The sequence below is a fragment of the Eleutherodactylus coqui genome, chromosome 5, assembly GCF_035609145.1.
Source record: "Eleutherodactylus coqui strain aEleCoq1 chromosome 5, aEleCoq1.hap1, whole genome shotgun sequence".
Taxonomy (NCBI): Eukaryota; Metazoa; Chordata; class Amphibia; order Anura; family Eleutherodactylidae; genus Eleutherodactylus; species Eleutherodactylus coqui.
Genome location: NC_089841.1, coordinates 179,243,702 through 179,315,790, shown reverse-complemented (window position 1 = coordinate 179,315,790; position 72,089 = coordinate 179,243,702). Strand labels below are relative to the sequence as shown.

At 44.7% G+C, this 72,089-nt stretch overlaps 1 protein-coding gene across 2 annotated transcripts; it reads left to right on the top strand.

Moving 5' to 3' along the window:
- The first annotated feature begins 23,938 nt into the window (after positions 1-23,938).
- SSH1 (slingshot protein phosphatase 1) lies at positions 23,939-71,554 on the top strand. 2 transcript variants are annotated; one of them, XM_066603845.1, is made up of 15 exons: positions 23,939-24,197; positions 30,338-30,375; positions 43,786-43,889; positions 44,613-44,677; positions 45,488-45,609; positions 47,528-47,596; positions 48,832-48,897; positions 50,663-50,857; positions 51,057-51,150; positions 51,260-51,388; positions 52,485-52,531; positions 55,244-55,390; positions 57,165-57,365; positions 67,866-68,376; positions 69,839-71,554. In XM_066603845.1, exons 1-15 carry the CDS (start codon positions 24,129-24,131, stop codon positions 70,946-70,948), a joined length of 2,967 nt encoding a protein of 988 aa, XP_066459942.1. In that variant the 5' UTR covers positions 23,939-24,128; the 3' UTR covers positions 70,949-71,554. The 2 variants fall into 2 exon arrangements, with proteins under 2 accessions (XP_066459942.1, XP_066459943.1); XM_066603846.1 differs by lacking the exons at positions 23,939-24,197; positions 30,338-30,375 and having other exon boundaries at positions 43,797-43,907.
- The last annotated feature ends 535 nt before the right edge of the window (positions 71,555-72,089 follow it).

Below are 72,089 nucleotides of genomic sequence, written 5' to 3'. Positions count from 1 at the left end.
TGTAGCTGGCAAATCCAGTTCGTAGGCGAGAGGGGGCACCACACGTGTGATGACAAAGGGACCCACGTAACGCGGCGCCAGCTTCACAGATGGGACCCTTGATTTGAGATTTTTAGAGGACAGGTATACCTTCTGTCCCACCCTGTAAGGTTCAGATACAGACAGACTCTTCCCACTACGCAACTGCATACGAGCCCCCGTTGCTTCCAAGTTTTTCTGTACCTCTTTCCATACTCCCTGCAGCGTATCTGTGGCGACATCAGCTGCAGGACAGACAGATGGAGTAGGGATCGCTGTAAGGAAGCGAGGATGCTGACCGTATACACAAAAGAATGGAGATACCCTAGTGATAGAACAAGTGTGGTTGTTTAGTGCAAACTCTGTCAACGGCAGGAACTCTGCCCACTGATGAGCCTTTTCGCCAGCAAACAACCATAAATATTGCACTATATCTTGGTTCTTCCGCTCAATCTGACCATTAGTTTGCGGGTGGAATGCTGAGGAGAAGGAAAGCGACGTTCCCAGGTTTCTGCAGAAGGCACGCCAAACCTGCGACACAAACTGAACCCTGCGATCAGATGCAATGTTTTGGGGAACCCCATGTAGGCAAATTATTTCTTTTACAAAAATCTTGGCAAACTCTTTTGCCGAAGGTAGCTTCTTTAACGCCACAAAATGTGCCATCTTTGAGAACCGGTCGACCACCACTAAGATAGTGGTGCACTTCTGGGATTCTGGTAGATCAGTGATAAAATCTACCGATAACTGCAACCACGGACTAGAAGGTACCGGTAACGGTCTCAGAGGACCCTCGGGAGGACGTCGCAGATAGAGCATCCCTTAACAAAGTTGCGGATCTCCTGAGACATGCCTGGCCACCAGAAGTGTCTAGAACAGAGATCCAGGGTTCCCTGAAACCCTGGATGACCCGCGAAAACCGACGAGTGAGATTCATCCATGACTCTAAGACGTAAGGTCTCTGGCACAAACCATTTGCCCTCCGGCACCCCCGAAGGAGCGTCCTGCTGAGCATTCTGTAGTTGAGGGACGAAGTTAGATTCTACAGCTGCCACCACCACGCCAGGTGCCAAGATATTCTCGGGGGTCATAGTCTCACTTTCCGGCACCGCGAAACTCCGTGACAGGGCGTCCGCTTTCACGTTCTTCTCTCCTGGGATATATGTCACGACGAAATTAAACCTGGCGAAGAACAACACCCACCTGGCTTGACGAGCTGTGAGTCTTTTAGCATTGGCGAGATATACCAAATTCTTGTGATCAGTATACACTGTAATAGGGTGTCTAGCACCCTCAAGATGGTGTCACCACTCTTCTAAAGCCCATTTGATCGCCAGTAACTCACAGTTACCCACGTCGTAGTTGCGTTCTGCCGAACTAAACTTCCGCAAAAAGAATGCACATGGGCTATACCCAGATCTCCCACTGACTTCCTGCGACAATACTGCTCCTGTCCCCACCCCAGACGCATCTACCTCAATGAAAAAGGGTAGTCGCGTGTCCAGCTGTATTAACACCGGGGCAGTCGTAAATGCCCTTTTTAGATGACTAAAGGCCTCTAGGGCTGCAGGCGACCATTTTACTAAGTCGGCCCCCTTCTTAGTCAGATCGATCAAGGGTTGAGCAATAACCGAATAATTCCTAATGAATTTGCGGTAAAAATTTGCAAAACCCAAGAACCGCTGGAGAGCCTTAAGGTTGTCTGGTCTGACCCATTGGGAGATTGCTGCTACTTTGTGAGACTCCATCTTAATCTCCGTGGGTGAAATCACATAACCAAGGAAAGACACTTGTTTAGAACCAAATGTACATTTCTCCAACTTGACAAAAAGTTGATACTCGCGCAAACGGGTCAGAACCAACCTCAGGTGCTGCACATGTGAATCCCAGTCTGGCGAGTACACCAGAATGTCATCAAGATAGATGACCAGAAATACCCCCAGGAAGTCGTGAAAAACCGCGCTCAAAAAACCCTAAAACACAGCGGGGGCGTTACAGAGTCCGAAGGGCATGACCAGACATTCAAAATGTCCTAACAGGGTGTTGAACGCCGTCTTCCATTCATCTCCCTCTCGAATGCGAATTAAGTTGTAAGCCCCCCTTAAGTCCAGTTTGGAGAACCAGTGAGCTCCTACCACCTGATTCAACAAGTCAAGAACTAGGGGCAAGGAGCACTGGTTCTTCACTGTGATTTTATTCAAGGCCCGATAATCCACACAAGGCTTCAATGTCCCATCCTTCTTCTCAACAAAGAAGAGACCTGCCCCGGCAGGGGACCTGGACGGCCGGATATGTTGTTTGACCAGAGACTCCGAGATATAGGACTTAAGGGCTTCGTGCTCACGCCCTGACAAATTGAAAATGGCTCCCTTAGGGATGGGACTGTCGGGAATCAGATCAATACCACAGTCCCACTCCCTATGGGGAGGCAAAGCCTGAGACAGTTTTTTGGAGAATACTTCCTGAAAATCCGACAAATATTCCGGAATAAGCACAGTATCTGCGGAGCACATGGCTATAGTAGTTAGGTGATTATGACAGGATGACCCCCAATGAGTCAATTCCCGGTTGGACCAATCAAATTGGGGATTGTGCAGTGCCAACCAGGGCATACCAAGCACCACATCAACAGACATCTTTTCCATAACAAGGAAAGACAGATTCTCAGAATGGAGAACACTCACAGTGAACTGCAGAATGGGAGTCCTCCATTTAACAACACCTGCGGGATAGAGGGGTCGAATCAATACCAAAATTTAAATTAATCAGATTGACTGCAGCACCCGAATCAATATAGGCTTGACCGGAACGAATAAAATTCCAGAAGCCAATCTGACAAGGCACCAACAACCTAGGGAGTACCTGTGATCCTAGGCAACCCTTCAGAGAATCGCCTAGGATCGGTAGTTCTTCCGCCACTTCAGACTAATGTTGCCATTGCTTCTGTGGACAGGTTGCTACTCGATGTCCGTCTTCCCCACAGTAGAGGCAAAGATGGTGAGTCATCTGGAACCGTTGCCGTTCCCCGGGACTTAGCTGGTCCACTTCCATAGGCTCGGCCCCTGGAGCTGGCATGGGGGAAATGGGAACGGATCTACAGGACTCCCTAGTTTTACAGGCCGGATGTTCCTTTTCTCTAGATCTCAGTCTCCTGTCAGCCTTTACTGCCAATACCATCGCCTCATTAAGTGTTATGGGAGCGGGATGGGAAATAATTAGATCCTTGACAGCATCAGAAAGGCCCAACAAAAACACATCTTTAAGGGCGCCATCATTCCAGGAGGTTTCACGGGCATACTGTCTAAACCTAGAGCAATAATCTTCAGCACACTGCTGCCCCTGACGCAAAGCCATGAGGTGAGATACAGCTAACCCCGCCCTGTCCGGCTCGTCAAAAATACCTCCTAGTTCCTGAAAAAATGAATCAACAGACTGCAGGCAAGCAGAACTCTCAGGTAAGGAGTAGGCCCATGTCTGGGGGGGACCCCGCAGCAAGGACAGAATCAATCCCACCTTCTGGGACTCAGAGCAGGAGGATCCGGGCCGCATCCGGAAGTATAGTCTACATGCCTGCTGAAAAACAAAAAGTTGCTTCTCTCCCCAGAAAACACCTCAGGGAGAGGACACTTGGGCTCAGGAATAGATGGGGCGGCAGGAACCTGCGCCAACATCCGCTGCTCGTGGGCCACCATACGACCGGACAGGTCCTGGATCACGCCCACTAGCTCCTGCAACTGATTAGCAAGGACGCTCATAGTCTCCATTGGAGACCAAACCAAACCTGTAGGGTAATTTTAAGGGCCAGTTATTATGTTATGGTATCCTACTCGATGATACGCCAGCCCGGGTTGCCCTAGAACTTACCTGCAACCCCTGTCCCTGCCTACTAGCCTTTACTCCTGGCTAACCCCAGGCGGGCAATTGGGCGGCGGTCCCTAGTCTCACTAGGGACCGAGGAGAGACGCTGGTGTACCAAGATGGAACTGGATAGGATACCGACAGGAAGGGCAGATGAAGAAAACCAACAGGAAATAGCAGCAGACCGAGGCAGATGGATAACCTGGCAGAAATAGCAGAAGCTGAAAACAGGAGACTGACAGAGACAGGAAGCTAGCACACTGAAACAGAAACCAATAACTGGCAGTGAATGGACCTCACTGCCAGCCTTATAAACAGAAGCCTCCGCCCAGGGGCGGAGAGGGGGAGGCGACACCTCCTAGCAGAATCTCATGACAGGGACTCGTGCATAGAGCTCCACTCACAGACGCCAGCACACGCCGCCGCCGCCCGGACCCACGAGCGCGCACACCGCGCCGACCAACCACCCGCAGCCCCGGCAGCCGCCGCATAGTAACAAGCCTGCTGGGAGATGACCCTGCTGCACAACAACAACAGGAAAAAAGGTAAGTATAAGGTTTTTATGCTTTAGCATGCCATTAATCATGGGTTCCCTGTGTCCATTAGGCAGACCAGGGAACAATGGCTGTTAAAGCATAAAAATCTTAATCGTGTCAAAACCCCTTTAATGCTGGGATACATAGGGGTCGGAGCGATTGCCGTTGCTTTGACTCCTGTGGAGTGGCCAGTGCTTGTAATTGCAGTTGCAGTTCACATTGATTTTAATAGGAGCTGTGCCTGATGTTACAAGCACTGACCCCTATACAGGGGTCGGAGCAGGGGCTTATACTTTAACCCCTGTGTATCCAGGTGCTGACATTGGTTGCCCGATCAACTAATGGTCCGGGGTCCTGAGTGGCATACCCCAACCAATCAGCTATTGATAACCTCTTTGAGGATAGGTCATTAATAGTATTTTGCATGGAAACCCCTTTAAAGAGGACCCATCATTTCTGCTGACACGTCTGTGTTAACTAATATTTGAATTCTTCATAAAATAACAATTCTTGAGCTTCCCTTAGAACTCTGTGCTGTTCTTCAGTTATTCCTCCTGGAATTGTAAGAATGAATGGATACTCGGGTGTTACTAATTGGAAGGGGGGGGGGGGGTGATCCTACACAGTCCGACATTGCCCAATCAGTGGTAATAGTGTCAAACTATTGTGACAAGTAGGGGTTCACTTGCCTCTGAATCGCCGTCCACACGGTTAGAAATTGGTGCACCTCACACGAAAACAGGCTTCGGCAGTCAGAAGTTTCTTTAAATCTGGCTCCTGCCAACATTTATTCACAGTACATCAAACATCATACACAGTCCATATCCTTTTAGGTTTCCCAACCCACAGGGTCCTGTCACTAACTCCTCCTAGGGCATCTTCCTCTGTCAGACAGGGTGACAGACCCAACAGGTCCAATGCGAAGTCCATAAACACCCCACCTGGGTGTGAGGTTAGGGCTGTCATCCCTGTCAACCTCAGGGACTTTGCTGGTCCTCACTGGACCCCAGCTTGCAGCCTGTCCTGCACTGCCAAGCTGTAACTTCCCCTTTGCTTCTGGCAGGAACTGCCTATTTAGCACCACTATAGGCCATTCTCATACTGCACCATTACACTATGTAGGGACACATCTCTTTGACAAGGTAAATGGTACCACCCAATTGCCAATTCTTTCCATAATATTCAGGGCAATAACAGGGAAATGGTATTATACAGAGTTAGGGTGCGTTCAGATGAGCGTGTTTTGGTGCGTACTTAGGTGCGTACATACATCCGCACCTAGGTACGAGCAAAAGCACGCGTGAACACAGCTGCGTGCTTGTTGTCAATTGAGCCGCGGCTGCTGCTGGCGGCTCCATTGAAAACAATGCTCTGCCGGTCCCTGCATTCTTTTCCAGGGAAGGGCTTTACATATAAGCCCTTCCCTGAAAAAGAAACATTTTAGTGCAAAACAAAAAAAGAATTAAAAAAAACTTACCTCTCCACCGCTGCTGTGACCCCCGTGGACATGAAGAACACATCTGCCGCATGCGGCAGATGTATCCTTCACCCCCGCTAGTTAAAAGAATTCCCTGCTGCTACATCTGCCACATCTGTGGCAGATGCAGCAAAAGGAATTCATCAATTCTCAACCGCAGCTGTCACACATGACAGCTGCGGTAGAGAATCCTGCTGCCGGCATCCTGTCAATGGCTTTTCAGGGAAGGGCTTCATAAGCCCTTCCCTGAAAAGCTATTTAACATAGTGCAAAGAATTAAAAAAAAACAATTCTCACCTCCCTTCAGCTGCCGGGGCTCAGCCGCGACTTCTAGCACTGTCTCAGGCTCTGGAGTTCTGAGCTATCAGCAGCCGGGGATTTAAAATTCCCACCTGCTGGTAGCTCTGATTGTGGTTGGCTGAATTGCTTTAGCCAATCACAATCAGAGCTACCAGCAGGAGGGAACTTTAAATCCCCAGCTGCTGATAGCTCAGCAGCGCTACAGAGCCGGGGACAGCGGCAGAAGTCCCTGCTGAGCCCCGGCAGCTGTTGGTGGCTTTGCAGGGAAGGGCTTCATAAGCCCTTCCCTGAAAAGCCTTTTAAAATAGTAAAAAATTAAAAAAAAAAAATAGGTACTCACCTCCCTTCAGCTGCCGGGGCACAGCCGCCTCTTCTCCTGCTGTCCCCTGCACTGTGTTGCTGAACTGCTGTTCTATCAGCAGCCGGGGATTTAAAATCCCCGCCTGCTGAAAGAGCTGAATATAATTGGCTGAGGTGCTCAGCCAATCACAGGCAGCTCTCACCTGTCATTCATTCATTGGGGGAGAGCTGCCTGTGATTGGCTGAGCAACTCAGCCAATCACATTCAGCTCTTTCAGCAGGCGGGGATTTTAAATCCCCGGCTGGTGATAGATCAGCAGTTCAGCACCACAGTGTAGGGGACAGCAGGAGAAGACGAGGCTGCCCCGGCAGCTGAAGGGAGGTGAGTATCTATTTTTTTTGTTTTTTAAATCACTTTTAATTGATTTCCAGGGAAGGGCTTATATGTAAAGCCCTTCCCTGAAAAACAATTCAGGTGTGCCACAGACCATTGTCTTCAATGGAGCCGCCGCCAGCAGCAGCGGCTCCATTGAAGTGAATGGCTGCTTTTTTTTTTCTTTCACCAAAATTTTTCCTTTTCAGTTAGGAGCCTATATGTTAAGCTCTTCCCTGAAAAAGAATTCAGGTGTGCCAGCAGACCATTGTCTTCAATGGAGCCGCCGCCAGCAGCAGCGGCTCCATTGCAGTGAATGGCTGCTTTTTTTTTTTTCTTTCACCAAAATTTTTCCTTTTCAGTTAAAAGCCTATATGTAAAGCTTTTCCCTGAAAAACAATTTGGTGGTGCCAGCAGACTGTTGTCTTCAATGGAGCCGCCGGCAGCAGAAGCGGCTCCATTGAAGAGAATGCCTGCATTTTTATTTTTTTTTACACTAAAATCTTTCTTTTTCAGGGAAGGGCTTATATGTAAAGTCCTTCCCTGAAAAGGAATGCAGGGAGCCAGCAGGTCATTGTTTTCAATGGAGCCACCGGCGGCAGCCGCGGCTTCATTGAAAACAATGCGTGCATTCCCTGTGGTGCACGCATGTCCTATCTTTGCAGGCACACACCTGCAAAGTACAGACATGTGCACACACCATAGGGAATGCAGTGTTGTAAATACAAGCGTGTTTTTGTGCGTGCATATGCATGCACCAAAACACGCTCGTCTGAACGCACCCTTAGGAGAAAAAAATGCTGCAGACTTATTTCAGGAGTGTAAAAATTTGCTAAGGCTGAGTGCAGACGGGCGGGTCGGATTGATTTCAATGGGAAAAATTGCATGTCATGAGATGTACCTGCGAACCATTGCATGTACATCACATGGCATGCAAGTGCCTTGCAAGTGCCATGCAATGTCTTTTAAGGTCCCATTGAAAACAATGGGTGAGGCGTCCCATGGGAACCCCCAAAGATAGAACATGCTGCGACTTTTATCCTCGCAGCATTGCCACAAGGAAAAAAAAGCAACAAAAACACTCACATTAATAAGCCCATGCAAAAGAATGGAGTTCAGATTTGTGTGTGTTCTGCGTCTCGCAACACACAACACTTGTGTGAGAGTCTCACCTGTGTGAATAAACCCTAAAGGTCATGTTTTATTGTTATTTCTGCACTAGCTGATGACAGGGGGTCCCAAAGTCATTTGGTTGTCCAAAAGTCTCCAATACTAACCCAAGTGATTTACCCACCAGAAGCTACTACTTATAGTTTCAAAACTTTAGTCACAGACAAAATATCTTGATAAGTTATTAGACATATATAATATGGACAGCACTTGTGATACTGAGCCCATCATTGTCCAAAATGTTTGGCGGACTCAAATACAACCACAGTCTCTGCCCTACACTAATTCCTTTGTCTCACACATTGGCGGTTAGATGTTAAAGGCCTACACTGTATAAACATCACTCCTACTGGTCCGCGGCATCACTGAGCTCTTTATGGGCTTCATATAAACAATGCATTCTCCTTGTTCCCTGAAGAAATTTAGCGCACAATGTAAGTTTACGTACCAGAGATGTCGTGCTTTATGAATATTACTAGATATACAGTAGACAATTGCAAATGCATCATCAAGGAAGACAAAGCTATATATATATATATATATATATATATATATATATATATATATATATATATAGTGAGGAGATCAACTTGGAATCGCCTATGCTGAGGCTAAAGGTCACAAGTCCGCAGCCAAGCATAAGTTTAAAAGTTGAGACTCGATCAGCTTTATTATATCAAAAAAGATAAAGTCCCAAGAGAGGTGAATTTTTTTTTTTTTTGACAGTAGTTTTTATTGAAGGTTTTCAGATATGTAAAAGGACATAGCAATAGACAAGTTTTTACAGGTATTATAAAATGACATGGCTACAAAGCCTTGTATTTACTGGTTACAGTATGTATATTAAAGTTGTAGCAATCTTAAGTTGTCGTTGTCATGTTTTCTCGCCTTACATTGCTATTTTATTGTAGGAGCATTTTGCATAAAGAAAATCTAAGGCCTGGCCAGGGCCAATTCACAGGTCAAGAAGGGAGACGGTGGAAGCGGGAATGTTCTAGGGGAGCGGTAGGGATGGGGTTCTACTCTCCTGTGCTGAGTTTTGCTTGAGTAGGACATATGGTTTCGATTAATATTTACTAGAACAATTAGGTAGGAAAGTTGGGGCAGGAGTAGGGATCTCCCCAGATTGATGTCCTCTTCTAGGCACCTAGCGCAGGTTTGGCTACATTGGGGCCATGCGGTTACCCAAGTGGCCTATTATCGTCTGCTGCTTTTCTGTTGAGAGCAGGACTTAGATCACCTGGTTACGCAGTAAATTGCAGCTGTTAATAGTATTTTGTAAAAAATCTGTTACTCAAAGGTCAAAGGGTATATTATAGGCTTTGTCACTATATGCCATTGGTTAATATGCTTCGCCTTTTTTTTGTAAGTTGTTAGTATATCACAGCAGGACAAAAGGAGGTAGTGGTCAGATATATGGTAGAATTGCTACTATTGGCAGCGTTTCAGAGTTGTTAAGTGAATGAAGAGACCGGGGAAGTCCTTAATTGACATATAGACTGTAGTATAGATTTAACCACTAGGTGGCAGCAGAGTCCTCTACGGTCAGTGTAAGGTTAAACTACAAATTCAGGGGGGCTGTAGAAAGTCCTATTCTTCTGCCTTTTTTCAAGTTGTTAATAAATCACAGCAAAATAGATGGAGGCTAGTGTTGTATGCCCAGATAGGTAATGTTATAGGGTTGTTCAGACTTTTTTATTTTTCATTTATTCTATAACTGCAAATGAAAAATGGTGTTGGATAGTCAGCCTTCCTTTATAGCTCACAAAATGACGGTTTAGGGCTTAATGACCCTCCTGGGGTTTACTGGATCTGCCTACTTTTATAGTGATGAGTATGCGCTGGTTGTCAGGCTTAAGTGTGTTTTTAATAATTGCCTTAGGGGTCAGGCGACCTTTGAGAAGTGGCTATCAATGGCCATGTGGTAAGCCCCGCTGTCCCTGTCCTAAAGCACAGTGTTGCAGGGTATTGGTGTAAATGGCGGCACTTCACCGGCTGCAGGATGTGCAGGGCAGGCTAGATTCCTCTGTGGATCCTCCGCTCTGTAGATGACCTGCGGAGGTGGATCAAGGACCTGCGCAATGCTGGCGAAATGAGCCTCTCTCCGTCGTGGGAAGATGGCAACAGGATGGCGGTCGCTACAGCTTCGGGTCTCCCCCCTTGTATCTCTGCTCCGATCCTGCCTTCTGTATGACTCTTTATCTGGTGGGCAGAGGAGTCCGTGGGAATTCACTTTTCTCCTCTCAGGTCGGTAATAGGGGGTTAATTGGTATTATTCCTCAGGAGCTGAGCTTTCATGCGTGTATTCCTCTCTGCTGCCTGGCCACGCCCAGAAAGGCGCATTCTTAAAGGTAGGTACCCATCTTTCCCAGGTTAAGATTAAACCACCTGGTATTAGCGTTAGGACCCATCTGAAAGCTTGGTCTCCTAGACGTTGGAAAATGGGCCAATATGATTTGATCAAATTATATACCAAGAACCTTGCATTATTGAATGTGGTTAGAGTATTGATTATAGGTATGTATACTTCTGATAGTACATTTAGTTTTAGTGTAGCCACTTTTTGGTTCCAGCTTTATCGTATGGGGTTGCAATTCACAGAGAAAATGCAGAAATATATGTACATATTTAGATCCTAGCTTCTCCGGCACTAACTATTCAAAAATATCCTTCTGTATCTGCTGGAGAACTTTTCCCTTCCAGCTTACATAAACCAAGGCTTCTTGCAACCTTTCTCAGACAGAAAGCTCCCAAAGACAAACTTTCTGTGTTCCCCGGGTGAAGACACTCCCTATTCCATGAGCTGCTCTTAAATATCCACCCACCCGATTAATTACCCCACAGACGGACTCTCCCTATTACTTCTCTGGTTTTAACACTTACATATATACATATATATAGACACACACACACACATTATATACATACATGCACACTATTTTTAAAGAATTCTATGTTTTCACTCGATATGGTCTTTAATGTAAGTAATGCTAGCCACAAACTGCCCTAAGATATGGGGTTTAAACATATGGTTGGCTTTCACTAGAGAATCTTCCATATGGGAAATGGACTTGACTGCATGCCACCCAGGACAGAGTTCAGATGCCTGGGGCAACTGCTGCAGACAAAGCCCAGTAGTGCGCTTATACACCATCTGTCATGAAACGCTATTTGTGCATATTTTACTGTAAATCATTATAAAGCGATGTAATAAACATATTTTGCATAAGGAGATTTGGTTTTACAGCTCAGTCACTGTATAATGCAAATGAGATCTTACAATGGATCCAGCCAAGGCAATAAAATCAGAAGGCTCATTAACATTGATTATATATATTGTCACAGCACTAGGGGTGTCAGTTTTATGATTATTCATAATGACTAGAGATGATCGAGCACCCAAATGCTCGGGTCCGCGTTATTCGAGTTGAGCTTTTCGTAAAATTCGAGAGCTCTACTCGAGTAACAAACCCCATTGACTACAATGGGAGACTCGAGCATTTTTGTATGTGGGACGCCGGGTGCCGAGCTTTTTATTTGGGGGGGGGGGGGGGGTCTCTCAGTCTCTCTCTCTCTCTCTCTCTCTCTCTCTCCCTCCCTGCCTGCCCAAAAATTTGCCATTGGCGTGCATGCTGCGTCGTGGCGGGGCCAAAACAGGCACCACGGGGAGGAGCCAAAAACTGGGGCAGGTCGAACACGGCGTGATGCTCGTTCGAGTAACGAGCACCATCGAGTACGCTAATACTCGAACGAGCATCAAGCTCGGCAGAGTATGTTCGCTCAACTCTAATAATGCCGACACATGTATATCAAACTTTAAGCTAAAAACAATCCTTTTTTGCGTGATTTCCATAGTTTGCTAATTCCTTTTCAAAAATTGTCATTTTTCCAAAATGTTTATTTAAATTTTTTATAATTTAACACTTGAAGAGGTTGTCCAATCTCAGTGTTTCCTTGACTGAGATCAGAAACTTGCAGAAGGTTTTCTGACCACCTAGCCAGGTATTACTGAGACAGCCAAGGTGGCAGCACTATGCTGTTTCCGTAAGTCTGTCTGGAGTGAATAGGAATTACACAAACAGCATAGAACACAGTTTCCGTAACTCTAATTGAATTCAATGGAAGTTATGAAAATAGCGTAAGAATCCCGCCTCTGCTGTTTCCGTAACACCTGATGAGGTGGTTGAGAAACCAGCCTCGGGTTTTTCATCTCAGCCAGGAAACACTGAGTTGGGACAACCCCTTTGAGAGAAGGAGAACTGGCATAGGGATGAGAAATCAATCCAGAACACTTTCTTCAGGATCCCAAATGTACTACTTCTATGTTTTCAGTACTTATGGAGGGATCTAATCCTTATTTACAGAATAACCATTTTGTTTGGGGTATTGGGGAAAATGTAAAGGGTTTTTCAGGATTTGAAACATGGCTGCTTTCATCTAGATACAGCACCATACCTGTCCACAGGTTGTGTGTGGTATTGCAACTCTGGCCCATTTATTTCAATGGAGCCGAGCAGCAATACCAGACACAACTCATGGACAGGTATGGTGCTTTGTCTGAAAGAAAGGAGCCATTTTAATAATGCTAAACAACCCCTTTAAGATTTTAGTTTAACCCCTTAACCCCCCAGGACATAAACGTATGTCTTGGCAGGGAAGCTTCCCTCTCTAGGAAATAAGCTTACATCCTATGGTTAGCACAATCTCAGAAGCTAAGCCCATGCCGTCTACAGCAGAAGCTGGCTGTGACTGACAGCCGGTCTCCCACTGCAACAGCAGGGATCAGTAGAAACACTGATCTCCACTGTTAACCGCTTACATGCTGCAATCAATTTTTCTCTGTGTTGTCACTCTGTGACGTCATTGGCCCTCTGCTATGTATTCGCAGGGCTGATGGGTTGCCATAGTACCCAGACGCCATACAACGGCCATGGCCTATGATCTCTATTACTAGTGATAATACACTGCAGCACAGAAGTACTGCAGTGTATTATCATAGCGATCACAGATTCAAATTCCCTACAGGTACATTAAAAAAATGTAAAAACAAAAAATAGCTAAACAAAAAAACTAATGAAAAAAAACAAACTTGCTCTTGCCCTTTTGTTTCTTTAAAAAAAAAGACAAACATTTTTCAATGTCGCATCAGTAACAACCTTTACAATAAATTGGACAAACCTTTTTTATGCATGGCAAAAGCTAAAAAAAAGTATCCAACGTGCCTTTTTTATTCATTCGCCTTCCAAAAAAGGCAATAAAAGTGATAAAAAAGCCATATGTACCCCAAAATGGTAAAGCTAAAAATCACAGCTCACCACACAAGAAGCAAGCCCTCTTATATCCCATGTTGATGGAAAAATTTAAAAATTAGGGCTTTTGAAAAGTGGAGATGAAAATCCTCCAAAATTCACTCATTCTTAGGGCTTATTCCCACGAGTGTATATCGGTCAACGTATTCACGGACGATATACGCTTCCCTCCCGCTTACTGTCTCTCTCCTCCTCTCCCAGTGGTTTGCAATGGTAGTGGGCGGGATGGAGGTGGAGCTAAGCTCCTGCCCCTTGTCCATAGCCAGCAATCAGAGTGGGCAGGATAAAGCGGAGATTAGCTCCACCCTCATCCTGCCCCCTCCCATTGCAAACACAGGAGTGGAGGAGAGAGGCAGAGAGCCGGTGAGGGGGAGGTAAGGGGGGCAATGCTCAGATGGAAGCATATATCGGCCGGCCATGAAAACAAAGTTTGTATTATAAAAGTTTTTTTAAAGCATAAGTTTTATCCATACAAAAAAAGTACATTCCGACTTTCACACTGGCCACTAGAGCAGTCACAAGAGGCTGACAGCTATTGTTATCTGTTACTTGTCAGCTATACTTATAAATTGGACATAATCAGCAGAGTCATTTCGGTTCATGACAGCTATATTATACTCCCAGATAAGGGAGGATAGCAACAGCCGACACAAATAAGGCTTTGTAAATGATTATGTTTATTTATATTGTGCCAACATATTCCGCAGCTCTTTACACATAGGAGAGAAACCCGTAAAATAGCAAACACATTAACAAATGAGAAGTCCATGGCCATTCTGTATGCATCTTCACTGTCACACCTAATCTAATTGAAGGGGCTGTACTGCATCACATCCTGAAGACTATCATGATCTATTACATTTGTTTGCCAATGAACTCCTACTCATTTCATCTCCCATAAAGCACACACACCATGCTGTACTGCCTATAGAGGAACGAGGGGATTATCTCCAATATGGCCCCCCTATAAAAGTAAAAAAAAAAATTAAGAAAACAACAAACTAAAGAGCTTCGACCCATCAAAATGATGTCATACTGTCATTATAGAGGTGTGAATGTGGCAGTGCAGCTATTAGTGTGGTACCTTTGTGAGAGTAACATATCACATGCAAGGTAACGAGGTGTGTCTAGCAGGGAAAGAGGCAGTTCTCTGAGAATTGGGTTGAGTCTTAAAGCCAGAATTGGACCTAGTTCTGGACTATTGGAGTAACTATCATGGCTCCTTCACAATGGCGATCGTGATAACGCCGTGAGGAAATTGGGGTAAAATCACAACTTTTTTCCCCAAGAATTTTGAGCAGCAGTGCTGCTTTTTCTTGCAAAAACACTGCTGCTACCCTGTTTCTCTGAAAATAAGACATACCCTGAAAATAAGACATAGTATGATTTTCCAGAATTTTTGAGGATGCAAAATGATTTTCAGGCTTTTTGAGGATGCTTGAAATATAAGCCCTACTCCAAAATTAAGCCCTGCTAACAGTTAATTAAAAAAGCCAATTTAAATAGTGTCCAAGCAGCTATACATGTAAAAAAGTTAAACCTTTTTGAACAAAAATTAATATAAGACACTGTCTTATTTTCAGGGATACAGGAAACACGGTATTTGCGATTTTTTTTTACACAATTTTTCAGGACTTTCTAATGTTAAAGACGCATTGCAGGAAAATCGCAAGTTCGTTCTTTGCATTGCTATAAAAAGAAGGCTCCATAGGGAAACATGGGAGATAAAAAACGTAGAAAGATAGGATATGCTGCAATTTTTTTTTTTCACGCCACATCGCACAAGTGAAAACATCGCAAATGTGAAGGAAACCATTGAAAATCATTGGTTGATTAATTCTGCGTTTTCACTCACTCTCGCATCGCTCAAATAACGTGCGATTTTCTGGCAAATGTGAAAGCACCCACAGAATGACAGTATAAACACTTTCATCTGTCACTTGAATCGATTAGTCCAAATTAATCGTATCATAAAATGTAGGACAGATACTCCAATCCAGAAATATCTTATTTTCTACTCTTCCCAAGTGGTCTGCGAATTTATCCCCTGAACTCACCACAGCTCTCTCCCCGGCTTTGTTCAAACACATCTATCTATCTATCTCATATCTATCTATCTATCTAATAACTAATCTATCTATCTATCTATCTATCTATCTATCTATCTATCTATCTATCTATCTCATATCTATCTATCTATCTATCTATCTCATATCTATCTAACCATCTATCTCTCTCATATCTATCTATCTATCTATCTCATATCTATCTAACCATCTATCTCTCTCATATCTATCTATCTATCTATCTATCTATCTATCTATCTATCTATCTATCTATCTGTCTGTTTGTCTGTCTGTCTGTCTATCATAGACTTGATGGATGTCTCCAGCTCAATGCTGAAGATGCCATGTGCTCCAGATAGACCGCTCCTTGATTCATCACTGAATAGCACACTGTGCCATTCGTCATGCCAGGTAGCTTTGGAACAACACCACCACAAGTGTTCAAGACGATGGTGCGATGTGGGGGGAGTCTTTGCTATTGACAGCTTGGCCGCAAACCTGTCTTAGTCAATCTTTTAGAAGCTGTCATCATCAATATTTCAGCATCTAAATCTATATGTACACGGCCTACAATGTCGAGGGGTTACTGCATAGCGCCAGATGTGCTGATCTGTACGTTGTGACGTTTGTCTCCACTCCAACTAAAACAATTCACATTTTGATCTGCTGACCAAATTTGACCCAGGGTTGTGGCATCCCATTGAGTTTCTGCCATATTAAGGCACTAAGACCAACTGGCTGTATGTAGCCATGTGATGAAACCCTTAGTAAGCTTGCCCGTTTGATGAGATGGCTCTTGATGGTATCTTAGAGGCATATGCACTTCTTAAGCTTTAACCCTACACAAAAAGCAACAACTCAAAGCAGTTTCCGTGGGCAACTGGTTCAGAATGGTTTTCCCCTTTTATCACACTTCCAGATCACGTGATTGGCCCAAATCGGCATCGATATACATAACTTGCTGGCATGAACACATCTTGAAAATTGCATAATATTACGACAAAATCTTTTATGCTGTTGCATTTTCTCTGTGAGGCAGTATAAGTCAAGAAATGTCTAAGGGCTGTGTTACATGAAACAATTATCAAGTTCCGATTCAGTGTAGATGCTGCCAGCAACTGACCGATGAACGCTAATTTGTTCGCTTGTCGTTCATCATTCATTTTCAGCAGGCATAAAAATCAAATGACCATCAGCCTATGTAAACAGGCAGTCATTCATTTATGAATGACTGCCTGTTTACTGTGACTGGAGACGGACGGCTGGAGCGATCTCCGGCTAGCTCCACCGCCATTCACTGATTGATCATTACCCCTGTGTGAAAGCTCCCTTGTGACAGGACCCTACCGTGACTTGCATAGAAGAAGTAAACAAGGGCTATGGCACGCTAGGCCGGAGGAATCTGGCAGGAGGAAAACTTGCGGGCAACGTGTTTCAGCACTGAACAGCTGCTTTCATCTGGCCTTAAAGGTGCCAGTTTGGTGCTGAAACACATTGCCCGCAAGGTCTCCTCCTCCCTGATTCCTTTGTCCTTACACTTCATTGCCCTCGTTTCCTTCTTCTATGCATTGATACGAATGTTTTGTCTATCTGGATTGGGAAGGCTGCTGCTACCAGGATGCACCCCATTGCTTACCCTTTTCGGCACTTAGGTACCATTCCTTTTCTCTCCTGTTTAGCACCAGAGATCTGCACTGTGGAGCGCTGTTTGTTTTTTCTCTAGCCCTGACTTGTGTGATTTGTACACACAGCTTTTCTATCGCTCACACTAGGTTTAATATTAAATCCCAAGGAATAAAATTTAGCAAAGATTTTTACAAGGTAATGATTATACGGTGGGTCCAGAAAGTCTTTAGACCCTTTCTCTCTTTTTTACTTTTCTTTATATTGTGACCTTGTCCAAATTACAAAAATTTGCACTCAATATTCCACAATGACAAAATGAAAACAGAATGTTAGAAGTCTGTAATTTAAAAAAAAAAAAAACATTTTGCACTGACATAAGTATTCACACCCTACACTCGGTACTTAGTTGAAGCACCTTCGGCAGCGATTACAGCCTCCAGTCTTCTTGGGTTTGCACACTGATTTGGGGATTTTCTGTCAAGGATTTCGAACATTCTGTTTTCTCTTTGTCATTATGGGGTACTGAGTGTAGAATGATGGGGAAAAACATAATTATTTTAATTTGCAAAAAGCCACAGCTTAACAGAATGTAAGAAGAAGCAAAGAGGTCTGCATTAGAGATGAGCGAGTATACTCGGTAAGGCACATTACTCAAGCGAGTAGTGCTTTAGCCGAGTATCTCCCCGCTCGTCTCTAAAGATTCGGGGGCCGGCGCGGGTGACAGGTGAGTTGCGGTGGGGAGCGGGGGGGAGAGAGGGAAAGAGAGAGATCTCCCCTCCGTTCCTCCCCACTCTCCCCCGCCGGCCCCCGAATCTTTAGAGACGAGCGGGGAGATACTCGGCTAAGGCACTACTCGCTCGAGTAATGTGCCTTAGCGAGTATACTCGCTCATCTCTAGTCTGCATATCATCTAAAATAGCAAATTGTAGAGTTTCCATTAATTATTATAAGGGTGGTTTCACACAGGCAAGAAAATCGGACTGCGATAGTCAGTAACAAAGCAGAATATGAATCCAATGATTTACAATGTTTTCATTCCCATATGTGATGTTTTCACTGATGCTATGTTGAGAGGATAAAAAATCGTGGCATGCTCTATCTTTTATCTCCCACGTATTCCTATGGAAGATTCTTTTTATCGCATCAAAATGCTACAACCTCGCATTGCGATTTTAACATTACAAAGTCCCATTGACTTTTGCGATAAAAAATGGTGTGATTTTATTGCGGATGGCAGCAATGTGATGCAAGATTATTCTAAAAAAAAGCATCGCTGACGCTCACAAGTCGCAGTGAATAAAAATACGATTTTGTTGTAATTTTCTCACAGTAAAATCGCGATTGCCTGTGCGGAATTTGCCTAAATGACATGTAGAAGGATGACTATCACCGCATCACTTCTAGATGGAATAGCAAGAAGTCCAAAATATAAACTATAGCTTGTTTATCAGCAGCCAGATTGTGACCTGCTTCTGTCTGCCATTGTAATGAATCACTACGGGCCCTTTTACACGAAACGCTTCATCCCCCGACAGTCGTCTCATCAATAATCGCTCCTGTGTTACCACAAAGGACCGAGGATCACTTAGTAACTGGAAGTGGCATGGGCCAGAACAATCCCGGGCCCGCAGACCGCTATTCACAGTAAACCATCCGTCCTTCCTAGATGAACAACTGCTGGTTACGCTGGCCGATAAATGCTTGATTTATATGCCTGCAGAAATTGAACGATGAACTAATTATTATTAGTCGTTCATTTACTGCGGGCATTTACACTGAACGCAATCCATCAAGAATCTAAATGATGATCAGGCTGTGTAAAAGTACCCTAAGTGACCATAGCAGCCAATCACTGGCATATATCTGTCTTTGCAAGTCCGGAGCTGCCTGGAAATCTGAAATACACTTTCTGTTGTTTGCAGGAGACAATGAGGCAAACAAAGTATCAGCATTGGTTTTCTCATGGTCTCCAGAGGTTGTAAGTATACTTCGGATTTCCAGGTAGCTCCAGACTTGCAAAAACAAACAAATGCATGTGGTGTGCACAATGACACATTTGTTTACAATTTGCCACAATTAGGTGAGATGTGTGTAGGATATAAGGCCAGCGAAAATGCCAGCTCAGTTACCAGCTCAGTAAGCAAAGTTATGACTCAATGAAAGCACATTACCAGTTACATGTGACCTAGGTAATACAAAAATAACGGAATTTTAAAAAATATATGTTTTTGTTACGTAGTGCTATGTTAATGTTACTTGATTAGAATTAGGTTTACTGATTGTATGCAAACAAAAGTAAGCAAAAATCACAGGCTTTATTTGAGTATAGGTAGTAAAGGAAAGATCGGAGTCAAGTATGACCCCAAGACAGAAGGCTTGCTGCTTGACAGTTATGGCAGTACCACTCACCGAAATGGAAAAATCAGGTTTAGGTCAGTTAGTAGATGTAAAACACAAGAAGTTCAGTTTTTGAAAGTTTTTTTAATTTCAGGTACATGGCCATGATGTTAGCTCCCATTCACATATGGGCTGGTACTTCATGTGATTTTCTTGTCCAGCTTTGTCCTCGGAGCCGAACAATAAAACTACCGGAACAACCAAATCCAGTATATAGTGGAGACAAATTTACCCCACTGGCTATAATGATGTACATCCAGATTCCGGTCAGCATTTCACCAGACAAAATACAGATACATGCTTTGTCCGGAATCCGGATCTTATAGACTGCGGATAAACAATCACAGGTGTTTTGTAGTAGTGAGGTGTGATGGAAGACATACATAATGAGTGTCATCAGCGTACAGATGGTACTGAACACAGGTTCATATTCTTATAAAGGTAGATAAATAAGAAATCTATGGGCATCTAATGGGAATTGCAAAGCAATTTTTATATTGTGTCCTGCTACAATTATTATTCGGCCTCTAAATACAATGTAACTTGCAATGTTAGAAACACAAGAGAAAACGGTTAGATGTAGACCCCATATTAAAATATGACCATGCTACTGTAGACAGTCTCTAGATTGCTCAGATATTGCTGACACACTTGCCATTTCAAGAAATCAGAAGGGATCTTATTTGTGTACAATTGCAGATGAGCAGATACTTACCAACATATGACACATGGGATGTTTTCTAGTCTCACATTGGCTTATACAGTATAACACATATCAGATAATACGTGGAAAATCTCACCTGTAAGCTGCACAGCAAAGCAGGAGCAGGTAGTCTGGACATGCCAGACACGGTCGTCAGTATATAAACCGATTACAACTACCAAAGGTCAAGTTATAAAAACGGGTAAAGGTTGTTCTGGTCACGTTGCAGTTTAATATTTATACAATGTGGCAAACAGAGGACAGATTTACACATGTATTATTACCCTTGGTGAACTGCCAAGAATTAAAGGACGTCTGTCAGCATACAGTACTTTTGCCATATCAATGCAATATACTGTGACATGTGCAACTTAAAGGGTTTGTCCCGCGCCGAAACGGGTTTTTTTTTTTTTTAACCCCCCCCCCTGTTCGGCGCGAGACAACCCCGATGCAGGGGTTAAAAAAACAACCCGCACAGCGCTTACCTGAATCCCGGCGGTCCGGCGTCTTCATACTTACCTGCTGAAGATGGCCGCCGGGATCCTCTGTCTCCGTGGACCGCAGGGCTTCTGTGCGGTCCATTGCCGATTCCAGCCTCCTGATTGGCTGGAATCGGCACGTGACGGGGCGGAGCTACACGGAGCCGGCATTCTGCACGAGCGGCCCCATAGAAGACTGCAGAAGACCCGGACTGCGCAAGCGCGGCTAATTTGGCCATCGGAGGGCGAAAATTAGTCGGCTCCATGGGAACGAGGACGCTAGCAACGGAGCAGGTAAGTATAAAACTTTTTATAACTTCTGTATGGCTCATAATTAATGCACAATGTACATTACAAAGTGCATTATTATGGCCATACAGAAGTGTATAGACCCACTTGCTGCCGCGGGACAACCCCTTTAATGGGAAATCAAGGAGTACCGCTATTTTTTCCAACTCATGTTCCCATCCTGAGATTTTGCCCCAGTGGGGCTTCTCGTGCCATATGCTAATTAGCTGTGGACCCTCCGATGGGCGGTTCACCTCTGCAAGTGGTCCGAGCTCTCCCTTCCCTCTTTCACTCTTTAAGGCCAAATGCACATGGCCAGGTCGGATTCTGCGTGCGGGATCCCGCAGTGGAGTCCAACCTTGTGCCCGGCCGCTGCCCCCTACATACTTGTCCAGATTCTTCAATCTGTACTACGGATATGCTGGCCCATCCGCAGTGTTAGCTGTGGACAGGCCACGGATCAGACAGCTTCCATTGATGTCAATGGATGCTGTCCGCGCAGAATCCACGCTGAAATAGAACATGCTGCAATTTTCCCTACACGCGCGGAAAATTGCAATTGATTTCCGCTTGAGGACATGGAAAAACGATTTTCAATAGCATATTTATAGGCAGTATTTGCTGTGAAAACCGGAGGCGGACAACCACGCCGGATTCCGCAATGCAAATACGCCCGTGTGCATTGGGCTGTAGGGTGCCTTCACACTGGCGATAAAATTGCGAGATTCTTTTCAAAGGTTTTCGTCACATTTGTGATGTTTTCACTCATGCGGTGCTGCAAGAAAAAAAGTTGCAGTATGCCCTATCATTCTGCGTTTTTGTTATTTCCCATGTTTACCTATGGAGCCTCATTTCTATCGAGTCGTAAAGCACAAACTTGCGATTTTTGTGCGATGCATGTTTAACATTAGAAAGTCCTATTGATTCTCGCAATTAAAATCGTGGCAAAATTGCGCAATAAAATGTGCGAGAAAATCTCGGGGGAAAGGATTCCCCTTTCCTGCTCCCTGCACTGAGCTAGAAAACGGATTCCCCGACACAGATAAGAAAGCACCCTTACATTAGCTCCATGTTAGGTCCGCAAAACACCCACCAAACACAAAGCTAAAATACGCTCATCCGAAAGCGGCCTAAGGGCGCCTACCCACTTGCGATTTTTTTTCCTGTGATGTTTTGCGTTTTTTCTCAAGAGCAATTAGTATAGAATGTGTTCTTGTCCATCTGGGGTTTTTTTTCCGTTTCGTGGGGTTTTTTCACATAGGAACTGTCAGTTGCATATGTCTCCTTATTTTTCTCTTAATGCACCCATGATTGTCAATGGAGGGCGCAAAAAACGCCGCGTTTTTCACGCGCAAAAATTGGCAACGCAAGTGGGTAGGCGCCCTAAAGCTGTTGGCCTCAGTAATATCACTCAGCCTCCTCCATAGGTATACACACGCACTCCTCGCTCCCCTATGCATGCAGCACCAAGACAGGGACCGGCTCACCCCACGATTCACAGGTAGCATACACTACTTTATAGCCTCAATGTTCGTGGTCAATGACTGAGGTCCAACACTAGACTGGGGATGCCAACTAACCGGACCCCATAGAGCTACCATCACAGCTACACTGTAAAGCAGCGTCTCCTACATCTATGACAAGTCTACGGTCATGAGCAGAACCACCGTCCGGTCCCGGCATACCGGATACTGCTCACCCCTGGAAGCGAGGAGAACCTGCCAGTGAAAAGCAGATATTTTTCTTTTCTTTGTCTGGTCTGGGGTCTGATTTTAATAACTGGTTTGAGGTGTGATTAATGGGGTTGTGCCAACATGTGGGTCCTGGGGCGAACAGCTGACCCAGGGGTATCCTGAGTAGGGGAGCCCACTCTTAATAGGGCATATGAAGAGGGATTGCCTTCTTGGCACAACCCCTTCTATTTTAGTGCCTGGGGTCTGAACATATTCATGGGTCTGGCAAGTAATTAATTTTAGGGGTATGGTCTAGTAGCTGAATTAATTTTAAGGATTTGGGGGTCTGAATGAGTTGAGGGATTTGATCAGATTTAAATAGGTTTAAATGTCCTCTGTGAGGAAAACCCATTTAGGGCCTCATATCCATGGGCGGACCGGATTCCACATGTGATTCCACAGCGGAATCTGACCCTGCCCGCGGCCGAGGACACTGCGGGTCTCTGCTTACCCATCGGGGTCTTCTACTTTCTTCACTGCAGATGCGTGTGGAAGCGCCGACTGGCCACCGAACACGTGCAGTGTTTTTTTTGTTTTTTTTTTTAAACTCCTGCTTTCCCGCAGAATTTGCAATTCAATTGCGGACGAGCCGCGGATCAGACGGCTTCCATTGACTTTACTGGAAGCCGTCCGTGTGGGATCCGCACTGAAATGGAGCATGCTGTGTTTTGTTTTCTGCACCAAAAGCACCTATGGGTGGCTTGATTGCGGATCTTCTGCACGAGTGACCGGAGCAGATTCCGCAAGTCAAATCCGACCGTAGATATTGGGCCTAAAGGGTTGTTCACCACTAAACTATTGATGGCCTGTCCCTGTGTTACCTGACAGCTATCGCTTCCAGCTCCGTAGAACCTGCCAGCGGCCTGGAGAATAGCAGACCGGCGAGGGTCCCAGGCAGCAAACCCCCTGCACATAGGATAGACTATTATCGTTTCGTGTAAAGGCCCATTTACACGCAACGACTGCACTCAAATAAAAGTGCACGATAATCGTTACGTCTAAACGCGAGCTATCGTGCACTTTTCGTTCGCAACGATGACCTGCTTGTCTTAAAATTCTGCACGTGCGCAAACAACTGCAAACGAATTAGTGGGGACGTCACTCGCTAAAAGGGGCATCAGACATCCCCTTTAAGGCTGCTCTGATTTTCCTGCTAACAAAAGTTTCTGTAAATAGTTGTAAAACTGTTCCTTGTAATAATGCTATAATCTACAGATGAGCTCATCCCCTCCAGGACTACGTCCACTGGGCTCTCCGGCCAGCCCTGACCTCACTGCCCGCTCTCACCTCCCGGTAGGAGGAGTTTGGGATCCCGGCAGGGTCAGCACCGAGCACAGCACCGGCTGCCTGCCTGGGCGGGAGGTGCTGAGCTGCTCCTGTAGGCGCCGCCGCAATCACTGATCTGCAATGGCTGCAGCAGCCGGCCGGTGAAGCCGCCCGACCCCCGGGATATGCTCGGCCTGTCTCCGGCTCCCGGCATCGCGGGCCCCTAACCATGGCCTTAGTGACTTTCCAGCGCTCCCCGACGCCCAGCGCCGCCTCCTCCTCCGCCAGCACCAGCGAGGTGAGAGCTTAGGAAAGAGTGCAGAGGCTGCAGGCTGCACAGGCCCGGACCTCCCCGTGCCAGCCTGCCAGCCTTGTCACACCTGGCAGAGGTGCCAACGTTACTAATGTGAAGTCATCCTATGTGGAGTCCTTCCAAAGACTTGTCATTGGCACTTCACCCCAAGGGGGTACAGCCTGTAAAGGGGTGCCTGCGCTGCCCCTGTGCCCATGCATGCCACCCTCCAGGCAGTTGGGGTATGACTATAGAAGAAGTGCAGCCGCTAAGGCCCAATGCACACAGGCGGATTTGCATTGTAGAATCTGAAGCGGGCGTCTGCCTCCGGATTCCGCAGCAAATACCGCCCATAGCATGCTATGGAAAAGTCAATGGAAGCCATCCGAGCCGCGGCCCTTCTGCTTTCATCACTGCGGAATGGCCTCGAGATCTGCGTCATCGCATAGCGGCGAAGTGGCATAATCTGTACTGCGCATGTACGCCAGTGCGATGGCCGGCACATCCGCAGCACAGACAGAATAGAATCCGGACAGGTACGCAGGGGCCACAGGCCGGGCACAGGGTCGGATTCCGCTGCGGGATCTAACTCGGTGGTGTGCAGGCGGCATAAGGGTACGTTTAGCGGTCACTCATTTACTGCAGATTTCGGTGCAGATATGCAGCATATTTCACCCCTTCTATTTGAAAGTGTTAAATCTGCACCCAAATCTACTACAAAACCCGCAGCAAATCGGCGACAAATGAACGCACCCTTAAAATCCTGTCCGCATCCGTAAATTTTAACGTTTGTAATGCATTTATCTTTTATGCCATCGGGCAAGAAGAGCACGCCAGGAGCGTTGGGGCTCGGATGCGTAAATTGGTGCCGCTCTCCCCACAGCGTTGTACACAGTCGGCAGCCGTACGCTCTGCAGGCAGAGACAGCGTGTGGCACTGCACATGCCCACGAATCACAGGGACACGCGCAGTGTTATTATATAGCGGGGATGCATATGGAAACGCTGCCCATATGCAATGTATCACGTATAGACAGCGTATCATACGACGCCCATACAAGTGCATACGGCTCACATTGCGTACGAATGCGGCGAAACAGAGCATGCTGCGATTAGTGTCTCTTAGTTATGTATCGATACGCAGTGTCCCCATGCCGGTGTGTATGGATCAGTGAAAGTGGGGATCCCCTCCCAGAATCCACAAAGCTCAGCAGGAAGAGGGGTGGCGGAGCCCTTTGTGTTAACGGTTAGATGCACAGTCCTTATCTTTTCACATTCCTCGGAACGCATCGCCTATTGACAATGGGACAGTACAACACATCACGTGGCGGGATGGGAAACACTTGCCGATCTTCTAACGTGCCTGAAAGCCGCGCGGAGGATCGCTACTTCACAGAAGTGATGGGAGGCGGTTTTGCCAGAAAAAACGCCTGACCTCAGTATGAAGGCACATGTTGGCAAGCGCCATAACGCGGCCCGATATCGCGGTCGTCCGTGTGTAGGTAGCCTAATGTTATGTTCACACAGTGGGATTGGCCCCAGGGTTTTCAGCATGCTGTCTGCCTCACGCATCGTGGCTTCAGATTACCGTGGATCCGCACTCGGATGTAACCCTTTTCAGCAGGTACATCTGCCTGCGGGTTTGCCAGCGTGGATATGGCAATTCTTTTTTTATCTGTACGTGGATTTCGACTATCCACAGTCTATATGGTGCGGATTCGCCTTCTAATGAATGGGGCACTTAGGGGTCCTGCACACTGGCCAGAGCGATATTGGGCTGTGATTCACGGACTGATATTGCACTTGCAAGCCTTCTGAACCCCCCCCCCCCCCCCGATGCAAGGCGTGTTCATGTGAAAACAGTCTCGCATCAATGTGGGGAATCCCTTCATCTCATCGCTTTCAATGGGGCGGCAGCAGTGCCAGCCCCATTGAAAACATAGTGAGAACATCGTGATCTCCTGCCGCTGCTCTCACAGTGTTCAGTGATGAGGGGACTCCCCGTGGGGATGAAGGAATCCCCTGCCACTGCTGCAGGATATCGCAATGTTCTCCCATTGCTTTCAATGGGGCCGGCACTGCTGGATGAAGGAATCCTCTGCCGCAGCTGTGACAGCTGCAGCAGGGGAGCGCGATCTTCTCCCACCGGCCCCATTGAAAACAGTGGGCAATATCGCAGAAAGATAGGACATGCTGCAAATCCAGACATCGCCCCCATATGGCTGCTACTGTCAATGCTGCTGAATTTGTGCTGCAATTCTGGCTAGTTTCCACGATTTTTGAGCGTCAGTTTTTTTTATTTATTTTTTTGAGAATATCGCATCGCTGCCGCCCACAATAAAATCGTGCAAGTCAATAGGGCTTTCTAATGTTAAAATCGCGTTTGTTGCGATGTGATAAAAAGAAGCTCCATAGGGAAACATGAGAGATAAAAAATCGCACATCGCAGAAAGATAGAGCATGCCGCAATTTTTTGTTCTCTCAACATGGCATCAGTGAAAACATCGCAGCTGGGAAGGAAACCGTTGTAAATCATTGGTTTACTGATCTGCTTTTTTTGCTGACTATCGCATCAGGCGAAAATCGCATGATTTTCCCGTCCGTGTGAAACCACCGTAAAGCCGGCTTCATACGAGCGTATGCATTTTTGCGCATGCCTGGGCAATGTGTATTTGCAGTTTGAATGATGCCGATGCGCTCGCATTTTGCTGTACTTTTTGCGGCCTCAAGGCATGTTCATTTGCACGTGGCAAACAGATGCTAATTAGTTGTCATTTTTAGAATTACGCAGGTTTCACGCATCTCCTTGCATATTGCATGCACATTTGTGCACCCCCATTGACTTCTATGGGGACCTTTGTTGCGCAAACGCACACAAGAATAGAGCGTGTATTACTTTTTTTTGCACGACTGAAATAAGAAAATGTGGATGAATCCATTGAAATTAATGTATCGCACGTGCAAGTCTGCGCTCAAATACCCTTTTGTGAAGCCGTTCTAATAGGGATGTATGTGCCGGCCTGACTGCTTGTCACCTGACCTCAGGAGTATCAGATATTCCTCTGATGCTCTGGGTTCGGTCAGGAGACCCGCGGTCAGGCCGGACCCCTCTTCCATATTGAGGACATATAATGCGCTTGTGTGAATCCGGCCAAAAGCAGAAAACCTGGGTCCAGTTTCTGTTTATATCCAGCAACGCATCCGAGTGCTTAATGAAGTGTTTGAGGTCTGTTGTACTACCGCACTTTTCAGGTGCCCATACACATTAGAGAAAGCTCATCCCAACCCACCAGCTTCCACCTGACTCTCCCCAATGACCAGTATTGGTTGAAGGAAGGATCCGGCAGTCCCAGAAGAAAGGTCTTGTAGCGGCTCTTCCTCATTGACATAAACATGGCTCAGCGAGAATCATGGGAGTCTAAACAGGCGGCACACGCGCGGACGAGCTGGTGATGACGTCACTTGCTCGAGCAAACGAGAATTGTGAGATGCTAGCTCTGTCTAAGAGGGCCATCGGGCTGTACCCATACACATTGCTATGTTAGCTGACAGTGTGCGGTGTATGGCCAACTTTAGGTAAGTTTGCATTCAGGTCAAAGTGCAAGTGGGACTCAAACAAAAACTGTCTTTGTTGCCCATAGTGACCAATCACAGAGCAGCTTTGATTTTTCAGCAGCACCACGACAAATAAAAGCTGAGCTGTGATTGGCTGCTGTGGGCAACAAAGACACTTTTTTTGTTATAGACCGTTTTGTCATTTCTATTTCCATCAGACGTGCTATGTGACTGTCTTTTATATTTCCCCTTTACATGTGACTGGCTATATGTATGGGGGGGGGGGGTTTCTGCACTTATCATATATCATAATACTATAATTTCCCTGGATTAGCACGTTTACTATATTTTATACAAACAGCTTGGCATTGGCCCGAGGGATATACCGTATTCATGGTCAGCCACTAAGAGGGTGGATTTACAGTGCAAAATATCCAGATGGCAAGAAGCTTAGATCAGGAGTAAATGTGGGCTGAGGTTAAACATGAGCTTATGTCACGTCTCGGAGATTGTCTTGTGACGACATGGCCTGCGTCTAGGTGATTTCTACCCTTGGCAGACTGCACACAGCCAGTGATTTGGGTTACTGGAGCTCTAATGGGTCTTATTCCAGTCCATTGATGTCTTTGGCTCCTTAGAGGAAAAACTAGTGTTAGACTTCCTTCAGATATGGTGTTTTGTTCTGGCTTTTTGGGGGGGTGACAAAATGTCAGAGAACCTGCAAACTTTTTTTTTTTTTTTTTGAATGATGCCTGTGTTTTTTTTTTTTTTTTATAGCCTATGGAAAAATGCCAGAAAAAAAGGCAAAAAACACTATGGAGCCAAAAAAGGCAGAAAAAGTACCCCACTACAAAAAACCCCTGCAAGGCTTGTAACGTGTTTCATATTTTACTATTCTGAGTCGAGAGGGGTATCATCACTCCTTAAGGAGAGCACCTAAAAGGTGAATGAGGAGACTTACAAGGCCATACAAGCTCCTCTGGGAAATATATGCAAATAAGGAAGATGGAAGAATACCTCTGCAGTGCCACCTATTGGATGGCAGGATTCCTGCAAATTAATGTCCGTCCCTTTATACAGGTCTTAACAATGATTGGGAATTAAAAACCAAGCCAGAATCCATACACAGACAGCTGTTTCAGGGTGTTTGCCCCTCATCAGAGTGCAGTAGGATTCTGACTTGGCTGGTGAGAGGCCTATGATGTGGGTCAAGAGGGGTATCATCACTCCTTAAGGAGAGCACCAAGAAAAGGCGAGTGAGGAGACTAATAAGGTTTTGAATTCCTAGCCATTGTTGCATAGACCTGTATAAAGGGTCGGACATTGATTTGCAGGAATGCTGTCTTCCAATAGGTGGCGCTGCAGAAGTATTGTTCCATCTTCCTTATTTGCATATATTTCCCAGAGGAGCATGCGTGGTCCGTTTTGTTGGACTCTAGTTGTATTGCGTATAAGTGGCTACCATGCAGTACTACATTTCCCCTGCGGCCTCTGTTTGCCAGTCGTCAGGTCCTGACCGCTGCTGTGATCACATCCTGAAAGGGACTATCACTGATAAGACAACCGTTTTAAAGGGGATGTCCCGTAGCATGCAAAATAAGTATCTGATCGGTGGGGGTCCGATCATGAGAACAGCGGTCCTCAGTATTCACAAGTGAATAGGCACTAAGCAGGGGGTTGGACCTGATGACCTTGGAGGTCCCTTCCAACTCTACCATTGTAGGATTCTATGAATGGAGTAGTGGCCATGCATATGCATTACTGCTCCATTTGATTCACCGGAACTACAGTGAAAATAAGGCACTGTCTTATATGACTTTTTGCCTCAAAAGAGGCACAGTGTCTTACTTTTGGGGGGAGTTTATTGAGTGGCTGTGATTGGTTAATCGAGCGCCACATCAGCCAAAGAAAGCTGGCGCTCGATTAACCAATCAGAGCATTAGCTTGCTGGAAGCGGGGTATTCAAGCCCCGCTTCTAGGAAGAACTGCTCTGTCAGTGTGCTGGAGGACACGGAAGCCTGCAGCAGCACCGCAGCCCAGCGCGAGGGACCCGAACGCCGGCTGCTACGTGAGTAGTTTTTTGTTTTTCTTTTTGTAGCTAGGGCTTATATTTCAAGGGGAAACACTGTAGTAAAGATAGCCAAGTACAAGTGCTCAGTTATCTCCGATGTTCCCAATGAAATGAATGGAGCTCTAGTCCACAGGCATGGCAACCTCTCCATTCGTTTGGGAACACTTGAGACCCCCATTCTTGTAATCGGTAGGTGATCCAGTAGTCAGACCGTAACTGATCAGATACGTATCTTGTGTGACGACCCCTTTAAAGTGGATAGAGGATATGTTATTTTTGTGCACAGCCCCTTTAACAGTTATTCATGCATTTATCACTTTCTCAGATATTTCTGCAGCTGTCCCATACATCTGAATGGGGTTATTTCTGCATTGTGTGCTTGGATTCTGTACAACACAATAGTTTCTTCTAGAACATAAAGCATAAAAACCTAAAAAGGCATAAAGGAAACCTAATAAAATGAAGCCTTGTGACTACACAATAAAGACTGCATTAATTGACGTGTTAATTTTTTCCCACAGGAGTTTGGCAATGATGAAGAGCGCAAATCAAACCTAAGGTGAGTGATACTTGGGTGGTCCTGTAGACTATTAGCAGGCAAATCAATGATGCAAAATGTTTACATTATTTCATGTAACTCAGATATGAAATAAATATTATAGAGCCGTCTTCACCACCCCAGAAACCATTTGACCTTTTTGTGATGACCAGGCAAGAATAGTGGGCAAAGGCATCAGTAGAAAAACCAAGCTAGGTGCCCGTTGGCTTATTGGTTACTTTGTCCTACAGAAGGCATACTGGGATACTCATTAGAGAGTTCAGATGGCTGTTGGATTGCAGTTTCTGCTGTTCCCACTAGGTGGGGACTGTAAGTCACAAGCCTAATCAAGTACTTGTATTGTGGATGTCATCAATAAAAAGGGTGTTGAAATGAATATGAACACAATTAGGCTTTGTGTTTTTATCTTATGTTTGGAAGAAGAACACTTGTGCTGGGGTATACTATGGAGCAGGCTCGACGTCGGACTAGTTGGCTGGAGGACCAGGGACTCCTCCAGTGGGTTCTGGGCAGTGGTGTGATCACTGGGGCAGCAGACCGCGCATCTGCTGTGGCCCTCACCTTTTCTCAGGTTATGTCTTAAGCAGCATAGATACAGTTCGATATATCCAATACTTTTCCCCCCTTCCCCCTCCCTATCACACTGTTTATTGTAAAGTTGTGCAGAACCACAAAGGTCTTTATTTTATTTTACTCTTCGACCTCAATGTTACCCATGTAATTGTATCACACAATGTCTATATTACGGTAATAAAAATCCATTGAGGAAGTACTAAGCTGCGCAGGAGAAGTGACAACATGTAGTGCAGCGTGAGTGACACCGTTTGTAGCCAGAGTTTAGAATGAGAGGACATGATTACCAAGAGCGGCCACAGAAGGGGACCTGATTACCAAAATGGGGCTGCAGAAGGGGACCCAATTACTAAGAGGGGCTGCGAAAGGGAACCCGATTGTTACCAAGAGAGGCCGCAAAAGAAGACCTCGATTGTTACCAAGAGAGGCCGCAAAAGAGGACCCCAGATTGTTACCAAGAGAGGCCGCAAAAGAGGACCCCAGATTGTTACCAAGAGAGGCCGCAAAAGAGGACCCCAGATTGTTACCAAGAGAGGCCGCAAAAGAGGACCCCAGATTGTTACCAAGAGAGGCCGCAAAAGAGGACCCCCGATTGTTACCAAGAGAGGCCGCAAAAGAGGACCCCAGATTGTTACCAAGAGAGGCCGCAAAAGAGGACCCCAGATTGTTACCAAGAGAGGCCGCAAAAGAGGACCCCCGATTGTTACCAAGAGAGGCCGCAAAAGAGGACCCCCGATTGTTACCAAGAGAGGCCGCAAAAGAGGACCCCCGATTGTTACCAAGAGAGGCCGCAAAAGAGGACCCCCGATTGTTACCAAGAGAGGCCGCAAAAGAGGACCCCCGATTGTTACCAAGAGAGGCCGCAAAAGAGGACCCCCGATTGTTACCAAGAGAGGCCGCAAAAGAGGACCCCCGATTGTTACCAAGAGGGGCCGCAAAAGAGGACCCCCGATTGTTACCAAGAGGGGCCGCAAAAGAGGACCCCCGATTGTTACCAAGAGGGGCCGCAAAAGAGGACCCCCGATTGTTACCAAGAGGGGCCGCAAAAGAGGACCCCCGATTGTTACCAAGAGGGGCCGCAAAAGAGGACCCCCGATTGTTACCAAGAGGGGCCGCAAAAGGAGGCATTAGTACTTAGTGGGGCAAAATCATCCCTTAAAGTGACATTGCAGTTAGAAATGTATTACCTAGTGCTAAATGTTAGATCAGTGGGTTGCTGACCACTAGGTAACCTTTGCTTGCTAGAGTGAGGAACCCTGGAGCCTAGCCCTCAGCATGACAACAGTAAGGAGTCATTGAGCCGTGATCAGACATTTGTGCTAGTGTGCTATACGTCTTTGTGGGGGTTTTGAAATAACCAAGCATTCTCTCTCGGCTGTTTTCCTAACCATGGTATGGTTGTACAGAGCCGCAGCACATAAACTCCCCTGACTTGGGTCCCATTGTTCTAGCAATCGGTAGAGGTTTCAGTGGACAGGTGATAAATCTTTCACTTTAGATTATCCCTTGAACAATTTTTTTCAAAACCTTCAAAGAAAAGATCTTTTAGGTAGTATTGGATAAAAAATAGTGTATAAAATAACTTACAAGTGTATGTTTGTACTAATGTTATTACGTTCCCTGCACTGAATGGTTAATATGCTGCTAGTAATGTAAATGCAGCAAAACTGTGAATCATATCCTGGTCATGAGGAGTAGGCGTTCATCCTGTTAAACTTGGCCAGTACATTAGTAGATGACACTAACACTCTGTTCATCCTGCACCAAATGATGGCCTTCAGCTACATATACCAATTAAGACACTCATTTACTGTATGAACTGCTTTCTTGGGGAACTTAGAGCAAATGTGGCCTTGCTGTAAAAAGTTGTAAAGTCACCTTAATGTTTTATAGGCTCTATTGTCATTCCATTCGAAAGAAAAGAAGCCTGTTCACAATTAGGTTTGTGCAGAAATTTCTGCTATGGGATTATCGGCTGTTAGGCCAGTGACACACAGCCGTATTCTGTCCCCAAGTTTGCCTCCATAATATGGATGTGCGTCCCGGCCTGACCGCTGGTCTTCTGACCAGAGTTCTGAGCACCATATGTTCTTATGATGCTCAACATTCGGGTCAGGCGACCCACGGTCAAGTCGGGACGCACTTTCCTATTACAGATACAAAACGGGGCCAAAATATGGCAGTGTGTCACCAGTCTTAGGATGAAATATCAATGTGGAAGGTATAAGTGCAACGATCAGCTTTACTTGTCTCTGAAATCTCATGTTCTTCCGGGTTTATCAAGTTCTGATGCCAAAGAAAAAAACTTGATTGGCAGCACCTCTTTCCAATAATCACCATTGTGCCAAATGTCTGCCCTGTTACTTACTTTATGTCCATAGAGAGCATGATAATTCCCATAGACATAGAGTAGGTCGTTGGCAATCAAGAAGCCGTTCTGTAGGTCTGCCATGTTTTTTCTTGAATGATTACTAGATTGACCCGATGTTCGCTACGCGAACATAAAATGATAGGAAGAATACTTGTAAATGTTCTAAGAACTGTTTATTTTAATTGGCAAGGACTTCAGGATAAACTACATTGCCAGTGTACCAAATTCCATCTGAGGGTACCCCTTGAATTGAATCGGGGTATATTTTGACTTGTAAGGTCTGTTTCTTGGAGACTCTCGAAAATGTTACATACAACATTCCATGAATGAACGCAGGGCGCTGAAGGTAAATTCCCACATTGTTGAAAGTCTTTTCCTGAGATTTGTTGATAGTAATCGCAAGGGCCAGTCGAAGTGGGCTGGTTACGATTGGTCCATCCAGCGCTGCTGGGATTGGCTGAGCAGTGCTGGATGAACCAATCACAGCCGTCCTGGAGGTGGAATTTTTGAATTGGATGAGCCAGTGCAGCCTGGCGATGAGCTGCGGCTCAGCTAATTCATAAATGCCGCCGGCATGACACGCTGGTTACGATTGGTCCATCAAGCGCTGCTGGGATTGGCTGAGCAGTGCTGGATGAACCAATCACAGCCGTCCTGGAGGTGGAATTTTTGAATTGGATGAGCCAGTGCAGCCTGGCGATGAGCTGCGGCTCAGCTAATTCATAAATGCCGCCGGCATGACATGCTGGTTACGATTGGTCCATCAAGCGCTGCTGTGATTGGCTGAGCAGTGCTGGATGAACCAATCACAGCCGTTGTGGAGGCGGGATTTTTGAATTGAATTTACCTTCAGCATCGCCCTGCTGTTCCTTCAGCACCGCTCGCTCCAGTGTAGCACTGCCTGCTCTCCTTCAGCGCTGCCTGCTGTTGCTTTTGCGCCACTCGCTCTCCTTTGGCACTAACTCGCTGTCGCTTTTGTGTCACCCCGCTGCCCTTAAGTATTGGCTGCTGTCCATCATCACCGGCCGCTGTTATTCAGTATTGGACGGTCTGCTTCAGTACTGCTCGCTTAGCAATGGTTGCTGTCCCCAGGCATGCACCTATAGACTTAACATAGGAAGTTTGGGCTGCCCTCACAGGTCACTCGCTGTACCAATCTCCAATTTTAGGATTTTATGGTGCCTGTGAGGATGTCGCTAAACTAATGAAATCAAAATTGTCCACCAAAGGTCATACAAAGGGGTCAAAGTGTGGTGCAGGAAAAAGCCTATAGGCTTATTTATGGTAGATGTAGATTTTGGGTAACAGTGGCACTTTTCACCAGATTAGACGCCTTTTAATTGTGGTATTTTTCATATGCTCTAATAACATTAAAGGTCTACTCCGGGCCCTTCATTATGTAACTAGTCCCTTAGTGTATATATAAGTCAGCTAGTATTACCTTGGTTAGTTAGTCTTTCTCCTCAAGTGGTCATGTGATCTCATTGTGACCAGCTCAGATTTACTTGGGTTTATGTTGTTCCCAAATTAGTCAGTTTTTCAGTGAGTGCTGTGTGGTGGACCCTAGCACACAAGCACTTTAAAGGAGAACACAAAATTCATATCGTAGTTACTGCTGACATTTAAAGGCTTCTGTCACACAGTTATAATAAAATGATAATTCTCTATATTGTATACTTATGGTTTGTAGCTTATTTAGGTGAATATACAGAGTAGTGATAATCTCAGTATTCTCCCAGCAGGCAAAGATGGTACTGACTCTTGCTGTGCATATGATCATGGGATTTATGCCACAGAATAACGTAAGATTAAGCAGAGACAAATCTCACCATTGATATGGTGCCTGATAAGTATGAGACAGGAGGCTGCAGTACATCAAAGGGACTGCAATACATATAGGAGATGTCCCCAGTGTAGCACACGATATCCCCACAGATGTAAGGTGTTTTTGTGTCACACTGTGTGGGGAAAAAATTGCTCATGCATATAACTGCATTTAAAAGAAATGGGTTCATATTTGTGTGTGTCGCAACTCACAAATCTCTCGCTATTCACTCGGCCGTGTGAAAGGGGCCTAAGGCTGGTGATATTTATAATGCTCAAGAGTTTGGGTCAGGAGACCCGCATTCACACCGGGATGTACGTCCATATTGCGCAAACCAAAACATGGGTGACATACACTAATGTGTCTCTAGCCTCATAAAAGAAGGTCATTGGCTGTCAACCTCTGTCTGTGCCATCCAAACATCATCATAAGATATACGGACAGCGAATGTTATCCTAAGACACAAACTCCTCTGGTATGAAGTAGATTAAAGAATTTATCACATTTTAAGACCCAAAATATTGAGAAATGTATATTATACCTACTAAACCATGGTTTCCTTACACCTATGACCCGCACCTCAATACTACTCTATGTTGTTTGCTGTTGTAAGTAGTCGACAAATGCAGAGTAGATGGGAGAAATAAGATATCCATAAATCTAATTGGCTAAGGCCGGTTTCACATCTGTGCAGAACCTCAGGCCGGCATACAGCGACTGTTTTGGTTGGCGTCTGCAGTCGGTAATTTTTCTTTTTTATGTGTATATATATATATATATTTTTTTTTTTTACTTATTTTTGTAACTTTTTTTTTTTTTAACCATCTATGTCCCCCATAACGTCATATAAGACCTCCAAGGGCACATTCACAAAGTATTTTTTATTTTATACTTTTCCACTGTAGCTGGGGCATTCATAGGAGCCCCAGTTACAGGGGAAAAACCTCCCATGTAGTGACATCAGCTGATCCCGGTCTGCTAGGATCCTGTAGCTCTGCTGTAACAGGGAAACCGAAATACATCCACTTTCACTCTTTAGCACATAGAACTCATTGAGCGCTATGTAGCTTAGAAAAGAGAAGGCAGAAGCAGTTAAAAACCGCTTCTCCCTTCTCTGGGTCTTCGGCTGTGTCTGACAGCTGAGGGCCCGACCTGTTCTTGCTTGATTGCAGGAGCAGAGACTCTAATCTCAGACCATTCTTATGGTATCGTCCGGGGTTAAAGCCCAGGACCAAGTGCCGTATATTTCCTGTGCTTAGGCCATAAATGGTTAATGAGCCTTTCTGCAAAACTGGTTTGTGAATTTCATAGTTTTTTTTTCTTTTTGCCTAAAATTGGTCATATTAATGAACAACTACAGCAAATGACGGCAGATATACAGCTCAGCATAATGGACCCATATTTTACAATGACAATTAGGTGTGAGGCAGGCTTTACGATGAATGTGGTTAATGCTGCTAGTAATTTTGTGCTGCTTTTAGGCACACAGCGGGGTCTTTTTTTTTTTTTTTTCTGCTGCCGGCCCCTTCTTTATATTTCTTCCTCAAAAGGTCACTTGCTGAGTCTGAGTCAGAGCCGGGCGGACAATGAACCGCATTTCTTCTTACTAGAAGAGAAGGCTCTGTGATCTGCTGACTCATACCATCAAATGTGACACACTGGGGACGTCATCTCACAGCCGGCTGAATAGGAGAGTCATTATTTAATTCTTACAGCTTTTCTTTATTCTGTATCTGCATTTGGGTTTGTAATTTTTAGAAAAAGAATCTGTCATTGCCGCCTGCATCCATATGGGTACATGGCATCCGAAACATCAGGAGTTCTAACCTTGGGATCGCTACAAAGTAGCGAACTCTTCCATCATTAGCAGATAGCTATTTGCCCTCTTGTTTCATAATATCCGGCAGCATTGCAGTTAGTGGCAGGACAATACACGCAGATCATCCGTGTGGAGTGATATAGCTCTTTGTATAATTCTGCATTGCAATATGCATTTACCTATGTAAACCGAATCCTCCGTATCAGATTGACCTGAAGTGACTACTCGGATACTGATTGAGCAGGCTGTTGGGGTCAAGTGGTGGAATAAATCCAAAAACCTTTGGTTGGGACCACAGTGTCGCTCCCTGGTCGGTATCTTATGTGTTTGCTTTTACTAAAGCCAGGCGCGCACAACCGTATGCATAAAACGCTGCGTGAGTCACGCAAAGTCTTAGTGCTGTGGAGCCGGCCTGGTATGGCAGCAATATTGTACTGCGTATGACAGAATGTCTTGTGCAGTATTTTCTGCGCTTGGCAAGGCCATTGCATATGGGCGGCGTGTGTAATATGCGGCAAAATAGAACATGCTGCGTTCTTTTTTGCGCTCTCGCGTTACACAATGCCTACACGCAAATGTGAGCAAAACTGCATAAGGCAATGTATTGGCCTGTGAATTACCATGTATCACACGCGTGATACGCAGTAAACTTGCCCTCGTGTGAGTCTGGCCTAAGGATTTCCTAATGGATGCTCTTATTTGGCTTCATTTTTTATGTAGAATTTATCTTAATTTTCATTTTTATACGCTTAAAGGGGTTGTCCCGCGGCAGCAAGTGGGTCTATACACTTCTGTATGGCCATATTAATGCACTTTGTAATGTACATTGTGCATTAATTATGAGCCATACAGAAGTTATAAGAAGTTTTTCACTTACCTGTTCCGTTGCTAGCGTCCTCGTTTCCATGGAGCCCGCCTAATTTTCGGCGTCTAATGGCCAAATTAGACGCGCTTGCGCAGTCCGGGTCTTCTTCTTTTCTCAATGGGGCCGCTCGTGCAGGATGCCGGCTCCGTGTAGCTCCGCCCCGTCACGTGCCGATTCCAGCCAATCAGGAGGCTGGAATCGGCAATGGACCGCACAGAAGCCCTGCGGTCCACCGAGGGAGAAGATCCCGGCGGCCATCTTCAGCAGGTAAGTAAGAAGTCACCAGAGCGCGGGGATTCAGGTAAGCGCTGTGCGGTGTTCTTTTTTTAACCCCTGCATCGGGGTTGTCTCGCGCCGAACGGGGGGGGGGGTTGAAAAAAAAAAAAAAACGTTTTGGCGCAGGACAACCCCTTTAACTCTTGGGTGTTTCCTTTTGAATTCAGACTCGCCTTGTAAAATCGTTCGATTTGGACAGTAACGTGAGTTGACATTTCGCAGGTTCGATATATTTTTATAATGTCCTGAACCCTGACAACTACCATTGAAAAAAACAACAATTGGACAATGATTAGATTGTAATTTTTCATTGTTTCTTCAGAAAGGATAGATACTTTATTGTACCGGTTGTGAGGGATTAGCGTTTAGGATCGGTAGCAACTTGCGGTAAAGTCTTTAGTCCAGGCGTTGCCTGGGTTTATTTCCAAGCAAACAAAGCAAAATACAGTCCTTAACGTCAGGCAAACATAAAGTAAATCCTGCTCGTCCGAGCACTTACTAAACATGTAGCGTCCCTGTCTACACACTGGTAACACAAATGGCTCCTGCACACAGCCAGCCAGGACTCTTAGACCTGCAGAGGTCTCAGCTCTCTTCCTGGACCTGTAGGCCCAGGCTTTATAAGGCCTGGTACCAGCCCCACCTGGTACGTGGGAGTGACCATCCCACCCTTCACTTTGGTCACTCCAGAAAAAGCCGGCCCAGATTATGCGGCTTGGAGCCACCTACTTGCTACAACGTGTCAGTAACTTAATGTTACTGACACCATACTGCCGGCTTCCTCCACCGAGCCCAGGCTGCTCGGTGGCACGTATCTGGCCAAGTGCTCTCCAAAGCCTCATAGGAGAGCATCCTAGGCGAAATATATATGCCCTCCAGCACTTTGCCGGTCACCTTCTCACACGGTACATATGTGTTCAGTGGAATAGCTTCCCAAAGACTGAACCAACAACAAAAGGGAACATACCCTCTCATACAATCCACGCAAAAACATTTTGCTTCTTTTGAATGGGGTCATACACATAGGACAGGATTAAAAAAAAACAAACCTATCTTTGGGGATGCGCTCGCATCGCCGTTTGTCTTGAATGGGGCTGGCGACAGCATCGCATGACGTGCTAGGCACACATAAGTGGAATGCAAGGTTTCCCATTGAAAACAACCGCTACTCCCCCAAAGCGATGCAAGGTGATTTTGATGCAAAAATGCCTTTCATCTGCGATGAAATTGCATGTTGGTGAGTGCGATATTGGGCCGAGTTTTACGGCCCGATATTGCACTTGTCTGTGTGAAATTAGCCTTATGGGTTGTATTACACAGGTGCAGTAACTCTTTAATCTCACAATCTTATTGCCTCGCCCTAAAATAGGCATACTTCTGCCCTCCTTTTTACAACACCCACCATTAACACTTTCCAAATCCCAGCTACCACAGTGGTATTTTGTAAAGATTGTGATACACAACAATCATGCGGTTAAAATTTAACTTTTGTAGGTAATTGAGAATATTAAAAAGTACAGAAAAGGAGTGATTTCTATTGTATATTTGATATGTTCTGTATTTACGCCATTCTCCATTTCTGCAGTAAACTGTGTGCTTTGAAGATGCATCCAGTACTTGTATGCAGCGTCTAGAACATAGGTGCATAGGCGCTATCAATCAGAAGACAGTTTCTGATCCATGCTCTGTTTTTCCACATTTACAAGCATAAATGTTAACACCGTCCTAAAATACAGCTTTTTGACACCTCCCGCACATTGACAATAACTTCTAGAACTAAATATAGCTGCCTTGTGCATTACTGCACTCACACATTAAATGAGCAAGAGACGTTTGTTAAAGGGAACCTGCTTACTTTATAAATGGGCTGATGGTCTTGCAGCTGGATGTAATTAGTCTGAATTAAAGCACACAGCATTGGCTATGAGGCCAAACTGAAGATTGGAGGGCCACAAGCTGCAGAGTAACCAAATCTGCAGAGCCTAGTGGAGAAGGAGCCCTGATGACTTGCTTACACATCACTGACTATACAGGTTCTTTCACTGGGCTGTCTTAAGGCAGTAAAGCCTCCCGGATTTATAGTCACATTAGATCTCATCTGACATGTCCTGCTTTAGTAAATACTTGTGTTCGCCATGAAACAGCAATTCTGGAGAATCTATTCTCCTAAGGCCGGGCTTACACGAACGTATTTGAAAGATGTATTATGTGCGCTCCTACTGGCTTGTGCCATTCCTCTGTGGTTCCTCCTAGAAATGTAAAATATATTGACAACTGGGTGTTACGATTCCCTTATCAAAAGTGAGTGTCCTTACAGAGTCGGTACAATATTGGTCTTGTTAAGGACATCCCAACTGGTAACGCCCAGCGGTCAGTTTATGAATAGGTATAATAGAGGAGCGGTAAGAAGCGATGTTCCAGCATTGTGATACCATGAAGAATGCTGGTATTTGCAGACACATTTGGAGAGCTGGCAGGTCCTGTTAAACAGCATTTTGAATAACGTCTGCAGTTTAGTAGCCGCCTCGGTGATTTATGTTGGAATATCCAGTAACCACCAACACCGTGCATCTTCCCTGCTGGAAATAGCAACAAGTAGTTATGCCGGGATGGTATCTGTGTGCAGGAGGCTTGTAACACTTGTTTGAACTCTCCTAACGTTTAACATTGTGCCAAAACCATGGGCTGTTGTTGGGTAATTCCATAGTTACTAACACAACAAGCAGTGCGTCTGCTCAGATATTGCAGAAATAGGAAAAGTGGTTGAAAAGTGACTGTATGTTAAAATAAGCTGCAAGTGGTGTTCTTTTCGGTTGTAGTTTTAAGCCAAAAAAATATGGTAACTAACGCAACAGTTTTGCAACCACATGGAATTACTCTGCTGGCCGCGACAAGCCATGATGGGAATGCTTAGCTTGCCTAAAGGAAGGCTGGGAGATTTAATAGCGGTCTACAAATATCTAGAAGCAGTGGTATGAAACTGATAGGGAGGAGACACAGGTTAGATATTAGACAGTGAGAGGGATCAATGAGTGGAACAGGCTGCCACGGGAGGTGGTGAGTTCTCATTCAGTGTTCAAACAAAGGCTGGACAAATATCTGGGATGATTTAGTGTATCCTGCGTTGAGCAGGGGGTTGGATCCGATGACCCTGGAGGTCCCTTCCAACTCTACCATTTTAGGGTTCTATATTGTACAGTAATGAGGTCAGGAACAGCCATAGTGGAAAATGCAGGGCACACACAATGACAATTGACAACTTTCAAATGCATTGACAGGGCTCAGTGAAGCCAGAATACTTGAGCTTCACCTCATGGTACAACACAGGAGGCCAGTGATGTGAACAGTAAAGTTGGGGACTCTGATGGCAGGGCATTAAGAGCTGTTAGTTTGTAGCCTAGTGATTTTTATCATGCCTCTAATCAGATCTCTAGACCTTTATTCTGCCTAAGGCCACCTGCAGACGGCCGGGTCGGATCCCGCTGCGAGAATTCTCGCAGCGGGACCTGACCCAAGTGCCTGCAGAGAGCAGCGCAGAACTCACCCGCTCCCGTCGCTTCAGCTCTTTCATGTGCCGGCAGCCGGCGCATGCGCAGACCGGAGCCGGCGGCTGTGGAGTGACGTTTCCCTGCAGAATTTCTGCCCGTACACGACTGCATAGGATTGCATTACAATACGCAATCCTATGCAGACGGCTGCGGTTTGTCTGCGCGAAATCCTGCGCAGAAAACAAACCGTGGCATGCTCTATTTCTGTGCGGGGCTCGCAGAGCCCCACACAGACGCGTCACTGCCCGGCAGCCGGCACATGAAAGAGCCGGAGCTGCGAGAGCGTGTGAGTTCTGCGCTGCTGTCTGCAGGCGCTCGGGTCGAGTCCTGCTGCAAGAATTCTCGCAGCCGGATCCGACCCAGCCGTCTGCAGGTGGCCTAAGGCTGGCAGCACACGGCAGGGCCGGGTTCCACATGTGGAATCCTGCAGCGGAATCCGGACCTGGGAGCAGCGGCGCCCGCTCGTATCTTCTGATTTCATCTGTTCTGTGGATGGTCCGCACAGCTAGCCGTCGGACATGCGCAGTACAGAATTATTTATTTTTTTCAAACTCCTGCTTTCCCGCTTAATCCGAGACCATTCCGCAACGTGATTGTGGAAAGGCCGCGGATCAGACAGCTTCCATTTACTTCAATGGAAGCCCTCTGCGCGGAATCCGCGGAAAAATGGAGCATGCTGCCATTTTTCCTCCACTTGCGGAAACCGCATTTTTTCCCCGCAAGCGTGGAGGAAGAATCAATTTCCCATAGCATGCTATTTGCTGTGGATCGCTGTGCCGATGCCCCCTGCGAATTCTGCAGCAAATATCCGTCCGTGGGCAGGAGCCCTTAGCCTAAATTCACACTGGTTAGCACAATATCAGGCCATGAAACTCTCCCCGATATCACGCTCATGAATGTTTGATTTCACAGCGATGCGAGGCTGCTCTCGGACAAAAAAACGCTTTCTATCACTTCTGTAAAGTTGCGATCCTCTTGCACGGCTTTTAGTCGCATTGGAGAATTGACAAGTGTTTCCCTTTGTATTCAACGGGAGACATTCATTGCATGCGCATTGCATGGCGTGCGATATGTTTATGATCCATTCAAAAGAGAGGGGTTCATATTCGTGCGACATTTGTGTGCCTCGCATTGCACAAATCTCGCACGATTTTCTTGGCTGAAAGCGGCCTAAAAATAATTACGAGGATTATTGGTTCTGAAAAGCACTAGTAGAAACTACATGTCGTCTTCCATCTGATCTAATTTTCATAGAAATATCCAATAAAAATATGAATGATGGGCACCATATTCTGCTATTCGGATGGTTCATAAGTCACTGATGTATATTACCGGCCCACAAGTGACCTAATAACACTGCATTTGAATGAGTGATAGAAATGTGAAGTCATCCTCCCCGTGTAAAGCTTTATGTACATCCAAGAAGAAGAGACGAGGAAATGAATTCTCCTTAGAAGACTGTAATAGAATAGATGTTGCTGGCAATGATGCAGAGTCTTTACCGGGCCGCAAGAGATTTGCAGACAATGTCTGTCTTTCATCGCACTTGGACAGAGTCTACGAAGGACCTCGCCTTGGGTGCTGCGGTGATGCATGTGTCTGCGCCTCGCTTACATGCCTTACACTTCAAAATGCGTGATGCTCAATTAACAGAACCCAAGTTGGATCCAGTGTAGGTGGTGAAGGGCATAGGGTCATGTTATTGAAAACTTTGGAAGTAGTGGAGTTTTTTTTATTTTAGCTTGTACCCAATTTTTAAATTGTCTGTCTGATTTGATACTTGTCCGTGGGATATTGCTGAATGTTTGGTTACTGGGATTTACTGTACATGTAATGTCTCTCATCTTGGCATTATATATGCTAGAGCATGAAAATAAGTGACCATATGTGACATATTCCATTTTTTTTCCCCCCTCCTTCAAGCCATATAGGATAATTACTTGATTCTTTACATTAATTCTGCTAAAAACATAAAAGTAATGCCATAAATGTAAACCTATATGAAATCTAAAATGTTCTCTTGTGAGTTTCATGCCAAAGATTTGTAATGAAGCTCAGAAGATATCTTGAGGTCTAAGTGAAATCTAGATACGTGCAATGTAAATCTTACAAGATCTATATATTTTCTTTCAGCTTGAGTGACAGTTTTTTCATGGTGAAGGGAGCTGCCCTCTTCCTGCAGCAAGGAAATAGCTTCCAAGGACAAAGGAGTCTTCTTCACTTGCACAAGAATGCCGGTACGGGGTGGCCGTAAGGTCAGCAGCTTTCGGAGGGATACTGGATAGTTATTGGGTTGGCTACTAATTGTGTTACGTGCATCCCTTGGGGCAGATCACATGCATGCTTGTCAGTGTGACAGATGTTCAAGGACCTAACTACTTCTAGCTGATCCCATGGGAAGATGATGTCACTATTGTCTGAACTGTAACTAATGGCAGGGGAGTTCAAGAGCAAAATGTGCCCCCCCCCTGTACATAGGGTGTTTTTACATGTAGCAATTTGTATTTCTCAGCCCAGTCACCATTCTCTCTAGACAATAGGAAACATCATTGTAGTAAATAACACGGCATTGAGAGATGTTTTTTTTTATTTTCTCTGTGCCATTTAAGAATATCTTTGCATCTAAATACAAAACTCAAGACTAACCCTCTTCTTAATTATTTGGACTTCAATTTTTTTTTTAAATCATTGCGTGTAGACCTAGGGCCGCCATAGCTATTGGACGAACGTTGGCCAAACTTGTCAATTTTGGTGGCACCAGCCAACCACCTAATGGGTATGGAGATGTCCCAACACTTCCCTGATAGCAGAAGCCAGATAAGAGGGGTCGGGCATGTTGGATTTTAGTATGCCCAAACCTTTGTTCTTACAGGACATAAGCTGCTGATATATATAAATAAATGTGATCTAGTGCATTACAAGATGGCATTATGTGTGATGATGACTTTTTTTCATTTTAGGTGATCTGCCTCAACACCTTCAGGTTATGATCAACCTTCTTCGTACTGAAGATCGCATCAAACTGGTAAACCTTTCCACCACAATAGGTTAGGTGTAGGTTTGCCTGCAGATTAAGTTGGTCATTCTGATCAAGCGTGTGCTGCTTTGACCTTAGTAGGAGCTTTATGCAACATTCTATGAAGGGGTCTGCTTATGGGGGACTGCACACACCAACCCTTGATTAAATATTTACATAAAAAAGGCTTAAACTAAAGAAAATGCTATTTTTCATTACTCTTTATTTACACTTAATGATCTAAAGGCTTCCTGGATATTTACATGAGGTCATTGAATAACTTTGAACCCTACATAAAGTCTTGATAGAATTACAGGAGCCCAAAATCTGGGCCCATGGAAACCCTGTGTTTGATAGGCGTTTTCCGGTAGATTGTTGGTATCGTGAATTCGCCCCACTATAACGTTTTATCGACTTTGCAGAGCTAATACTACTAATAATGCTACTAATAGATGTAGGTCATCAGTGATGTTTATGAGAGTGTATCTTCTTATATGGTGGCCGGTGTCGGGGTCTACCCAGGAGCATATGCAAGTTATATCTGATGTTTTTATTATCTTAACACACTAATGATTTGTTATGCTGCCTCTTATATTTTTCCCTACTTTGACATGAAAGTACAATGGGTGTTACAACTAAGTAGCATCACTAGAATGAGCCCTTAATTTTGGGGCATTTTTCATCCAAGCGCTACATATATAAGGGAGCCTGAACATCTTGGTGAATGAGCAGATGGTGACAGATGCTCTTTAATCCATTATGTGTTATGTATTTATTTGACACCCCCACAATAGTGGTATGTTTGTGCTATTATTTCAGGCTGTTCGTCTAGAGAGCAGCTGGTCAGACCGTGTACGTTACATGGTGGTGGTCTACAGTAATGGACGTCAGGACACAGAGGAGAATATTCTAATAGGGGTGGATTTCACCAGCAAAGAGAGGTGAGGTTTTTGTTTTGTTTTTTTAAAAATATATTTTCACTCCAGGCTACATTTATAAAGTTGTACTACATGACAAAAGTTTTACCTGCTTCTCTAAATGTGTTGTTTTCATTAGATAAGAAACGCTTGTGATAAAGATGGACTTTAGACCTAAGAATACCGCCTCAGATTTGCCAGTCTAGAAGACTACTTCTAAAGGCCCATTTAGACACAATGATTATCGCTTGAAAGATGTCTTTTGAGCAATAATCGTCGTCATTTGCAGCACAAGATGATCGCTCAAATGTTTAGCGATCACCTTGCACTCCAGCTGTTCCCCGCTCCGAGTGCCCGGCTGTTGTACAGCCAGGCGCTCCGAGCAGGCTATGGAGAACAGAGCTGGACCGCTGTGTTCTTCATACCCTGCCTGTCATCAGGGAGCGGGATACAGCTGAAACAATAGTATCAGCTGTATCCTGCTGTGAATCCCTGATAAGGCTCATTTTTATCTTTCAGCATGCTGAAAGACAATGATGAGCGACAGCTTAACGAAAACTGCACGATGTCAGTGCAGTTAGACACAACGATTATCGCTCAAAAGATGGCTTTTGAGCGATAATCGTTGTGTTTAAATGGGCCTTAAGTTCCTTAAATAATGTCTTTTTAATATAAAAAAAAAAAAAAAAAAGTTTGAGGAACAGGGCCCTTTACCCCTTTCATATCCATATTTGGCTTGGCTACCCCAAACAAAGACCAATTAAAGTTCATAAGTAATACCAAGTTATATACTGTTCATCTATGTACTTTATATGATGGGCATGTCAGATGAGAAGACTTGCTGTAGCCCGTTCATCTCTATCCTTGTGCAAGTATGGTTGTATAATTCTGTGGCTAAGTTTTATATATCGGTGTCCTTAAAGGGGTGTTCCTTCTAAGTACAAAGGATGATAAGTAGATCTCACACCACTCACGAAAACAGCGTCCCCTGTTGAATCTCACCATAGTTGTGTACCCAGGTTCTAGCGATTGTGAAGGTTCCATGGGTGAGCCTCCAGCAGTCGTACATGTATCACTCATACTATGGATGGATGATTCATGTTCTTAGTAGGAGAACCCCTTTAATCATTACTCAATACAGAGCAATGTACTAATTCACCCAGTTGTGTTTCACCTATTAAAGCAAAGGCTTTGATGACATTGTGTATTTGGAAATTAGGGAATTTCTGTAATTGCAGTTCCTTAATATATAACTATTACCTGTGCAAAGTAGGCATAACTCAAGTAATTTTATCGAGCAGATGCTGCGCCTACAGTCAGTACATCACAACTGCACATTTTCTCTTCCTGGTATCCTGTTAATGCGGCATGCGATGGAGTCCCAAGGAATTAAATTTTTTTTATTTCCTATTGTCTGCTCCCCTCTGGAGCCAAAAGTGCTTCGGCTTAGAAGTGGATGCAATCTGGATGGTATATATTGAAGAATTGACCGTAATGAAATTCCTTCTTATATAAGCTAGATCTAAAGGTTTATCTTCACTTTAAAAGAGTTTTTTGGTGATTTTTATTTTTTTTTCCCCAGGCTTGTGCAGTTGCAAAATAATAAAGTTATACTTTCCTTTTCAGGGTCCCAGCCTTTTGAGTCGCTACTGGTCATTGCATACTATCAGGCACAGCAGATCATGTGCCATCTTGGCTTGTGACACTTGTGGCCAATCATTAACTGCAGCATAGGTAGCTTTTGAGGCCAAGGATTGGTCACAGTGGTTATGAACCTAGGAGGCATGGGATCTTCTGTGCCTTGATGTATGCAGGGACTGAAGCTGGAAGGACCTTGAAAAGGCGAATATAGCTTTGTTTATTACTTTGAAGCTGTGCAAGCCTAAAAGAAAAATGTAATTTTATGATCACCAATGATCCTCCTGTCTTTTCTTTCTGCTAGTAAAAGTTGCACTATCGGCATGGTTCTGCACCTGTGGAGTGACACCACCATACGCCTGGATGGGGATGGGTGAGTGACTACACAAACACTAATTGCTTTCATACAGTTGTTGAAGGTGATGACTGCTTTTGCTCCTATAGATGTGCAGATTATTCATTGTAGCAATGTGACTTCATCTCTCATCTGTTTATTTCTTGGGGAAAAAATATTTCATTTACTCTTTTATTTATGCCTTTGTGACCTTTAAAGGGGTTTTCCAGGCAAATTCTAACCTCAGGATAGGTCATCAATAGTTAATTGCCAGGGACCCAGGATCCCCAACAATCAGCTGATCAACCAGTCTCCTGTCAGTCCGACGAGACCGAACATCATCTTCAGTGTCGGAGGTAGAAGCGTCATCGTTGGCTTCACTTCCTTTGAAATCAATTGGAGCGCTGCCTCTTATTACTGAGCCCGTGTTGAAGGCGGAAGTGCCTGAAGTGTAGTAATGGAGGCTTTAGCTTCCATTGATCTCATTAAGAGTGAAACCCGCTATGACACTTCCGTCTCCGACCCCAATTACAATATTCAGCCCCACTGCAGTAACAGCGAGCAGGATGATCAACTGATTGCTGGGTATACCAGGCAGTGGGTCCTCTGCAACTAACTATTCATGATTCTATGCTGAGGATAGTTTACCACTAGAGATGAGCGAGCACTCTCAGATAAGTCAGTTGCTCTTCTCGAGTAACTGGATTCTTGTCTGAGCGTGCTCCGGGGGGGGGGGGGGGGGGGGGGGGGACAGCGGGGGTGAGCGAGGAGCAGGGAGGGAGGGAGGGAGAACACTCCCCCCCCCCCCCCCCCCCCCCCCCGACGTAACTGACTTATCCGAGTGTGCTCGCTCATCTCTATTTAGAATTTGCCTAGAAAACCCTTTAAAGTTAATCATAGCCATTATATTTTCCATAAGACTGCATAACAAAGGCTGCATGGGGAAGTTTACTATTTTTTTCGCATACTAAAAGGCCCAGTGATTCTAAAAAGAAAACAAAAAAAAGAAAAACCATGTCAATAAGTCCAATATTAAATCTGTATAGATTGGAAATGCGAGCACTCAGTGATTAGATTTTCCCCTGTTAAGATAGTGAACACCCCACAGAGAGTTGAGATGAGGAACTGTTCAGAAATGGGTACAGCTCTGCACTTCGCTGCGTCATACAGCTTCTATTATTTGTTTGTTTCTGCAGTTATTATATTGTTCTCTTTGAAAATATGGAAGCACAAAATATTTTATCACATCATATCTGGTTTGTATTTCCTTTTAGGGGGTTTAGTGTCAACACTGCAGGAAGAACTCATGTATTCAAGCCAGTGTCTGTCCAGGCCATGTGGTAAGTGATGATTACAATGACTGTAATATCATTTCCATCCTTCTTTTACTATACAGTATTTGTGCCTCTTATTTCTACATGGAGAAAATCAAGTACCCACGTAGTAAATAGTTCATCTGTGAAGCCTAGCATGTCGTATTAGACCACAGCACTTATATGTGCAGTGTTTGAGATGCTACTCTGATTATGAGTTTATACATTGCATTATTTAGTGTTGTGGTAGAACATCATTTATTTTACAGATGCTGTCGAGATGTGATATGTTCTGCAACTTAACAATACAACATGAAATCCAGCCTGTGCCTTTTTTTTCATATAGGATAACAACCATGCGATATCAATAAAAGCCATTCTAGAAATACTTCCCTAAGGTTGTATTTAGAGATGAGCAAGTATACTCGCTAAGGCACATTACTCGAGCGAGTAGTGCCTTAGCCGAGTATCTCCCCGCTCGTCTCTAAAGATTCGGGGGCCGGCGCTGGTGGCAGGTGAGTTGCGGGGGGGGGGGGGGGGAGAGGGAGAGAGAGATCTCCCCTCTGTCCCTCCCCGCCAGCCCCCCCGAATCTTTAGAGACGAGCGGGGAGATACTCGGCTAAGGCACTACTCGCTTGAGTAATGTGCCTTAGCGAGTATACACACTTATCTCTAGTTGTGTTCTAATGGGATACAATTTTGGCTTTACAAAGAAAAATACATACAACATAGACAACAAACGAGTCACGTAACCAAAATCATTCTTGTTTTAACTGCTCAGATGATGTAAGCACTCATTCTTGTAGAGATATACACATGCACTCTTTTAGGCTCTGTTTGCATCTGCATTGTGTTTTTCGCTATAAACAGAAACCACAGTGCTGGGCTGGTTCCCTTGACCAACGGACAGCAGTTGTACGCATAGTTTTAGTGGAAAAGATAGAAATGGCTCATTTACACGCAACGATTACCTCTCAAAATTTGTTCAAACAAACCAATTTGCGAGATAATAATTATGTGTAAATACGAAGCCATTGTGCACTACTTGTTCATTTGTTCTTTATCATTGAGCTTCAGCCTGCATAAAAATAGCCCGTAGTTTGTCTGCTTTTCCCTTTGTTTAAATGGCAATTATTCAGTCTTTGAAAGACTGAATGACTTGGGGGGAGGGGTGATTGTTTGCTTTGCATAAATACAATGAGTACGTGTTTACTCATGCCATCAGAAGACAATGACTTATCTTCACACTAATTAAAACCCTGCTGGCCAGAAATTCCTCGTATAAACACACCTCAGCAAAGGATAATCATTGTGTGTAAATAGGGCTTAAGGTGTATGGCTTGGTTAACCTAAATGGCCAGATACCTTTTTACAGACGGGTAAACTTGAATAATTAATACTACATGGAAATATTATGTCATCTAATCGAACATAAAATCTACAGTGCAATTTGAGGTTTCTGAACTACAATGCTTTGAAATGTTTTGTTTCCTTGATGTAATATGCACATAAGAACTAGTGCATTAATTGAGCAGCGACCTAGCAGACATAGGAAAGGCTATTAGTATAGAGCTAATTGCTTGTTGTAGACATAATGTTCTAAACAAAAAAAACATTTGCCTGTGATAAGGGGAATGTGATGGAAGTAGCAGGAAGGCACAGTGGAAAACCAAATACTGCTTATATGTGCACCTTTAATGTTGCCATATGTTAGGCTATTATATACTTTCAATGACTGCTGCCTGACGTTCGCTCTTGGAATGTGTATCCTTATATGACTTGCATCTAATAGGTCAGCACTTCAGATCCTCCACAAGGCCTGTGAGGTTGCCCGGCGGCACAATTACTTTCCTGGGGGGCTTGCGCTCGTATGGGCCTCATTCTATGAGAGCTGCATTAGCTCTGAACAAAGCTGCATCAATGAGTGGAACACGATGCAGGACCTGGAGTCCACCCGGCCAGATTCTCCTACCCTCTTCATGGACAAGTGAGTTGATGTGTTTCACACAGAATGAAAAATGACTTTTCTGTAAACACGGTATTATAGTAAAAATGAGTTTCATATTATATTTCCAACTTTTTTTTTCTTGCATTATAAGTTGCAGTGGGGTTTATAGCTGTGATAAGGGAATCTAGATTATTTTGGAGTTTCTGGCTAACTCTTCTAACTTCTGTATTTGTTGCAGACCTACTGAAGGGGAAAAGACAGAATGGGTCATCAAAGCAACACTGAGAAGCATCATGATGAGCAAAGACCTGGAGAATGTGACCTGCAAAGAGGTAAAATGATTAAAGAAGACTCAAGTTTCTATATTTGACCTAGATTATTTTTCACAGCCTCCATGGGTGTTGTATGAACTAATCTCTGAAGGTTATGTTTCTCATTTAGATCCGGAATGAGCTGGAGAAGAAGTTAAGCTGCAATTTGAAGGAGTACAAAGAATATATAGACAATGAAATGTTGCTAATTCTTGGGCAGATGGATAAAGCTTCTCTTGTATTTGATTATCTCTACCTGGTATGTAGCAAACGTTACATTATGCCCCTTTTACATTCTCGTTTAAATGAGCGAATGACATCACCGCTAATTGCTCGTGCAGAATGTTTACACAGGCACATCGTTGCTGAGAATCGCTCACTTCTCGCTTAGGGCTTCACATTCCTATGCGAAACGCTGAGAGGAAAGCATTTAGACGTAATGAGAATCGAGCGAAACAAACCGCGGCATGTCCTATTTCTGTGTGGGGCTCGCAGAGTCCCGCACAGAAACGTCACCCGCCCGGCTTCGGTCTGCGCATGCGTCGGCTGCCCGACAAGCCGGCACATAAAACAGCCGGAGGCGCGGGTGAGTACGCGCTGCTCTCTGCAGGCGCTCGGGTCTGGTCCCGCGACGAGAATCCTCGCCGCCGGATCTGACCCGCCAGGTTGCAGGTGGCCTAACGAAAGGCAAACGAAATGTGCACAATGGCTCACGTTTTGATATGATTATCATGTACTTTCGTTTTGGTTCATTTAGTTCACTCCTTGTATATTTTTGTTCAGCTTTGTTTACTCAGAAGTGGTTAGAAGTGTTCTTTACATTTTCATTAAACAGTTATCTTCATCATACAGAGAAGGGTGGCAGCATCGTTGGATTGGTAAAGAGTAGTTTGTGATGGGGTTACCGGAAGTAGTGATAGCAGATTTTCTTGCATAGGCCATCACTTCTTAATCGCAGGAGTCCAGTTCCTCTTCTTTCCCATAATCTTTTTTTTTTTTCCCGTGTTTCCACAGCAAGTAAACTCATACGTAGAAACTGTGTTAAAATAACTGCTAAATTCCTGTTTTGTTCATTAAAAAAAGTTTGCTTTTATGGAACATTAATTTTCTACATGATTGGTCATTGTCCCCATTTAAAGTCACTTGATTAGAGACTCATAGGAACACTTCTCATGTAGTTTAGGTGAATCCCAGGAATAGCAGATCTTTACTTGGTGAAAATGAATACATAAGTATATGTCCGACAGCAAAAGAGAAAAGGTGAAAGTCATACGGGGAAAGCTTTATCTATTTTCAGGTAAAAGTTCACAAAGTTGAGTTGGCATTGATTTGGTTCATTGTGTGTTCTATTTCAGGGCTCTGAGTGGAACGCATCAAACTTGGAAGAGTTGAATCAAGTCGGGTGAATATAACCTAATTTGTGTTGCTACTAATGTTATGGTTGCATGCTGTACTGCTCATAGTCTTGTTTCTTGGTGGGTATCTGAGCTACATCTGGAAATGACCTTTTTCCTTATGCACACATTTTGTCACGGTCCACATAAAACCCTGGGAGTCCCATCTTAATTTGTGTCATCCTCACAGCTTATCGCTCATTTATGAGTACAAGTTTTAGTATTCCTTTTCTTGACAGTGCGGGATAGTCTCCCTTAGACCACTGACTGTGGAGCCAGACAACTTCTATTGAAGACACCTTTCACGTGAAAATGGATTACAAGCTAGATATTTACTCTACTTCTGCTCAGGCCTCCCTTCAGATATGTTCTTACAATAGATTCCCTTTAAATGGGACTCGACTGAGTAGAATTCACTTTTGCCTTTCATTCTCTTTCCCCAGTTCACTAAATGAAAACAAGGGGTGATATGTTAAAATGTGCATGTCCTTATGGTCCTAAAGCTTATTTTACCTGTCACTTCTTCTAATTTCTATGTATGCAATAATAACCAGACAGTGATTTGTATATCAGCTCTGTTTATATAGAGTTGCAAGAAAAAGTATGTGAACCCTTTGGAATTACCTGGATATCTGCATTGTTTGTTAATAAAATGTGGTCTGATAATTATATGCCTTAATTATAGACAAGTACAATCTAAAAAAACTAACACACACACAGCTGTATGGTTTAGGTCTTTTATTGAACACATGTAACCCTTTCCAATCCACTGTCTGACATCTCAAGACATTCTGATTGAAGGCTGTACAACTCCGATGTCGGAAGACGTCCGGCAGGGTATTCTTACTGTATATTACTGGCCGCTCTGTTGTTGGGGGGCCTCTCCAGCATGTCCCATACTGCAGTACTGGCTCTAGCCAGCAGATGGCGCCGTTGTATAATGGCAGAAAGAGAAAGCCCCCTAGGAAATCCTGAATCCAAAATTGGATTGCAAAGGGTTAAAGAGAACTTGTCACCTCAGAACAGCACCACAAACTAAGTTATGGTGCTGTTCAGGAAAGTGACGGGAGCCAGGGGATGTATATTTTATACTTGCCTGCTTCCCCGTTTCTGCAGTGGTTGCCGGTGAAGTCTGCACGCAGTCTGAAAATCTGACTCTTTTCAGGTCTGTGTGCAGGTTTTCTCACAGAGGTTTATGGTACTATGCATGTATCGCGATCTGAAAAGAGTCAGATTTTCAGATTACACTTGGACTTCACCGTGCACACCAGAGGACTGGGTGAGTATAAAAAATACATCCCCAGCTCCCGATCACCTTCCCCAACAGTAGCATTAGTTAGTTTTATGGTTCTGTTGCAAAGTGGCAGGTTCCCTTTAAGTAACAGTCCACGGTGCAGTAAGAGTAAGTAAGTGAACCTCTGTGTTATTGGCATCTCCAAGACGTAATTGGTAAAAGGTATTTCAGTTAAGGAGATTAAATTAGAAGTGCGGGTCTCACCAGTGCTTTGTCCATTAAATAAAGGCACAAAAATCCTGGTTACTGATAAATCTTATCTCTTGAGAAAGAGTGGTTAGTGTGAACCATTCCTTGATACAAACCACTTTCTGAGGACCTTAGAAGGTGTGTTCTGGAGATCTGTGAAGCTAGAAAAGGATACAAAAGCTTTGCTAAAGAATATGGATGGAATCTGGACAAATTAAATTGGTGTATTCAGGCATGTGTTTTTAATGCTGGCCAATATTGCGTGTAAAACATAAAAATTGCAACGTGTCTTATTTTGGCCCATAGGCCGCCTGCGAGCCCCGCACAGAAATAGAACATGCCGCGGTTTGTTTGCCGCGTGAGATTTCGCGCGGCCAAACCGCGGCCGTCTGCATAGGATTGTGTTTATTAACACAATCCTATGCAGGCTTCCGGCGGCGGAAATCCCGCTGCAGTATTTCCGCCCGTCTGCAGGCGGCCATATTCATGGACCAATATTGCCCATTGAAGTCTATGGATGCATTAGTATCTGTATTCACTATGGGGTTTTTTTGTTTTGTGCATCCTGTTTTTTCTGGGTTGCGACAAAACTGGCTTCACCTGGGCTGACTTAGATTTTTTTTTTTACATATGTGAAAAATGCCGAGAACACAGATGCAGCAGGGACGTAAAAACCGCACATCTGCCCCAAATCAACCTTGCCACTGCTCTCTATTCAGCAGATCGTTACGATTCCTGATGCTTTCTTATATTAAAGGATTTGCAGCAGATGAACAATGATTTTTAGGTCCGCATGAAAGATCGTCAGCAATATTCTAACGACTTATCGCTGAGTTTTCGGTCGTTTCACTAGTTTACACCTTACAATTATCGTGCAATCTACTTGATCTAACTGTTATTTCTACAATAATTGCGCCTTGTAAAAGGGCTCTTAGATTGTTATCCATGACACAATTACAGACCAACACAATCAGAATTAATTTTATTATTAATCGATGCAGAACTCCTGATATTTCCAGCGGGTTCACTTATTTTATCTTGCAATTGAGTGTAATAAAGATTTCTGAGTATAGGTAGAGCTATTGGTATCAGCTTTTTGAATTCTCATTGTCCTATCACATTTCCATAGTCTAGCTTCCATATCAGCAGGGCAAATAACTGTTATCATTTACATTAACGTTTTATAGTATTTACTCGGGATTAATAATGGTTTTCTTTTGTCTTTTTGTCATTCCAGAGTTGGCTACATTCTGAATGTGACCAGGGAAATAGACAACTTTTTTCCAGGTCTATTTGCCTATCATAATATCCGGGTATACGATGAAGAGTCCACTGATTTATTGTCACACTGGAATGATGCCTATAACTTCATTAACAAAGCAAAGTTAGTATCCGTTTACACTTGTGTAGTCACAATGACCCTGGCATGAAAGTGCACATCTGTTGTGTCGTCTGTCCAGTAACTTGCTGTATGCTTGCTTATACATTTTGATCATTATATGCCTTTTTATATACATTAATCAGAATGGTTAAAGGGTTTTACACCTGCTCAGATTTGATGACCGAGTCACAAGAGAGACCTCTGTTCAGCTATTGATGACCTATTGTCCAGGACCACGTCCGATCAGCTGTTGCCCTGCATGGAGCTGGAAGCAGCTAGCTCCATACATTGTGCAGTGGCCTGGCATGGTATTGCAGGTACAGCTTCTTTTTGTTTTTGGACCACTGTGTGTACAGTACAGGACACTAAAGAAGATCCTGTCCTCTTATTCAGGAAGTAATTTACAGCCTCCAGCGGCTCTAACTCCTGTTTGCTGCTTTGTGTCCTTATGTGACTAATTTTCTTTTTTCCCGTGACATATATAGGGTGATTTTTTTTTTTATTTTTTTTTTTAGTTTTATTGGGGGTAAAAAGCTTAAAAAATGTGTTTGTTTGTTTTTACATTTGTATTTTTTTTTTTTAAATTAAAATATTTACACTAAAATAAAAGTATGGGAATGGGTTCCTCCTTTTATTTTGGACGTTTTCATATATAATATGTATGGTTTTGATTACAGGGCCCATACATCAATGGTTTTGGTTGGTGTCGGCTTTGGGTTATTTTCTTTCTTATGTATGTATTGTTGTATTCTGTAATTTTTGATTTACTTATGTATTTATTTATGTTTTTTACTATCCATGTCCAGCATGACGTCATATAAGACCTCCTGGGGGACATTCTCATGTGTTTTTAATTTTTTATTTGATACTATCCCACAATAGCTGGGGCATCCATAGGAGCCCCAGTTACAGGAGAAAGCATCCCCTATAATGACAATAATCACTTGCAGAGCTGATCAGGGGCTACTGGGCCCCTATAGCTCTGCTGTAGCAGGGAATCTTGGTGGTCCTGTGACCCCTGGGCTCCTGTAGGCATATATCTATATTCCACAACACTTCTGCTCGATTCACAACCTGATTGGTTGTTTGGGTTGGCTGATTCACAGTGATTGGTTGTTTGGGTTGAATCGAGCAGAAGTGTTGTGGAATATAAATATATGTCTCCTGTAGTGGAAGAAACACTTCCACTTTCACTCTTTAGTTCATATCGCTCATTGAGCGCTGTGTGTTAAACAAAGGAGGCAGAAAGGGTTAAAACCCACTTCTCGCTCCTTCTCCAGGTTATCAGCTGTGACTAACAGCTGACAACCCATCCTGCTTCTGATTGCTTTCAGAAGCAGGAGGCTTTTAATCCCCGCCGTAATTTTACATACGGCTGCGCTTTAAGCCCGGGACCAAGCGCCGTATATTTACAGTACTTGGTCCCTAATGGGTTATACCAGCTGTTTATAGAGTTATGATTTCACCATACAAAATTTTTTAACACAGTGGTTATCTTCGAACCAATTAACATTGTATGTGGAGGGACCACTGGAATGATATCACTGACTCCTCCAGGTTTTTTTCCAGGAGTGCGAAAAAGTGGATGAGCCAATAATAATAATAATACACTGTAGACATAGATTTTTAAAACCCAAAGTGATAGTGATGTCCTGTTGTTGCCTAGTGCTATTTTACTGTATAGTTGTATTATCTGCTTACATCATTAGTTTGATGTCGGCGGAACATTATATTAGCATTGCATTATGACTTTTTTAAAACTTTTTTACTTTTACAGAAAAAATCATTCCAAGTGTCTGGTGCACTGCAAAATGGGAGTAAGTCGCTCAGCTTCTACAGTAATTGCTTATGCAATGAAAGAGTATGGCTGGTCCATGGAGAAAGCATATAATTATGTGAAGCAGAAACGCAGTGTAGCAAGACCAAATGCTGGTTTCATGCGCCAACTCTCAGAGTATGAAGGAATCCTCGATGCCAGGTGAATTTAACTTGCCTTATATGTATTACTCCTCAAATGCAGTTTGTATAATTTATTCTCTTGGCTGTGTCATTGGGAAACACAGCTAAGACCTCGGGTTTAACTCATGCTACTAAGAAGCGGACACTAAGCAAAAGAAGAGTTATCTACTTCTACCAGCTATACCCCTTCTGTAGCCACTAAGCTAAATCACTTTTAATTTAGTGTCCGTAAAAGGTAGACCTTCCCGCGGCAGGTCTTCCAGGTCCTGGACTTTTGAGATTCACAGGGTGATAGAATTCCTCTACTGAAGAGACGTCAGGTTTGCTATAGCTTCCCTGCTGATTTCCTGCCTCTCGAAGGCAAGGTGGCACAGAGAAGCCCTAACTTTCCTTAGATCTACCAGCGAGGATCCTCTCGCTTAAGTTCTCTGGGGCTTCCCTCTACCCCCACTACCACCAAAGGGAGGTGATAAATGACGAGAGATCATGATGGACATCCGTTCTGCAGCATGTAGCTCTTCCTCACCAGGCAAGGTAAGCATGCATGGCCAGCGGTCTTTTTTTCCATAGTCCCCCCCTTTCTCTTCACTCCTTGTGTCCCCTTACTTGACTTACTGACACCGTTTGCACCACCCCACTGTGCGGACCAGCCTTCTCACGACCTGAGTGGGGTGATGAGGCTGCAGTCTGCTACATTTTTGGGGAGAGGGTAGGCGTTACATTTTTTAGATGGGCAGCCTTACTTTGCGCCCCCGGGGAGTTTTGACCACTTTGGTCCCTGCAACCTGTCGTGGTCTCTACCAGTTGATGCCAGCCATGTGACAAAATATCAGTTGGCGCATTTCAGCTTCCGGGCCCATGCTTTTGCAGTCGCTTCTCTCTTCCTGTTTGCCCTCGTTACATCAGCAGAGGAGAGGTGGTTCCCTTCACATTTACAGAGGTAATACACTTGCCGCTGATAGGCGATCGGCTGCAGCCACAACCCTACTTCCGGGTGTGGGACTCGCCTCCGCTTTTCTTTTTTTAATTCGTTTTATTTGTTAATAGTAAACAGTTCGTGAAATACACAGTAAAGATAAATTTGCTTTGTACATAGTGGGGTAACTGAAAACAGGTACATATATTGGATTAACATCGATTTGTTACTGTATCTCTCAAACTATCTGGTCATATATTGTAACAATAAAAATTCTTTTTTAACTTGTGGAAACAATAAAATCGGACTCTGCTCTTCCTTTAAAGCTGGGGGATTAGAGGTTGTAGGTCTTTCAGGCGCTTGACAGTGGGAAGGGGGGGGAGTGGTAGGGGAGGGGAGAGGATAGGGGTTGGCGTGGGATAATTTTAGGTTTTAATCAGTAGACAGGGTAGAGTGGGAGTCTAACCAGGCTCCCCATACTTTTTGAAATTTGGTCGGGCATCCTCTTTTTTGATATATAATTTTTTCATATGAGGTTACTGTGTTTACGGATTGGACCCATTGTGGGACCGAGGGGGGCTCTGTTGCCATCCATTTCATAGCTATTTCTTTTTACGGGCCAAGAATAGTGTCTTTTCAAGAAACACGCGGGTGTGGTGCGGCCACACCTCCTCCTCCAGTAAGCTGAACAGCGCCACCTTTGGATCTAGTTCTATGGTTAGTGTGGGCCGTAAAAGTGAGTTCACAAGGTTTGTCACCTTTAACCAGAACTCCCTGACGAAGTGGCATTCCCAGATCAGGTGCCAAAAGTCCGCCCTTGGCTGTCGGCATCTCTGGCACGAGTCCGAGGTGGTGTTACGCATTTTGTGTAATCGATTAGGAGTAAGATAGGCTTGGTGTATTATGTACAGTTGGATTAGCTTATTGTTTACGGCTGGTGACACTGATAGGTGAGATTCAGAGATGTCCTGCCATTCCTCAGGTGTGAGGGAGGTGATGGTGAGTTTCCATTTATCGTATGCTGGGGGAGGGTTGGGACTTATTTTAGCTGAGAGAAGATGTGTATATAGGGCTGATATTAGGCCTTTGGGTCCTTGGGATTTAAGGATGCCTATTGTGGGGAACTTGGATATACGGGCCGAGGGGGGAGGGAATTGAGAATTTAGTGCATGTCTCAGTTGGAAAAACCTGAATAGCTGGAGGTGTGGGACCTGCAGTTTGTCGCGCAGTTGTGTGAATGTGGGGAGTGTTCCATCTATGTATATGTCGTTTAGTGTGTTTATTCCTTGGGCTATCCAGTATTGTGGATCTGGAACGGATTGTAGTGCGGTAAGGCCAGGGTTGCTCCAGAGAGGGAGTTCTGGTAACACACCCTGGTAGTTCTGCAATGTTTTTGCTTCTTTCCATATGTTGAGGGCCAGTTTATGAAGTGGGGTTAGTTCAGCGATTTTTGTGCGCTCCGGGAATTCTAAAAAGTTCAGGAGATTATGACCAGTTACTTGTTTTGCAAGTTGTTTATCTGCTATAGGCAGCTCTTTTCCTAGAACCCAAGCTCTGATGTTGCGTAGTTGTCCTGCAAGGTAGTAGAGCCGGAGGTCCGGGAGGGCCATTCCGGCTTGCTCTTTGGGTCTTTGTAGGATTGATAGGCTCAGCTTGGAGCGCGAGGAATTCCAAATAAACGTAGTGATTAGGGAGTTTAAGATCCCGAAAAAGCGCTTGGGGACACTCACCGGCATATGTTGTAATATATATAGGCATTTGGGTTGGATGACCATTTTGATGAGATTTATACGTCCGGCTACGGATAGTGGTAATTTAGCCCATCGTTTCAATTTGTGTTTTATGTTTTCTAAAAGTGGGTTTATATTATCTGTTATTGCGTTGTTGTGGTCGTGCGACATGATCATTCCCAGATATTTAAATGTTGAGACTGGTTTTAATCCATATTTCACGACATGGGGGTCGTTTTTTGGGTTAGTCTCTGTGTAAAGGATTGTTGATTTAGTCCAGTTGACATATAATCCGGAGAAGTAGGAGAATCTGTCTGTGTGTCATGGCTTGGGCGAATGAATTTGATGGGTTCGATAAAAATAGGATTGTATCGTCTGCGTATAGTCCTAGCTTGCTTTCAAGGTCTGCCCATTTGATGCCGGTCACGCTGGGGGCATTTCTTAATCGGATCGCTAATGCCTCAATGGCTATGGCGAACAAGGCAGGGGATAAAGGGCATCCTTGTCGGGTGCCTCTTGTCAGTTGGAATTCCGCCGATGGGACTCCATTAACTATGACATTTGCGCTCGGGGACTTATATATGGTTTTAACCCATTGTTGAAAATTAGGTCCGAAACCGAAACGGATCAAACAAGCTTCCAGAAAAGCCCATTCCACCGAGTCAAAAGCTTTTGCCATGTCAAGTGATACCAGGGCCCAAGGCATGTTGTATTGTTTACCTAGTTGGATAGCTGTTTGGACTCTACGGATGTTTATGGTTGTGGATTTTCCTGGCATAAAGCCCGTCTGGTCGGGGTGTATGATGGAGAGGATCACCTGATTTAGTCTGGTGGCCAGAATTTTGGTTAGGATCTTGTAATCTGCGTTCACCAGTGATATCGGTCGATAGGAGCCGCAGTCTGTAGGGTCTTTTCCAGGTTTTAGAATCACTACTATGGAGGCTTTATAGAATGAAGTTGGGAGTGTTTTGTCTAGTTGCGCTTGGTTTAATACTTCGAGGAGTTGTGGGCCTAATTGTTCGAAGTATTTGCGATATGTCTCTATTGGGAGGCCGTCGGGACCTGGCGACTTATTAAGGGCCATTTCTTGAATTATTAGTTGGATCTCTTCCAAAGTGAAAGGCGCCTCTAGGAGCTCGACCTGCTCCACGGAGAGGGTTGGGAAATTTAGGTCATTTAGATAGTCCAAAATTTCTGTCACCGTGTTGCGGGAGGAGGAGGTATATAGGTTAGCGTAAAATTCTTTAAAGCTATTTGTAATGGATGGGGCGTCGGTGACCTCTGTTCCGTGTTGATTTTTGATCTTAAGGATCGTGTTTGTGTGGTTTTCGCGTTTAATGAGGTTAGCGAGCAAGTGGCTAGATTGGTTTCCTAGCTCGAAGTAGTGTTGCTTGGAGAAGAATAGTTGGCGTTTGGCTTTGGCGTGTAATTGTTGTTTATAAAGTCGGGATAGATTGAGCCAGGCTATTTTATTAGTTTCAGTGGGGGTTGATATATATTTTTTCTCGGCTTCTAGAGTCTGGTCTTCTATCTCTTTATCGGCTTGGGATGTTGATTTTTTAATGTGTGTGATGGCGGATTTGAGGAATCCTCTGATATAGACCTTAAGGGTGTCCCATTTCAGAGCCGGGTGGGTATTATCTTTGTGGGCATCCAAAAATAGAGAAATGTGGAATGGCATCTGGTCATCTGATCCAATAAGTTTAAGCCAGAATGGGTGTAGCTTCCAGGTGGGCCTTATTTTGATTTGGGGAAATTTTAGAGTTAATAATATGGGGCTGTGGTCCGAGATGCCTCTCGGGCAATGTGTTATGTTTGAGAGGTGTATCGCCAGTTCTATGGAACTGAATATATAGTCTATTCTTGTCAGCGCATTGTATCCCGGTGAGTGGCCGGTATATTCCCGCGTTTCGGGGTGATGGAGTCGCCAGAGGTCGACCCATCCGACACTTTCAATTAGTTGTCTCAAGGGGGAGTTTGAGGTAGGGGTGGGGTTAGAGGGCGTATGGAATTTATCTTTGATAGGATCCATTATCATGTTAAAGTCGCCTAGGCAGATTACCTCCGCCAAAGGGTAGTGGTGTGCAAACGCGATAGCAGTTTGCAGGAGGTGGAGATTGTTATGGGGTGGGTTGTATATGGATAAGATGACGTATGGTTTGGAGTCAATTTCTCCGTATATAAATATGAACCTTCCTTCGGGGTCCCTGCGGGTGGCGATTGGGTTCCAGCGTACCGACTTATGAATTAGTACGGAAACGCCCCTAGAGGAGGAGGTGTGAAAGGAGTGGGAGGCCCATTGAATCCATGGTTTTGAAAGGGTGTCTGCCTTATCTCTAATGAGATGGGTCTCTTGCAGGCTGACAAAGTGTTGGCTCAGTTGTTTGATATATGAGAATACTGTCCTGCGTTTGAGTGCTGTGCCAAGCCCTCGAACGTTCCAACTAAGACATTTTAGGGACATCTTTGTTTGGGTGGGTATAGATTTTAGCCCCCATGTCTGTGACTTTGGGGTCGAGGAGAGGGGAGGGTATTGGTGGGTACAGGGAGAGGGTTTGTGTGGGCGCCTGACTGTGAAGAGTTTTAGTGGAGAGCAGAGTACAACAATTCAAACCAATAATCATTGACATCTTGCTAAACTTATACCGCAGATATCAAGAAAAACAACAAAAATAGAAAAGTTGTGAAAAAGGGAAGGAGAGAAAACAGGGGGAAGGCAGGAAAATATTAAGGAAGAAGAAAATTAGAATAAGAAAAAACAAAAAACAGAAAGGAAACGACTTAGCTACAATCTGTCTAGAAGTAGCAGTTGGTGTGTTGTTGGGGGGAGTCTCTTGAAGGCCTTTGGAGGTTTAAGATTGACCGCTGGGCTCCAATAATAGCTTTAGAGGTGTCTTGGCCGTGTTGCGCTCCGTCTATCTGTCAAGGGCTGTTGAGAACCTGGATCGCGACAGGGTTTAAAGTCCTGTTGGTGAGTATGATGGGGTCGGTCATCCTTTTGGAGTTTCGGCGTGCATCTCCAGCCACTCCAGGGCTTCCGAGGGGGATTGGAGGAAGACCACCTTTCCCTGGGCTACTACTCGCAGACGTGCAGGGTATGCCATAGAGTAGGGGATCTGTCTCTCTTTAAATTTCCGTTTCACCTCTGTGAAGGTAGCTCTTTGCTTTTGTAGCTCAGCAGAAAAGTCAGGAAATATGGAGACCGTTGTGTTGTTATACTTTAGCGGGCCTTTTAGTCTGGCCTGACGTAGTGCTACATCTCGATCCCTGCAGTTCAGAATCCTTGCTAGGAAGGGACGCGGGGGGGCTCCCGGCTGTGGTGGTTTTGCGGGGACTCGGTGGGCTCTTTCTACTGTGAAGTGGGTGGAAAATGTGTCTTCTCCTAGTAGCGTTTTTAGCCAGGTTTCCGCACATGTTTCTGGATGGGAGCCCTCTGATTTTTCGGGCAGGCCTATTATGCGCAGGTTGTTACGGCGCGACCGGTTTTCCAAATCATCTGCTTTTGATTGACAAAATTCTATTGCTCTTGTTGCTTTTTTGACCGCCGTGGTCAATGGGCGTAGTGAGTCTTCTGCATTGGAAACGCGCTCCTCCATTTCCCGCATTCTGTCACGCATGTTGTGTAGGTCCTGTCTTAGTAGGGAGACATCGGATTTGATCTCCTCTATTTTGTTGGTAAGAGAGGATTTGCAGGTGTTGATCGCGTCTAGGAGTTGGCGCATGGTGGGTTCTGGGTTTTGCCCTGTTTCATTTTCAGGTTCTTTCGCTTGTGTGGGTCGTGTTGCACGCGGGGTGTGATCAGGGGTTTTGGAACGAGAGAATTCTTTTAGTTTTTTGGCGGCGGAGCCACCTTTTGCCCGTGTGCTCATGTTAGAATTCGTTAGGTTGGTATGGCAGGTTATTATCGTAGTATAGACGGTATCGATGCTTGTTTGCAGAGATCAGAGGTATATATCTTTATATTGTTGTGAACTGTAAAGATGTGGGTGCTCAGTCGTTTAGTTCTTAATGGCGCCCAATTGTTATTAGCCTAGGTCTGGCTGTAGCAGAGGGGGCAGGGGATCGCGCCCGCCAGATATAGTAGCCGATGGCCGCGGAGCACGACAGTCCACTCCCGCCGCCGCGGTTCAGAGTCGGAGGTAGATCTCTGGTTGTAACAGAGGTTTTTATTTTGTAATCCCGGTACGTTACAGTTCGTCTATAGGCGACCAACAGGCGGACAATATGGTGGCCAGTCCCTTGGTTATTTTTTTTTTGGGGGGGGGGGGGCAGGGTGGTCTTGTTGTGTCGTGGACCACCTATTCAGGAGATTGTGGTTGTAAGGGGTCTGTACAGTCCTGTGTGTTGTCCCCTGGCCCCCTTGTAGGAAAAACTTACAGTTGTCGTCGTTGCCGGCTCCGCAGGGCCGGTTTCGAGGGGGGGTCCCTTCAGAGATGGTGTCTCATGCAGCACGGTAGCGGCAGGGCGGTCCGGAGATGGAACGAGCCGCCGCAGGAGATTCGTTGGGGATGGCCGGGTCCTCCGCAGCCGGCGATGGAAGAAGTTAGGGCGATTCTTTCGGCCCGCCGGGCCGGCAGTGGATTGGCGTGCGCTCCGAGGCGTTAGGTGTCACCGCTGTACAGCAGCAGGAGAGCCACCTTGTGGTGGATTCAGCAAGGTGCGGTCTCCACCAGGGCTCACGGCGGCGGCGCCGGTCGGAGGAGTTTCCCAGCGCTCTCTCAGGAGCTAGGAGTTCGGCGGCGGTGCTCCGGAGCAGGGCAGGAGAGGCACGCAGCCTCGTCTCGGGCTCGGCTGAGAGCGGACGTCCCCCGGCAGGAAGCGGGCGGCAAGCCTCGTATCGCGGGGGTCGGACGCCGGTGAGCCGCAGCGGGGGGCTGGAGTCGGCAGCTGGTCTGTGGCTCCCGCGACAGCGGCTCCGAATCGGGAGCGCAAGGAGGGGGAATACCTCGCACCCCAGAAGCGAGGTCGGCGGCTTCGGTAGGGGGGGGTCACCCCCACCCGGTACACGACAGACGTCGGTCCCCGCGGCCCGGAGGCAGCGCAGAGGGGCTCTGGTGTGGTTGAAGCGGCGCAATCAGTCCCGGGCGCCGGGGGGTTCTCCGCTGGATGATAGGCTGGAGAGGATGACCTGCCGGGGCTCCACCACTACGTGGTGATGCGTAGAAGGGGGCGGAGCCAGAACACCGCTGCTGCCGGCCCGAGCCGAAGGGAAAAGACCCTTCTGCGCAAGCGCGTCTAATCGGGCGATTAGACTCTGAAATTAGACGGAGCCATGGCGACGGGGACGCCAGCAACGGAGCAGGTAAGTGAATAACTTCTGTATGGCTCATATTTAATGCACGATGTATATTACAAAGTGCATTAATATGGCCATACAGAAGTGTATAACCCCACTTGCTATCGCGGGACAACCCCTTTAATTGAAAAGCAACAAAGAAAGAAATGTGAGTCTGGATTTCACAGTGTCATTACATCATGACTCAACACAACAATCCCTAGCAGAATATCACAAACTCTGGCTTTCATAAGCACGTGTTAAAAAAACTGACTTTAATTCTGTTCCTATCTCTACATTTAAACCAAAAGCTGTTTTTCTAATGCAGCATCTGTCACTAATTAATACTCTAGTCCCACTTTGTTTCTGCATTTTCTCGGCGGCATACACAATGAAGATTTCAAAACCTATGCCTCCAACAGAAGGCTGTGATCTATGGCACAGTATAGGCATAAGGCCAGAGTCTCATTGAGCGGACTGCGCTTCTGGAAGTCCAAGACCTGGAGGGAGATGCCCTATTGAGTAGACCCTCCTCTTTCAGAAACCTACTGCACTATGAAAACCAGAGAGAAAGCACGCAACAAGGCGGGAATAGATTTAGATTTTCTAACATGGGAAGTAGGAAAAACAAAAGTTAACCATGACACTAGTCCTTTTTTTCTTCTTATTCTTTGTTAAAAAGGCATAGACTCTTGTACTATTCCATACTGTGAAAATAAAAGTATATCAGATATTGGACTAGCACATGCCAAAAGGACACACTTTTGCCATATGCTGGATGAAGGGAACCTTATAATCTTATATGCTTTTGAGAACTTTTCCAAGCCGTAGACCAAGGCCTCGTGTCCACGGGGAAAATCAGGCCCGCTACGGATTCTCCATGGAGAATCCGTAGCGGGTCCCTCCTGCCCCGCGGACATGAGGCAGTAAAATAAGAATAAACTTACCTGCAGCGGACCGTGCGTGTCTTCCCTTCTTCGCGGCCTGATCTTCTTTCTTCAGACCGGCGGATGTGCTCAGCACGCCGGCTGCGTGCCGGGCACATCCGCCGGGCCGAAGAAAGAAGATCCTGCCGCGAAGGAAGGAAGATCTGCATCACCCGGAGCAGGTGAGTTTAATTCAGGCGCGGGTCTCCTGCGGATCCGGACGGAGCCGTCCCCACGGGAGACCCGCGCCTAAATGGAGCATGTCCATTTTTTTTCATGCTCTAGAAAATTTTTAATTCACTTTTATTGACCATCCGCGGATATTTATCTACCCGCGGGTGGTCAATGCATCCATATGGGGTGCGGATCTGCGTTCGGGTGATCCGCTGCGGATTTTAATTCTTCTTTTCCCCGTGGACATGAGGCCTAAATGTACACGAGTTACTATTTAGCTTGACTCTTAAGGCCCTTTTTAGATGGAACGATTATCGCTGAAATGAGCAAAAGTGAATGATAATCGTTCAGTCTAAACACAGCCAACAACTGAACAATAATCATTCACTTTTCGTTGATCATTCATTTTATGCTGCATAAAAGTCATCATTGGTTCGTCCTCGAATTGTTCAGTTTAATTCGCCTTCGTTCAGTCGTTCTCATTCACTTATATAGTGAATGTGAGCGATTACTCGTTTGATCAAGCCAACGATGTGTCTGCCTGTATAAACAGGCCCCCATAGTAAACTCTGACAGCGCTCGCTTTTACAAACCAATGTAAAACTCCTTATTGTTTTGTAGTGACCCTCTTGGTTGGGACTCTCATTCCTGCATATTGTCTGAGAAGACTTGTAGAACAGTTTCCCCAGTGCTGTTGGATACACAACCTCCCATTCTAATGTTGACCAAAGGTCCTATCAGATCAACATCTCATATAAAATACATATTTGTCACACATCAGGCATGATATAAGAAAGAGTTTCCTTATGTGCGTATACAGAAGCCTCATATTTTCAGTTGAGGTTTTGCATTGATCTTGGCCAACATAGTGTCCATCTGGTTTTTTTTTTGTTTTTTCAGTTTTAGGAAGACATAGTGTATTATTTTCGTTATGTAGGTTGTGGCCAAAGAGTAAGGTATCTCTGCTGTCACATTTGTTTGAGCTTCTTATTTAAATTGACCCTTTGGTCAGGAACTCAAAATTGATATGTAAGTCAGTGCATGCAGAAGATGATTGTCTTCTAAATCCTTTCCGTCAAATCTTGTTTCTTGGCTTTCTACTCTCAGCTCTATTAGGACAGAGCTGTGATCTGTCACTATATTCATTCACATGCTGAGGTGATCTGGGACACTTCCCCCCCCCCCCCCCCCTGCCTCGTCATTGGCTTAGAATGCAGAGGAGGCAGACTGATCCAATGATTAGATGGGGGGAGGTCCCAGACTACTTGGAATTAGGTACTATGGGTAAAGTATAGTGACCGTTCACAGCTCTGAGCTAAAAGGCAGCCAAGGAGTAAGATCTGAGGAAAAATAAATACCATGTAGCCATTATCTGTAGGTACTAACTTGCATAGCAATTTTGAGCTGTTGACTGGAGAGTTCCTTTAATTTAAGGCTAAAGTCATACCTTTTCATAAATGGCTATCATTTTTGTCTCTTTTTCTTTTGTTTATTTTAGTAAACAACGACACAATAAATTATGGAAACAACACGTAGAACAAGCTGAATTTGAGTCCATGTTTCCATCTGCCAACCTGGAATCTGACCTGCAATACAGAATAAATGAGGAAGATGTAGATGATCAAGTTTTGCCTGAAAGTAGATGTTTTGAGAATCCTCCAGAGCCTCATGGCTTCACGGAGTCCAATGTGCTACTGGAAGTACATGACCTGGAGAGAGATGCCTTATTAGTAGACCCTTCTTTTTCAGAACCATATTGCACAATGAAAACCAAAGAGGAAACGTGCAACAAGCCAGGAGGAGACTTAGATCTCCAAATTCAGGAAGTTAGAAAAAAGTTAGCATTTGAAAACAGTTTAAGTCCAAAGTACCCCGATGATGACCTGGGCTCTACAGAAACAGAGAGGAAGAAACTATCTGCACACATGAGGTATTACGGAGAAGACCCACGTGCTGATAAGGAGTTCTCAAACAATAGCAGCAAGAGAAGCTGCCCAAAAGACAGTGAGGTAGGAGGCCCTCCTCTATTACGACATTGGCCAAATTGCTGAGAAGAGTTTTTCCTTTATAATATTTATGACATAACTTTAAAGTGAAATATACTTTTAAGGGGGAAATCTGTAAAGTTCCCATGTAAATTTGGCTATTTAATTATGCATAAATTGACAGCCTTAACTTTGGTCCCTAAGTTCTACTGCAGTGGACCAAATTTGTGATAGAATTAAAATGATGATAAGGCTTAAAACATGGAGACTCCAGCTACAGAAGCACCTTTCCATTTTTTATTATTCACATCATGTAGTTTCCATGTTGATCAAGGTCTTGTTCCACCATTAATTATCATATTTGTTGTGCAAAGACTAACAAATAAACAATGTTAGCCATTTACATGCTGCTAGAGAAAAGATCCGGCGAAGAGTTATGGCATTTACTTATATAGTATGACATGGCTTGGTGTAAGAACTGTATAACAATGAGCATGTGTGCCTAATGTTCTGAATATTGGAGGACACATACGCTCAGACTCTCCCCACAGCCAGTTCTCCACATAGAGATCCTCTGTTCATTGCCCATCTGTTGACATTCAGCCTTGCTATAGTTGAAAAGATGACTCCTGCAGGGAAAAGAAGAAAGCACTATATTATCAGCTGCCAAAGGAGAAGTAGAATTATACAGTCTTGCCTCGTCCTCCAGCCACTGATTGAGAGCTGCCTAAAGTTGTGCAGTATGCCAGACTTCTTTTTTTTTTCTTTCATATGCACATCATCCCACACCCACTACCTGTGAGGTGTACACCTAGCTGGCAGAGACATTTTGCTCATTAAAGTCTATGAGAGCAGATGGGAGGGGGAGGATAGAAGCAGAGACTCAATCAAATGTTCCTAAAGCCAAGGTCACTCTCACACTGGCATCCGTAAAATGCAGCGTTTTACAGCATTTTCAAACGCGTTTGCCAGTGTTTAACATACCCCATCATTGCAATGGGTGATGAGGTGTGTTAAAAAGCACTGAGATGCACTAAAATAGAGCAGACAGCGTTCGAACACTAGTCTGAGAAGCCAAGTTGAAATCAATAAAGGCGTTTTACAGAGTTTAGTATGGCGTTTGAAATGCCGTGCTAAATGCTGTAAAAAACAGCCTGTGTGAGAGTGGCCAAATAGTGAGTGATTTACTTCTATTCACATTTACACTGCACAGTCCTGATGTACACTGTCCTATATGATGATTTGTTTGTGTGTGTTACAGACAGAGGGCAGAATCTGCAATACATTGTGCACAGTGTATAGACGACAGTATAACAGGATACTCCTACCAGTTTGGGGAGAACAGAGAATCCCAGATACAGTCTGCAGAAGGGAAAATGCAGGATACAAGTCACATAATGGCCAGCAATAGTGTTATTCCTAATGTATACATATGGCAGCTTACGCTGAAAAGTTATGTACTCTTTAAGTTTTCTTTGTTTTGCAGGAAGATGCCATATTTGGAATTCTTAGCAAGGTCAAACCACCTTATCCATCTTGTACGGATTGTATGTATTCTGACAGACAGGAAGAATGCCAGGATCTGGATACAACTGGCATGCCTGAAGCCCCCACTATATGCACTCAACCAGCACTATTACAACACATGACTTCAGCCGTTTTGGACAGGATGCACGAACACAAACTGGTTAAATCAAATGCATTGCAAACAGATTTGCGCACTTTTGCTACGACCACTCCTAAAGCAATTGATGAGAATTACAGAGATTCAGTTAAGCTGCAGGAAACAAGTAGTCAAGAATTCTGTGAAGGCTCTGTCTCAAGAAGAGATTTCAAACAAGCTAAAGATCTAAAATACTCCTTTTTCAGCAGGGACTTAGAAAAACCTATCACGCATAGCTACTTGATGCAACACCAAGAATCTATTATTCAACTTCAGAAAGCCGGGTTGGTTAGAAAACATACCAAAGAATTGGAACGCCTCAAGAGTGAAAGCTCTTCTGTACTTAAAGAGAGTCCTTTAGAAAAGGCGGAAAGCTCCGAACCTGAAGATGCACAACAACTCCCGGAGGAGTCTATTGAAGACCAAACTGATAGCACAGAAAAAGTAGAATTGGCCAACATATCCGTCGGTGGGATTCAGAAGACATCTACTCCAACCTACCTCAAAACAGATTTGATAAGTAGTTATACAAAAGACTTCCTGAAGACTATCTGCTATACTCCAACATCCTCTTCAATGAGTTCTAATCTCACACGTAGTTCAAGTAGTGACAGCATCCACAGTGTTCGCGGCAAGCCTGGCCTCGTCAAACAGAGGACTCAAGAAATTGAAACTCGCATGCGTCTAGCTGGTCTTACGCTTTCTTCACCTCTTAAGAGATCCCACTCACTAGCCAAACTTGGGAGTCTCAATTTTTCCACGGATGACTTATCATGTGACCCTGACACCTTCCCAAGCTTTGAGTGCAAGAGCCCAAGGATAAAAGACAATCTTGTCTCCGCCGACACTCCATCATCATCAACAACCATTGAAACGTCATCAGGTCCCATGGAGTCTAATAATTCCTCAATGACTGAGACAGATACCGGATGATTTTTTTTTTTAATCAAATGTTATTTTTATTGTATGTCTGATGTAAATGTAATGGGCAGATTTGTTTTGAGACCAATATCATGTTGCTTTTATACCCATTGCAAATTTACTTTGTGTACAATATATTATTGCATTCTTTACTAATTTTTTTTCTTAAATTTTTGTATTGTGGATTTATTTCTATTTTATTACTACCCATGACGGTACTTTTTTTTGTATTTAAGTTACTTTTGGACTGCGTACCGCAACATTGTTACCATTTGTAGACAGAGAATGACTAATATATGTATAAAGATGTACTGCACTTCACATTTACTGAATGCTACCTCCATTTACTTTAACATCGGCTTTATAAAGACAACAGTAAAGAGAATCTGCTTCTAGATTACAGCCTAGTTTTTATTTGTGTAATACATTGCATCTTAGGGCCCTTTTACAAGGAACAATTGCGTTCACAAAAATTGTTAGATCGGGTTAATTTGAACGATAATTGTTTAGTGTAAACGTGGCCAATAGAGATGAGTGAGTATACTCGCTAAGGCACATTACTCGAGCGAGTAGTGCCTCAGTTGAGTATCTCCCTGCTCGTCTCTAAAGATTCGGGGGCCGGCGCGGGTGACAGGTGAGTTGCGGGGGGGAAAGAGGGAGAGAGATCTCCCCTCCCTTCCTCCCCGCTCTTCCCCGACCCCCGACTCTTTAGAGACAAGCGGGGAGATACTCAACTGAGGCACTACTTGATCGAGTAATGTGTCTTAACGATGATTCGTTCACTTACCATTCGTTTTATGCTTGCATAAAACTCACTGATCACTTGTTGCGTGTGAACAGCGATTGTTCAGTCATTCCTAATCACTGGTACAGTAAATTCGAATGATCGAGCGATCGAAAATGTAAAAGATTTATCTGCATGTCTAAATTTTCTGAACGAGCGAACTCTGTCATCGTTTGCTCGTGCAAACATGTAATCAGCAATACTGAGAAAATAGTGGATCATCCTAACCATGTTTCATCTGGAGAGGGTTAAAAAGTTTGTCCTGGACTTTTTATTATTATAAGACCGCAATAATTGTTCTGCGGGGATCTACTGCGTGGGATCCCCATTGATTAGCTATTCACTGGGCCTGCTGTCAGTGTGGACAGT

Coding starts and splice junctions, on each gene's coding strand:
- SSH1 (XM_066603845.1), top strand. CDS start 24,129: ATGGCCTTAGTGACTTTCCAGCGCTCCCCGACGCCCAGCGCCGCCTCC. Junction 51,151..51,259: donor AGAATGTGACCTGCAAAGAG/GTAAAATGATTA, acceptor TTTCTCATTTAG/ATCCGGAATGAGCTGGAGAA. Junction 51,389..52,484: donor TATTTGATTATCTCTACCTG/GTATGTAGCAAA, acceptor GTTCTATTTCAG/GGCTCTGAGTGGAACGCATC.